Source organism: Onychostruthus taczanowskii, unplaced genomic scaffold (genome assembly GCF_017590055.1).
Source record: "Onychostruthus taczanowskii isolate IOZ18803 unplaced genomic scaffold, ASM1759005v1 scaffold5, whole genome shotgun sequence".
In the NCBI taxonomy this organism is placed as follows: Eukaryota; Metazoa; Chordata; class Aves; order Passeriformes; family Passeridae; genus Onychostruthus; species Onychostruthus taczanowskii.
The window spans coordinates 4,022,483-4,086,082 of NW_024502568.1; the positions used below are offsets into that span (position 1 = coordinate 4,022,483).

Genomic DNA, 63,600 nt, shown 5'->3' on the forward strand with positions numbered 1-63,600 from the left:
CAGGAAGTATTGCTCATTTTAAAATTGATGCAGAATTATCTTACAAAAAAACTATGACGAACAGTGGACAGAGCTTTTCCCTTTTATTTTAATACCTTGAACAAATTATTCAAAAGAAGCAGCCAATGTGTCACCAGCTGAAACACATTCAGTCACAGGACTGAAGACATAGGGGTTTGATAATCCTGCCCTCACAATTAAAGAGAATCTACATGATTTTTTTGTTTTTTAGTCAGGCATAAAAAGAGAGAAATTTATGACAAACATACCTGTCACAGCAAGATGATAAAAAATACTAATACAGTGAAACAGAACAGTGAAAAAATAAAATACAGTGAAGTTTTCCCCTGTGTTTAGACTTTCTAATTTTGTAAGACAGTAATAACTGGGGAGTATAAAAATGGCCATGTTGGCTCAGACCAAAACTCCACGGAAGCAAGTATCCTCCAGCAGTTACAAATGTGCTGGATAATTAAGTAAGAGGACAAAAACAAAACAACCGGAGAAAAATAAATCTAAACAAAACAGAGCAAGGTGAAATAACTTCTTACAACTGTATACACTTAACCTACTTATTTCATCAGAAATGCTGAAGGACAAGAAGGACCCAAGCACTAGTCCTCATAGAAGGTCTCGAGAAGGAAAGCAAGGGAATGAACTGGACCAGAAGAAGTGAATTAAAAGAAAAGAGACAACAGGTGTTCCTTGTTTTTGTTTGTGAATAGTAGTAGGATTGTCATTTCCTGAAGCAAAACTCAGGTCCCATAAGAAATCCTGGGGGGGTGTAACTTCATTAAGCTTAGCTTTTCCCTCCTCTACACTGGAACATGAAGAGATTATTATATGCTCATGTCTCACCTGTACTGTATATTCAGCAGTTTTATTTTCCAGGCTACATGATTTTGACCTTGCCCATGTTAATGCAAAGTGCTGTCTTTAATGCCTCTTTAATTTCAAATCTACACTTTTTGATGTACTTTATGCCATATCAGAGAACCATAATAGACTTCACCATGTAGCAAAACCAATGTTTTATTTCATTTATTTCAGCCTAAGATGGCAAGGATATAATCATACCTGTTTCTCCATCCCACCAATTGCCTGGGTAAACAGTAAGCATTTAAAAGATTGAGACATAGGAGGAACAGTGTCTCTCAGTGTTTAATTAGAGAACCAAAGTAAAAATAACCCTTATGCATGAAACACATTGGTTTTAAAGTTTGAACAAACCTAAGTGATTTTTAAATTGAAGTCTGTAAAACATCCTGATGACTGCTCCTTTATTCTTTCTGAGTATACTTGAGATTACAACCTTTATCTATACTTACAATTTTATTCTAAATCTTAACCTAAGAATGTCTCTTCCTTTGGATTTGTGACTGGAAGACTGAGCTGTGTTATTACCGGGATGAGACACTGCTGACAGTCAAATCTTCAGGAGGAGGCCAGGATGGCTTTGTCCACCGCAGAGGCAGGGAGGGATTTTATTCAGAAATTCAGTGGAGGCAGTTAGGCTAAAACCAAATACTTTTGAAAATCTCATTCTAGTCAGGCTATTTCATCCTCTGTTTTGCTCTATTAGGTGAGCACACAGAGTTTTGGGGTTTGGTACTACACCTGCCCCACCCTAAATGATGGTTAAATAAATAATACATTGGTCAGCCACCATGCTGGCCCACCAGCCAACGAGTATGGCACCAACAGCAGGGGTCGTGTGGGAAATCAAAGGAGACAAGAAGTGAAAAAAAGAAATTGTGTGAGTTCTTCCTGCCCTTGGTTTGTGTCTTTTTTTTTTTTTTTTGGTGACTCCACCCACATCATCGCCCCATTAAACTGTGGCCAGGGCAACCCTGAGAACTGTGCATGTGAGCAGGAGCATCTTCAGCACATTAGAGGACTTCAAAGCATAACACTCACCATTTCCAGTAACAAAGTTAAAACTGTGAGTTGTCCTGTTCCAGAAAAGTCAGAAAATTGAGAAAAGCGTATTTGTTTTACACATCACATAGGTTCTTATTTTCATGATGATACTTTTAGTCTCTAGCTTCACATTTTCTAATTTCTCTTTGATGGTGTTACAGGGTCTTTGCACTTCTTTTTTTTTTCTTTTTTTTTCTTTTTTTTTTTTTTTTTTTTTAATGAAAGATCAGGTTATCACACAACAGCAAGAAACAAGACTGAAAATGAACTCTAAAGCCTGGTGCAATAAAGAGTGCACTGTGAAGAGCTGGCGACACCTCTGTTGTGTGACCCTGGGTAAGCCTGTGCCTTTTTGCTCCCTTTCTGCTGAGTAAATAGATGCCAGAGGGGCAGCTCTCTGTGTACCAAGCTCACATGTGAAAGCTGCTGAGACAGTGAGATCACAGAGACCTTTGCTTTGGTGTCATCATCCTGGAAAGACAGAAGTACTGAATCAAAGGCATCAGGTCTTTCATGTGAATAAAGTGCTGATCCCACAAGCTCTGAGGCCTCTGCTGACTGGCACTGCTGAGCACAGAAGAGCTGCCTTTCCACCAGGTCAGCAAACAAAAGGTGCTGTTCCAGTGGTCCCAGAGGCTGATGCCACCTCTGCAGGTTCCCATGAGAATGTCAATCTCCACGCTAGCACAAGTGCTGACCTCAACCCACCACACAGATAATTTTGTCTTGATGATGACGTAGAAACTTGTGTTATATTAGAGAATTTGTAGCTCCAGTTGTTGGGCCTGGAGCACAGGAGGAAAGCAGCTACCTGGGTTTGCCAAACACCTGTCATGTGAGTTGGTGTTCGTAGAAGGGAAGCTACACAAATGACTCCATTTCCTAGCTGGAGGAGGATTCCTGGCCCTCGGAGCATCTCTGCCCCTCCTCCTAGGCCCTGCAGAGAGGACAGGCTCTCTGACAGCCCCCGAATGCTGCCACAGCATCCAGCAAAGGCAGAGCCACTGTGCCCCTGGGGACAGCGCAGAGGGCGGAAGGGTGAGCCCAGGGAAGGAAGGAGTGGGTGGACTGCAAGTATGCACAAATATGCATGACTCTCCTCCCACCTTCTAGTGGGTCTTACTGGAGAAATTGTTTTAATTCCCCATCTTCTGCCCTTTCCAGAGCAGGGGGAGAAACTGAAGCCCTGTGGCCCAAATTACCCCGGTCGCAGGATTGTCGCACCCTTGGGCTGGTCATGGCTGAACACTGTCAGCAAGGACAGGACTGGCCAGCAACAGAGATAAGTGGCACCTGAATTTCTTCAAACTGGTTGTGTCCTCAGATTTCAGACATCTCCACAGAGTATAAGCTGTCAGTGCTGGATCTATTTTTCCTATTCTGTTTTTAATATTTTGGGAATATTAATTTATGCACCGTTTTCAACATCTTGAGTAGCTGACTCCACATACTTTCCTTACCAAAACCCAGCCACCAAAGGTAAATGCTCATTTAGCTCATGCAGATGCTGGCACTGGATTCAATGGGATCAATCAGAAAAAAAAGGAAAGAAAATGGGCAGGATGAGTTGTACTCTTTACAATCAGTGACTTGACTGTCCTTGCACTTCTGGAGACAGGGCAAAGTTCAGACTTGACCTGAAATTCTGCAATTCATTTTGTTTAGATAATTGTAAAAATATGCCAGTCTTCCTAAACAGACACACGTATCATATTGCTAATGGTATTACTCCACTGGACACAGAGGCTGTTGTGCAACTCACTCACTAATTATCCAAGAGGGCTTCAGCCAGTCCTGCAGGAAGCCATTCCCAGCCAGAGCAGGTGAGGGACCAAGCACTGCTTGTTTGAGTAGCCCTTCTTGCTGGTGTCACACTTGTCTTTTGATTATTATTTTACTGATTTTGATAGAAATAGTAAAGCTCTCAATCTGTGAGTAGAGCCTGATGAAATGGAATGTATCAGGGGAGAAACAGAGCTCCCTGTCTCATTTTTAATTCCTCAGGTTGTCTCAGCGGTCCCAGCAGTGCTGCAGCCCACAGAGCATCCACTTCTAAACCCAAAAAAGATAGAGGTGGATTAGAAATAAGTATTAAATAGTTCTGCTGCATTTATGACAAGATATTCCCAATGCAGATCTTTTGAGCACAAGGTACCTGGCACTGGCATACCCACATCATATATAAGAGCTGAGGTGCAGGTTAATATGTTGTCCATTCTGACAGCCCTGCCTGGGTAAAAGGGGCTTTTAGAGCTAGAGAAATCTCTAGAATCATCTTATCTGCTCACCAGACATATATAATTTGGTCCATTTCAGTTTTGCCATTTTTTGTGGAAAACTTTTTTTTTCTTACTACCAGTGCATAAAGGAAATATTTTAAAAATGCCCAAGCAAGGGGAAAAAAAGGTCCTATAAAGAACAAACTAAAAATAAGAGAAGAAATGGAAATCCAATGGTAGTTTTATCTCCAGTTTCAGCTACCTTGACAGAAAGAATGCAATATTTAGATAGCTTTTGGCCATCTAGTCAATTTAAGCTATTTTTGTACCATTAAAACCTGATTTATAGTCTAGAACTTATCTACTGTAATAGAGCCAAATGAACTTTAGAGATCAACCTGTTATAAAATTATCAAAACCAAAGGTTTTAGGCAAAAGACAACTGATCCCTCTCCATAGCAGCACAAGTGCTACAAGAGGCAGCTGTAATGGCATAAATGGACATTTTATCAGCTTTCTGTCAGGGACTGACAAAATCATGTCAAATGAGGCATTAAAGCTCTAGTTTTGAAAAGTGTGATAAATACCAGCCAATCTACTGACATAATATATAGTGAGTCAAATATTTAGTTTTGCATTAAATCTAAATCCAACATTAGAGCATTTCCTCTTGATTAAAAAGGATAAAATGTAGATGTTATTTTATGCTTCAGTTCCCACATGTAATTAATGCTCAACATTCAGAGCTCTTTCTTACATTATAAATGTGTTAGTAAACATGTCAAGGAAAGAGGGGAGGCACAAAGGAAACAAGTGCAAAATCTATATGCTTAATTCATATTCCTCCATTTGCAGTGGCTAATATGTTATTGCAGAGACTATTTGCAGACACTTGCCCTGCCAGTGAGCAGCTAACTTCCCTGATTGCTTGTATAAACAGTCTTCCAGATCAGGAGACAGACGTTGTAAGGGAGTTCATAGCTAATTTAATTTTAGTATCATTAGGAATTAAAAGCAGGGCATCAACAGATTCACAATAAATGTTGGCTAGGCAATGTAAACATTGCATGATGTGACTATTAAAAGCCTTAGTTAGTATTTGTGAGTGATCCCATGGAAAGGTTTTGCAGAAAGTTTATCATCTTGAGAATAAGATGTATCAAGTAAGAGAAGAGATTACTGCAGAGATATGATGAAACATTTCAGTGGTTTTGTATCGTATATTACTGATCTTAGTGGACAAGGGAAAATTCTGCTTTTAAATATATACATATGTATAGGCTAGTTAATGACCTATTCATATTTAGAAATAGAATGAGACAAATCCTCATGAGTCACTGAAATATCTTTATTCATTATACATTCTATTCCCAGCATTATGCTTCAGCTGATTCTTGGAAGACGAAGAAGAAGAAATTTGAGAAATGTGTTTTATAAACAAGTACGATGACCTTAGACTCTTGTAGTTTCAGAAAACACTGCACTGTAATTGCTCCTTTTCTAGAGAATATGTTTTAGAAAACTTAAATGCAATCCAGTGCTGTGTAAGCTGGCATGAGCTCAAATCAATTGAAAAACAAATGAAAAATACAAAATAAGTAAACACCTGCCAGCTTCATTTTAGGAAATGTTGACTTATTTGTTAGGGAAAAGGTCTCTCTAGGCTTGTTGAGTTTGACACATAAATCAGCACTCCTTGCTAAGTTTGACACATAAATCAGCATTAAGTGCAATCTGCAGGATTTGATATAGCTCATGCTACCAGAAAAATAGTTTTTCCTACTCTGAAGAATATGAAAAATCACTAAGAACAGAATAAAAATATATAAACACACAAACACAACAAAAAGAAAAATACAAACTAAGGAGACCTTAAAAGGTGGAGTTCAGGATTAAGTATTCATTATATTCAAGAAAATTATACCTTGATTCTTCTATTTTACTTCAAAAATAGAAATTACATGGATTATTAAATGGATGGCTGTGTATCAATGTGTAATCTTCAGGGTGCAGGTTACAAGATATTTGGCACCTAAGAAGCTGCATCAATTTCAATACTAGTCAAGCACCTCAAAAGTTGTTTACCAGGAGTAGCAAGGCAGCCTCTGCCAGTGCACAGGTCTGCAAGGGGGAGGAGACTGCGCACAGAAGTGATACCCTCATACAAGTCACCCTTTTGGTGGGCAGATGTTTTTATTCAGTTTCCTCATTTTCTTATCTCAAAACCACAAAGACCCTAAGCAGAACGATAGTTCAGAACAGTTCTGCAAATATTTGGCCCCAGGCACTTTCCTGAGCTGGCTACTCCTATAGCTTCTCCCTGCAGGATCTCCTGGTGCACAGGGCTCTGCTCGCAGGAAACCTTCCAGGCTCTCCTTTCCACCAGGATGGCTTTTCTGGCCCACTTACCAAGTAGGAAGTCAACCCACTGTTGATATAAGCTATCACCAAGAATTACCTTTGAATCAGTGCTTAAAAGGGTTTAATTGTTCCTGTAAAATGTCACAGCCAAATTTGCTATCATTCCAAAAACTGCAGTGGTAAACCAAGTTACACAGGCACTACCCTGTCCAAAAATGAGTTTGTGCTATTTTAACCTGAAAAAAGGCTGCAGGACCATTTTGGACAGACTGGTTGATCACAATAACACAGGCACAACAAACTTCTCTGGCTTGACAATATGAGTGAGTCTTGGAACAGCTCCACACAGCTTCTACTCTTTCTGCACAATTCCACAGTCAACAAACAACAGTGCAGAGCCAAAACCTCCCCCTCCCCAAACCCTAAAAAGGCAATACCCAAAAAATGGAAGACAAACACAAACTCCAGACTCTGAGTAGTTTTGCCCTCTAGAGACCTAAATCAATGTTGTTTTCTTAAAAACTGGGGTTTGTCCTTTTCATGCCTGCTGTCTTGTGTTGCAACAAAAAAATACTTTCTGGCACTTACCTAATATTAAGGAAGACTCCATGTGAATATCTTCAAATTTGGGTTGGTACCGTAATTTACTTCACTGCCTTTTGCAGAATGTAATTGCCAACTTACATGACATCAAAATGCAACACTAGCAGTTTTATTTGCCTTGCACTTTGCACTTCAATTCACATACCTAAAAACCTAAGTAAGAACCATACCAGCAGTTTAGGAGCTACTGATAGATGGGAACTTCAAGCAATAATAGGTAATTGTAGGAAGATAATTATATTTCCCAAGAAGTTTGGAGGCATGTGCTCCAGGCACATTTCCTTGCCAGTGTTGTGTGCTTCTGTCCTCTTTTCATATTTTGACAGTCATTTTTCACTCCAAAGAGATTTTAAATGGCACATGGACTGGCACAGAACCAGAACCCGACATCAGTCATTGGGACTATCCCCAAAATCTTGGTGCTACTGAATTTCTTCTAAATTATTTCTCTACTACTACTATGTCTCATTAACCCTTTGTGAAGGGGGAAAAATACAACCCAGCACTTTCTTAATTTCTCATTTTGGGACTTGTTCATAGCCTCGTTACATCTTTGCACTGAGAGAAAAACGTGTCTAGCTCTTTTCTGAGAGTCCATCAGGTTCATGTAACTGAAGTCATTGCTTGCAGGAATGAAGAAATTCATCCCAGATTCCTTCTGCCTGGAAACCAGTTGTCTCTCTCTGAACTGATTTAAAAACCAAATGAAGTGCACGAGGACAGAACCCTCGCCACACAGGTTTTGAGAAAGTCTTCCTACATAACTGTATGACCATTGACTGACCACTTACCTTTTCTGGGACAGGTGTCCTGCAAAATGAAAATGTGGTAACCTGAAAGAATGTGTTCCTGTGATGATTGGAAATACAAAAATGCCACTGATTGCTAGCAGTGCTCATGTCAGTGCTGTGCACACTGGCATATAGAATCCAGGAGGTGCTCTGCAAAGTCCTCTATCACCAACTTCCAAAGTAACAAGGAGAAGCCCAGGCTGAGTAGTCCTTGGGCTGCCAGGCTGGCATCTCCAGCATTTTCACAGCATGGGGCTTCTTCCTCCACAGGGATGCCAAATGCTGTCTTAGTTTATATTTATTCTTAAAACAACCTCTGTTGTGTTACAGGCACTGAAAAATTTCTTGCATTTGAAACAGCTTTAATATTAAAAAATCGTTATTTCCTACTTCTATTTTCCACCCTGTTGATAAGGTTTGAATAGAAGAAACCTTAAAATATTTAGAAGTTTCAGGTTAATTTAAGCAAACATAAAAACACATTTCATATCCTTCTTTGCCCTTACATACCTGGTGCATGGTAGTAGCTCAAAATCTCTCACATGGAGAAAGCTTATTCAGATGCTAAAAATATCACATGTTTACACTTGTAAATCACCATTAGCAAACGATTTTCCTAATGCTTTAGACAATATAGTAGCAAAGTGCAGCTGCTTCAGCCAGAATGGTATTTTAGTGATTTTTAAGAACTTAATGAGATCAGGTAATTGACTAGTGAAGCTAAAAATTTTACCTTCAATTAAACAATCAACAGTTCAGTACATCAACATAATCATCTTTGCCCCTCCACCTCTATGTTATTAAATCAATATGTGGGTAGCAGTTGTCTAAGAAACCACTTCCTCTGTGTTTCTAAACCAGTGTTCAGCACCCATTTTAAAGCATTTATTCAATCTGTCTGGTGTAATTTGCAAATAATGGAAAGTATGTAGTAATGCAGATTCCGTAATCAACTAAGAAAAAATAAGGCCCTAATCTATTTGTTATTTAATGGCATTATTTATCCTACATTTGTTCTGGCGCGACTAACAAATAACTTAATACTTTACATACATTTTTAAGTGTCATTATGTGTGCCTTATTTGCCAGTGCTATATTATTCCTCACATATATAGGAAATAAGACTGTACAGGCTGTGTTAATGAATTCTGCCATTGATAGCTCAGGAGACAGTCATGAGGAAAAAGTATCATCTTGGAAAAAAAATACAAAATACATGTGTGCCTCATTTGCCAGTGCTAGATTATTCCTCACATATATAGGAAATAAAGACTGTACAGGTTGTGTTAATGAATTCTGCCATTGATAGCTCAGGAGACAGTCATGAGGAAAAAGTATCATCTTGGAAAAAAAATACAAAATAACAGAAAATAATTTTGTCAGGAAACCCCTTCTAAGGGTTATATAAGAGCACAGCAGTCTCATTTTGGAGTGGTTGATGATGAATCAATATAAACCACCCTTCCCTACCACAACTGTGCATGTAAAATATTTATTACTTCAAGCACAGGGAACTTCTGCTGTCTTGCAAAAGACTCCGAAGCTGGCCAGTTGCACCCTACCACACATGACTTTCAGAGGAATTCTGGTGTCATGTCATCCACAGGCCTCTGTGGCATAATTCTCTTCTCTAGAAAAAACATTTGTTTCCCTGTGCAGGTAGCATTTCTTTCATTACAGCAAAAATATCAGGTGAAAGTGAAAAAGGGAGAAAAAACTGTACTTTTCTGTGTAAGTTTTTAAATTAAGACAGAGATATATCTTCAAGTATACTGATATTCACCATCTGCACTTTCTGTGAGTATACCCTGACTGCCCAGACACACCCAAAGGCTGTGGGGTAGGTGTAGCTGGTGGAGCAAACCAGCACCAAGCACGAACCATATTCATTGTGAGAGTAACCCGGGCAGAAAATGGGTGTCTTTTATTCAGCTATTGCAGTGTCAGCATTCTCTTCCCGTACCAGAGTATGGGAAATGGTGAACAACACAAACACTATCTGCATACATTTCTGACTGAGATTTTCAAGAGCAACTAGTGATCTGATGGATCTTCAGTCCTCCCAAAACAGAGTTACCATAAAGAGAAATGATTTTGGGGAGGTGCTGTACGTCTCCTGCCTGTTAACAGAGGTGAGTTCAGGTGGCAGAAACAGCCAAGAGCTGCCGTCTTTGCTGCTGCCGCTGTTGCTGAGATTCCACTGAATCAAATTAAGATGCTTCACTTGGAGTAAAATGCTCATGAAGTTGCAGGGGGTATTGCACCAAGGAGACAATATTATAACAGGTGTATTAGTGATGACCCAGCCAATGTCTGAGTGAGCCTCCAGGGCCAAATGCACAGAGAAGGGTTTAGCTCTGCAGGGCAGACCCGATCCATCTCCTAGGGATTGTACTGACCCCTAGTTTATCCCAAATTTTACTTGGAAAGCTTGGAATGGAAAACTGCAGTCTGGTCCCTGACAGACTGTCAGATCAGTCTCTACCCTTTACCCAAAACAATAATTTTCCATTATCTGACAAACTTCAGAATAAATTTTCTCCACTGCCTGCATCAGAGTGCCGTGGGGCTGCAGAGCTACTGTCCCATCCCATCATTTTAGCCTCTGAGCCCCTGAAGCCTCTGCTACTACTCTGCTACTACAGCTCAACCCCCTTGGCTGCTCTCACCCTGACTTATTCAGCCCCGTGTTTGTTTTCAGCCAACAGAGCAACTCATTCGCAGTTCCTGCCCACATCTAACTGGCACTGACATGCTCAGAGAGATAAATTTAATCTGGTGTCTTACTACCATGGAGCCCAGAATCAACCAACAAAATGCCCTCAATGAGCCAAACTTTCTCTGAAGTGCTGGTGGGGCTGCAACACCCATCAGCCAAAATGAACCGAATTAGTGCAGACCTTTTCCTTGAAGGGTCATTGTCTCCAAACTCCTTACAGCAACTTGGGCTAGTTCCAAGGTACATTTGGGAAGAACTTCCAGGATAAGTCCCTGGAAAGCAAGTCACTGGTCCATCCTTTTGCAGAACTTGGTCCTTCTATACCTTAGGACTACAACAGGTCTCTCTGATGTACTTTGTGTGCTCAATTAGGTTTTTGGCTGTGTAAGAGGGTTCCTTATTACACAGAGAAGGAAGTGGAAGAACTGATGTGTATAAAATAAAGTTACTTCTTCCCCTTTTAACCTCTGATTTTTATCCTGATAGCTGCAGTAAGTCACTGAGATATAACTGCAGGGTAGTGGGCAGTCCTGACTCATTTTAGAACAGCTCTACCCTCATGTGGGTGTACTCCAGGACAAGAACTCTCAGTACGTCTAGACTAGGAAAAAAGTTGTGTTTTTAAAGATACTAGCTAACAAGGTTTGACTACCATGATTTGAAAGCTTGCATAGACAGGACAAGTCAAATGCTAAAAGGTGTTTAAAAGTGTTTGCTAAGTTGTTCTAAAAATATAACTTTTATACTTGTCTAGACAATGACAGAATACTCCTTACCATGGCATGCCCACTGCAACAGCCAAGAAGTATAATAGCATACGAAAGGATCAGCAAGAATTTTCTCCACATAGGACTTCAAAACAATGGCACAGATTGAAGTGCAGAGAAACCCAGAAGGGTCTGTCTAGACAACAAGGGAAGAAGGATCTCTTTTTTTCAGCAGATTTAGCTCAGTCAGGAACTCCTTTTTTCAAAAGCAAGACCTACTAAGAGTCTGCTGATATCATCTGCCAAGCTTTAGCAGGTCATATTCTGGGCTCCTGGCTGACTGCAACTCAGCCTGCTAAAATCGTGTTAACAGTTTTGAGGTCTGTGTGTCTGTCAGATGGGATTTTTAGTCCTTAAATAAGCTTGATTGAATTAGGCCTCCTGGAAGTGACCCCATCCCTAAGGCTGATGAGATGGCAGCTCATTTTTCATGCCCTTTCAATCTTTTAACCCAAATCACTTGCCTAAACTGTACAACAAATGCGAAGTTCAGTTTGTCTTTAGCGTCAGTGTTTCCATCTGACTGTGAGCACCGATTAATTTCCTACAGGCCAACACAGCAACTCGTTTTGACTTTGACTTTGTTTTCACCGAAATGTACTCAGACAAAACCCTTGAAAAATCTGCTCCTTTGAACAGCTACTTGAAAATGTCTAGCCCACATGCTTGCACACATACCCATTCTAACAATTGTCTTGTAAAAATTCAGCAGATTAATTCTTAGTCATTAATACATATCCTTACGCTGGTTTGCTCCTACCAGTGAAAAAATCAGAACATCTCTTTCCCAGAATTGTGCTACTGTCTTTGACATCTTGAACAATACTTTCAGGAAAGAAAAAAAAAAAAAAAGAATGAAAAATGAAAAAGCCACTATGACAATTCTAAACAAGGATAAGCACAGCCTCTCAGACTATTTAGTATCAGGCTCTGTTTTGCTGTGTAAAAAAAAAAAAGGATAAATCAAAACAAACAGAAACAAAACCAAATAAACAAAACAAAACAAAACAACAAACTCTAACAAATCTATGAGTTCTATTTATTATTAAGGCTTAATGACATAGGTAGGTATCAATTTGATAGGAAGAAAGATCTACCTCCTACTTAGTCCCATTAGAGATTACGTCTTCATAAAATGGGTGGGTATCTAACATTCAGGGGGAAATTCACTAGTCACCAACTCAATTGAAAGACTCCACCAAACAATAATTTGCTGTTATAACTCGAAGTGACCAAAGTAACACAGTCTGGATGTGCTTGAGACTCCCGGGGTTTAGTAGTCATTTGTCAATAGCTCTCAGACAATGGAGTTGTGAAACGGAGCCACTTAAGTTAACATGATAAGGCTTTTACACGATTGTGTAAAGTTTTTTTGGCCTTGACATGCACCATCTGAAATATTTTAGAAATACACATTGATTTCCTGTTTTGGATAAATAGGAATAAGCAAACCTCCTGTGCTCAGGAGGCCTGGAGCCAGTCCATGATTCAAAATAAGACAGAGACTCAACTGTCAGCAAAGGCATTTTGGTAAGCTGTTGTCACCTGGACAAAGTCCTTACTAAGCCCAAACCACTGCTAAACGTTAATGACAAGTTGATCTGAATCAGATCACCATGTTCTGACCTGCTGTTCATGCTTTTCAAGTTTACAGCTCTGTCTGTCTTGGTACTTTCTCGTGTGCTAAAATAATGTCTTCAAAAACGAACATTTTGCATATATATGCACACGCACACACACACACACACACATATATATACACACACATATATATATATATATATATATATATATATATATATATATACATGCATAGCTAAAAGACAATAATATCCATGCACGGATTTTATTGTCTTATTAGTTTTCTTTTTTGGTCATCTGACATTTGACGTCTGGTCATCTAACATTTAATAGCAGATGTCTTCCAGGCCTAATACCATTTCTTGTCATCCACTAAACTGAGTGGATGGATAAAACTCCTTTTATCCGGTATGACCAGAGGAAGGTCCTTTTCAGCGAAAGCAAACAATTAGCAGCCCTGAGTTATTATTTCCTATTATTGTGCAATAGAAGAGGATCTGGACATTTCAGTGTGAAGGATTAAAGTGACCTGCTTTGCAAACATCGCCTGTCCGCCTTCCTCCTCACCCGGCATCCGCGAACGCGCAGCCCCACGCGTGTCCCGGCCGCGGTCCGGGCTCGGCTGCGGGGGCTGGGCCGGGCCGGGCTGCCCCGGGCGGGCCCGCGCTGCGCCCGCCGCGGGCCCGGCACCGCGCTGCGCACGGAGTCAAAGTACACAGCCGCTCGGTCGATAGCCTATTAGGCTAGAAACAGTTCTGCATATCAAAGGCCGACGGACCTAATGACTAAAAATATAAGTACCTGACCCGGAGGATTAATCACACACTGTCAAGCTGAAATTGGTGCAATTCTTCCAATCATTAACGTTTTGCTTACAAAAATGTGCTTTTCTGTTTGTTTTTCTGCTAAATGATAACCATTTTCAAGTTGAATCGGCTGATAAAAAAGTCGAAAACAAGACGGGAGTTGTGCTGGAAAGGTCATACGTGCCAGTTCGGCATGGAATAGCCAACGGGCAAACAAACAGGACAGAGCAGGGTGGCACGGAAGGGGCTCGAAGGTTTTCCCGAACGGTGTAAAGTGCTTTGGCTGTTTTTCTCCTGCCAAAGAGAAGAGACTGCCCGTGGAGGAACACTCGTCCGCCCCACCGTGGTCATCCCCACGTCGGTCTCCCCCGCGTGGAAACGAGCTGGGGAAATTAGGGACAGCTGCTGGGGGATTATTTCTGACCGGCAGCTCGACGGCTCCGCCGGTGTGTTTTACCTCCCTAAGAACCCCTCCCCGGGAGGGCGGGTGAGCAAGGACATATCGACTGCCCAGCCTGGGTTACAGCGCTGTTTGTCACTTGTCGCGACACCCTGGAAATCCACATCCCTGGCCAGGCTGCTGCAGACGGCGCATCTGCGCTCCTCACCTGCGGAGAGCCGTCAAATCCCTGCCACGGCGGGGAAAGCGCCTGGGTTGGCTAGCCCGGCTTCCCTGGACCCCATTACGTCCCCCGGGATGCGACCCCGCGCAGTTCCTCGGGCAGAGCCCCCGCCCCGCCCATCGCATCGGGCCCGGCTGGCTCCCGGCTTGTCCCGGCCGGGGAACTCCGGCGTCAGCCCTCATGGAAGTGGGGCTTGCCCGGCGCGCACTCTCACGGGCCGCCCTGTTCCACGCGCGTTCCCATCCCCACGCGAAGGCACAGCCATAACACGAAGTCGCTTTGAAGAGATGACGCCAGTTTCGTGCACCTTGATATCGGTCGGGACAGATAAACAGATAAAGAAAAACAGGCGCGGACGGCGACTTCCCGAGCGCTGCCTGCTCTGCTCCTGCCCTCACAACCTCACACCCTCCCCCGCAGCTCCCGGGACTCACGGTGGGCTGTCCCGTCCCCGTCGGGATCCGCGTTGAGTGAGGCCCGGGACGGCAATCCGAGCGAGGGAAAGCCGAAGGATGGAGACGGGATCTCCTCCTCAGCACATCCCCGCTATGAGCTTGCCTGGGCCCTCAGAGATTCCTCTCGTGGCGCTCACCGCGCTGGGGCTCGATCCCGGCGCAAAGGAGCCCCAGGACGCCCTGGAGCGCCCGGGAGCTCCCTTTGTCACGGGCGGCGTTCAGCCAGGGGCCGGTGCCCGCTTCCCGGGGCCGCCGTGCGAGCGGAGGGCGCTGGGCCCGGCCACGGCCCCGACCGGAGCAGCTCTGGGGCGGCCAGAGCCTGTGCACGGGCAGGGGGCACAGAACCTCCCGACCACTTCTGCTTGTCGGGCCCCGTTCATGAGCGCGGTTTTTGGATAAACCAAAGTTAAAGCCATTTATTCAGAAAACTCAGCTGATATTTCTGAAAGAATTAACTCACTTAGAAGCAACAGCTTGTCTGCTCTAATGGCCATCCTCCCTTGCCAGTCACTTGTTGCTATCTAAAAGCATTTCTTGGCACTAAAAGCCTCTGTGACACTTGGCCGGCAATCCCTGTCCCCTGGGTGCTCACTGTGGCACCTGGAGGGGCTGGCTACCCACGCGGGTGCCCACCCAGGATGCCCGCTCCCGGGAGCCATTCTCGTAGACCGGGTTCCGTGCTCCTTCCCCGAGTCGATGCAGCCATTTCGGAGAAAGGCCGATGAATAACCACTGTTGACTCAGGTGGGTCAGCGTCTGCCCCGGCTGGGGTCGATGCCCGGCCCCGAGCAAACCCTGCCGGCCCCGCTCCTCCTCCAGCCCGCACCCCTCTCCAGCCCCCCAAGGTCAGGGCGACTCTGGGGTAAACACCCACGCTTCCAGCCTGGGATTGCCAGCCAGGTTTTCCTCCTCCCGCTACAGAGCCCGTTCCCGTGTGGGCACAGGCACGGGCAAAACCAAAACATGGGTGGGAGGCTGAAACGCAGCAAAAAAATACAGCAGAGAGCCCACACGAGACTCCTGCAACCGAGGGTGCCCAGAAAGCTGCGGGGTGGCTGATGGCTGGCACAGTACTGAGGGAAAAGCTGCTTACAACACACCTGGCAGAGGAGAGGCTTGGGTTTTCTCCTGCCAGTAACTGGACAGCCAGAGTGGTGAGTGTTGCAGAGTTTAGGTTTATTTCACAGACATGTCCATCAAAAATTAAATACCAGGTTTTGCTTTTTTTTTTTTTTAAAACACTGAACAAATATGTACAAAATATGAACAATGTGAGGTATAAAACCACAAGACTTTTAAAGAAAACTAGTATGTACAGAAGCAGATACGTGTACGATAGGCATTATCTTCCCACAGCTGTGTGCCTCACTTATGCCCTCCAGCTGATGCCAGTTTCTGTCCTGCAGCAGGGCCCTATCACTCCCTGCATTTTCTTCTCAAATATGAAATGCATAAAAAACAGTGCTAGAGATTTTAAAGGAGAAAAATATTTTTTTTCCACAAATGGAACCATCCAAACTGTGAGGCAAAATTCTCAAAAATCTGAGAAGGCACATTTCATCTCACACAAGAAGAAAAAGGAATCTGACAACTCTACCTGACAAATGGAAGGATGTCTCAGTAGAGAGCACGTAAAAGGGTGTGAGTATAAGGCACTTCTCGGGATGGTCAAATCCCTCCCTATTTCACAGAACATGTTTCTCTGCTTACAAAGGGCGTTTAAATTAATCTATTTAAAGTACGTTTGTTTACACATATAAAGGGCTTAGTCCTGCAATCCATACTCACTTCCACACTAGTTAGAGTTTTGCCTGATCACTGACAGCAGCTGATTCACACCCTCTCCACCACCCTGTAAGGACAGGGTGCAGGATAATATTCCAGTTAGAACATTGATTATTGTACAAACATATCTTACAAATAATTAAATACAAACCATGGTCCTTTAACCAAATTAGAGATGCCAAAACTGAACTGTTTGCAGAAAATACATCTTTCTTTCTCTGCTTGTTATAAAATCAGTCTCTTTGGTGATGCTTTTTTCTTTCAATGTAACAGTGAGTTTTTCTCCTGTAGCACAATACTCTTTCAAACCAGCCCCTGGTAAAGTGCAAGCCGAGTTAGGTCCGCTCTCTGCATGGGACTGTTAGTGGGCAGCAGTGTAAAAGCCTTTATCGCCTTCAATGTCCACTTCTTGATCAGAGTCATCAGAGACATCTGACTCCAGGTCCTCCTGTGAGGCTGGTGAGGGGGTGTACTGTGAGCCATCCAGAGAGACCTCCTTACCCTTCTGCTCAGGGCTCTGGCAGCTCTCCGGCCTTTGGTCACTGTGACTGTCAGCACCTTCTACTTCTTCTTTTTTGGTGGCCTGGGGGTTCTCCTGCAATGAAAGAATCCTGCTTGGTACAGAACTAGAGGCCACAGGGACAGAGGCCCGGGATTTCCAGCTGTGCTGTGTGGGAAAACCACCTTGCAGAAAAAGGCAGGTGTCCTGCTGCCTCCCTGGGTCTCCTGCCTATAAACCTGCCCGAGTGGGACAGGGCTGGGCGAGGGCTCTGATCCCACTCCCTCACAGCCACAGGGGCTGCTGCCGTGAATAAGGCTCCTTGGCGATGGTTATCGCAGCCACTTCAAAAGAGGCAGGAGCTGCTGGAGCCCAGGAACCTCTGAACTTTTGTCTTTAGCAAAGCAAATGTTTATTATGAGTCTACAAACACCGACACACAGCTTCCTCCTGCCCTGATCTTTCTTTAATTACACCCGACAGCAAGAGGAGGGAGGTTGAATCCATCAGTGGTCCAAAAGCAAATGGAAAAAAATTACTAATTAAGCTAAAACTCAACATTAAAACACTCACCACTAAAACCAAACCAAAACCCTGTCTGTGAAGGAAAGAGTAGCCCTGTGTTGGCACCTGTCTGGAGAGCCCAGTCCCCTAAGGGGGCATGAAACGCTACGCAAAAGAAAAAGCAGGCAGAGACACGTACCCATGATACAACCGTGCGGGCTTGGAGAAATGGATGTGACTGAATGAAAAGGAGGAAATGACTTAAAATGGCCGAGATCCCAAGCGAGCTCTCCGGACACTGTGGCATGGGTTGGGCCCCAGGCAGCCTCTTGTCAGAATAATAGGACTTTATTAAAAAATCAACTGAAGATTGAGCTAAACTCAGGCGAAGGTCACAAAGATTCATCTTGAGCATTGTACCATGATTAGTTTATCTTTTTTTTACTTTTATATTAAAGGCAAATTTGCCAGTAAAACATGTGCATCCATGTCACACTTACTGAAGCCAGACTCAGGCCAAAATGTTGGAATTTTTCAAAAATATTTGAGCCAAAGGACCTCAGTTTTGCTGAGTTCCTATGTGCCATAAAAACCGCTAAATAATTTTCTGCTTGAGCGTGATTTCTAAGGGAAGGGAAACTGCTTTAACTTCTTACGCTTATACACTGTAACTGCTTGTGAAAGGAAGGTAAAAACTACTCAATTTTCCATGTGGCTCCTCAAAACAAACAAGGTGTTTATACCTGCTTTCTCCCAATGTTAGCAAAATACATCTACTTGCATTTATTAAGAGAGGGCATTTTAAAACACCAGTTAATATTCTCCAAAAAAAACTGCCTAAGTAATTTACTGACAATTACTTATCTTCTCCACGTTAATTAGCTAAACAACATATGGGTTTACAAAACAATTACCGTGGAGTTTTAATAGGTGGTGTGTGAAAAACGGGCATAATTGATATAGGAACTGCATTAGAAGCTTTTAACGTTAGTGCTGCCTGAACGAGCCCTCATGGATTCCAGCATGACTATTTGTCTTTTTAATCAAGGTGAAGAGGTTAAACAGCCTTTCAGATGACTTCTGCATACAACCTGGAATAGGCGAGCAGGGCGTAAGATAAGACAATTAAAATACTTATTTCTATAGAAACAGAAACATCTACGTACCTGCTTTAGACGCCTCCATTTGGCTCTGCGATTCTGAAACCAGGTTTTGACCTGAGCAACGACAATGAGAAAAGGCGCGGGGTAATCTTGGAGCCAGTTAGCGCCCAGAGCCTTACCCAAGCCACAAGCAAAAAGCAAGAACCTGCCAAAAACCCCTTCCCGCCGACCCTGAGCCGGCCAGGTCGCCGGAGCGAAGCACCGACAGCAGCTGCACGGCGGGGCCGGAGTGCAGGGGAAGGGGGTGCGGCCCCCCGGGGCGGAGGCACGGCCTCACCTGCCTCTCGCTGAGCTGCAGCATCTTGGCCAGACGCTTCCTCTCCGGCGGGGAGAGGTATTTCTGCGTCTCGAACTTCTTCTCCAACTCGATGGTCTGGTCGTTGGAGAAGCGGACCTGCCCCCCCTTCCTCTTGTGCAGCGGCCGCTGGATGAAGGGGCTCCACAGCAGCGGCTTCCCTACAAAGACAGGCACAGCGCCGAGGGTCACCGGCCGGCCGCGGACACGCGTGGCTGGGGAGCCCCGGTCCCGCCCGGCCCAGGCCTGGTAGCGCGCCGGATCCGGGGCTCGCTAATTTCCTTCGCCTGATTTTATTTCTCTCAGTTCCTACTCTGATCTTTCCCCTCTTTGATTTTTTTCCCCTCCGCCAAACGGAGAGACCAGTTAAAGTCACTTTACGGGCTTTGGCAACATTTCCGTCAATGTGTTTCCTGTTGGTCTATCTCGCAAAGAAAGAGACAAAAAAAAAAAAAAAAAAAAAGAAAAAAAAAGACCTTTGCTTCCTTCTGTTCTTTCGCTGCGATGCCCTAAAGAAACCGTCTCCCTTTCTCTGAGCCAGTGCCCGGGTCCCTGCGGAGAGCGGGGACATCGCGGGGCTGGGCAGGGGTGATGTGCCAACAGGAGGGCACTGGGCTTCTGGGAAGAAGAGCTCGCATGTCCCCCACCCTCGGCCGGGGGTTTGCCCGCCAGAGGCCGCGGGGTGCCCGACAGGCTCACCCGGGGCCGGGTGAGGGGCGAGGCGGTGCAGGCAGCGACACGCCGGGGAACCGGCCCCGCTGCGGAGCCGCAGCCGCGTCCCGGGGCAGGAGGCTCCGGCCAGTGCTACTGAGTCACGCTGTTTGTCTTTCTGCCTGCACCCTTTGCAATTTGCTGCATTGTTTTTCGAGATTTTGCTTGCGTCAGGCTTTAGTAATTCTGGTGCAAAACAGCCTCAAAAAATAGGAAGCAACTGGTTATTTTAGCTGTCATAAAGTCACATCCCACACAGAGGAAATGAACAATATCAGAAAAACGGATCCCGGCTATCAGAAGTCGAGTGTTTCCTGAATTTGTCTGTATTGAGGATGTCGATAAAGTAATCAGCAATGTGCACGACTCCCGGGGAAGAGCCTGCTTCAGGCGGCCAGGAAAACACTTAACAGCTTCTGAAACCAGATTTACTCCTATCGAGAGCTCAAGGTTTCCTGTATGAACGGAAAGGGTCAGCCTCTTTCACTGCACAAATGCGGTGAGTCAGGTCCAGTTTTGCAATCACTAAGAACAAGTGCTGCAGCCCGGGCACGGGGCTCAGCCCCCGCAGAGGGGTCGCTTCCCCCGGCCAAAGGCGCGAAGCAGCCGCCGGGGCCCCGACCCGGCCCGGCCCGGCCCGGGCCGACCCGCAGAGGAACCTCGGGGGCCCCACCGAGTGGAGCCGGCCTCCCGACTGTTTCTCAAGTCATCCGCAGGAAAGACTGAGATCTGCCATGCGATCTCCAAGCTCAATTAAAACTCCCCACCAAAACCACACGCGACATTACTAAGGACACTCTCAGAGTCACTTGGTTTGAAGGAAAACAAATCTGAGTCACCGCGGCCGCGCACTGTGGTCTTGCTGACAGACCCGGAGCACGGCACGTCTCTAATTTACTGTAAACCAGACGGGGGCTGGAGGGAGCCCGGGGAACACCGAGAAGCGGCGGGGCGGGCGGGAAAGGGGACCGCTTTCGGGCACTTCCCATTTACCCCTGCCCCGACGGCGGGATGGGGACGGGACGAGAGCTGCACCGGAGCCGGGGAGGGCGGAGGGGGGGCACACGGCTTACCCAGGGGGTCCTGCCGGATCAGGGCGTGCGCGTAGTCGCCGACGGCGCGGGGAAAGGAGTAGAGGGGCCCGGCGTAGGCGCCGGTGCCATAGGTGGCGGCGAGGTGGTGGGAGAAGGCCGGGTGGACGGGGGTCGGCTCGTAGATGGGCGTCCGGTACGGGGACACCAGGCTGGTGAAGGAGGAGTTGGGCGACGGCAGCGTCGGCGGCGGCGGGGCGGGCAGGGAGTGGGGGGCCGGGGCGGCGGCCGGGCCGCGGCCCAGGATGTCCTCGATGTAGAAGGGCGTGGGGTGCGCGGGCTGGAGCAGCGGCGTGGGGGCGTACAGCGGGACGCCGACGCCCAGGGCGGCCGGCGCCGCGCTCGGCGGCTGGTACTGCATGGCGCGGTCGCCGCCCGCGCACCCCCGCGCCCCCGGCCGCCCCTGCGGAAAGCCGGCCCCGACCGCGGCGGCTGGGTGCTGGCACCGCCGCCGCGGGTTTCTCTGGGCTCGGGTTACCCTTCGATAGGTTTCTATTGGCGCGGGGCGGAGCCCGCGTGGTCTCTGTCCCCTTCCTGCCACGGCGCCGTCTGGCCAATGAGCCCGGCCAGGGAAGGGGGAAACCACCCCCCGCCGGCAAACACTCCCCCGCCTCCTCGAGCGAACTCCCCGCGGCGCCAATCAACCACCGCCGGGCGCGGGGGAGCCCGGGCCAGCGGGGCGCGATCTGTCGCCCGCCGAACCCCGACGGCACAGGGGACCCGGCGCCTCCCGCAGAGATTCCCGCTCCTGTGCCGGCGCACGGCACAGCTCGGGCTTCCCCGTGGGGGTGCGCGCTGACCCTGCAGCGTGGCCCTGGCGCGCACCGAGGCAGGAGGCAAGAAGCGGACGGGCACCTCCACCCGGCCCGGGGACCTCTCTTTTGGAAAGGTCCGCGCGGGCGCTCCGCCTGACTGCGTGCGCCGGGAACGCCGGGGGGAGTGCGTGGGCGGCGGGGCCGCTCAGGCTGCTGCCCCGTGCCCAGGGCCGAGAGCACGGCGCGGCGAAGCAGGAAGTGGCGCCGCGCTGCTCGCGTCCCGCCTGGCACCGACGGCCGGCACCGGGCGGCTGAACGGGGGGCGATGGGGCGGCCGGGGCCGCGCGGGGCTGGGGACCCAGTGCCCGACAGCCTGGGCTGGGAAAGCGGCATGACGGCCCGAGCAGCGCCACCTGGGCTCCATCGATTAGATTTTTTAGATCCCGCCGTGTGATCCCCCTGCTCCGCAGCCCCCCGCGGGAGACGCGCTCCGTCCGGGCGTCGCCGACGCCGCTCCGCGGGCCGCCCCTCGCCAGCACCGCTAGGACTTGGGCGAGGGGTGGTGGGAGGTGTGAGGAAGGGGCAGCGACCCCCGCTCTGCCCCTCAAGCATCCGGGGCCTCGCCCCGACGGCAGCGGCTGGCGCAGCCGCTCCTTCTCCCTCTCCGTGCGAGCGGAGACGACAGGTGCAGCCTGCGCGACCGCGGACCCCGCCGTGTCCCGTCCCTCACACGCCCCCGTGCTGACAGCGAGCACGGAAAGCTGTTAAGGAATAGCAGGTGCTGGTGTAACTCTGCTGCTTTTTTTTATTATTATTATTTTTCCCTTAAAAAAAAAAAAAAAAAAAGAAAAAAAAGAAAAAAAAGGAAAGGTCTGCAGTTCAAACCCACGAAGATCTTAATAACTAAGAGGCTCAGAGCAAGACGAAAGGGTGTTGGTGAAATGAAAAACAAAAAAAAAAAAACTTTTTAATAATACAGAGAGGTTGAGTTTTCTTTTTCTTTACATTGTTAACAAATGCCAAAACTCACCTTTAAAGCGTGGTCTTGTGTCTTGTAAATATCAGGTACACGTAAAGCGAGCTGACAGTTTTGATTATTTTTTCTCTGTGTTCAGTCTCCCAGGCATTGCTCTTTCCAAGGGGTTTAGTTAATGTTTTCATCTGGAAGTGTTGGATTTGCAGCTTGATTTACTTAATAAATGTACAGTAAACCGATGACCCGTTGCCCTCTGGAATAACGACGTGCATGATATGAGGCAGCAGAATGGAGGGCCCCCACAATATTTTACAAGCTGTCGATTCAAAATCTTGAGAACAAGTTTATGCAGAAAGAAAAAAAAAATGTTTTGCTGTATTGAAAAACAAATAAATAGAGGAAGAGATTTTTCTTTTCTGACTTTTATACAAGCAATAGGCCTTGTTAAAAGGAAGTTTTAATGACACAGTTATTACATTCCACTACCACTGCATAATCCCTAACAAGAAAAATGAAGCACTTAATTTTGCAGTTCTACAGAACCGCCCCTTTCAAATTCAATTGTTAGACCTCAGCCTTCCTCTTTCCACGGGTTGGAGACTATTAAATCTGCATTCATGAAATGTCACATTTATTGAACTACATAATTTTTTAATATCACTAGTGCACGTTTTATAGTTGATTTTATTGTTTTTATGGCCATTCGGGGCTCTAAAACCCGGATTTTTTCAATGTTGTCCTTATAATTTTTTTCACACAGTCAGAACTAATAAAATAGAACAGTTGTGACTTTTTAATGCAAGGGGTCTCGGAGTTTCAATATTTTCACTCTGCTGGATACTAAAACCAATAAAAATACATGAGATTTTAATTATTTTCTGGATTAAATAAAACCTTTTCCTTTTCGCTTGGAACATACATTTTGTTTGTAGTTTCTGTCGTGAGGGAGACAATGCAACATCAGACAAAATACTTTATTTCCAATATTGTTGCAATGAATACAGTTTTGACCGGATTTTACAGTCTAACGGGCATTTAAAGAAAGGTGCTGTAGATCGGGGCAACCAAGACAGTGCTTGAGTATTTCTATTATTTCTTCTCCAGGTTCCCTCTGGAAAGCTCTCCATGTATCTGGAAAACCCTGAGCGGAGGGGTGGGGGAAGTGGGGGGAATGGAGAAAGAAGCCACGGGAGAGAGAGAAATTATACGCCTTTCTCGATTAAAAGAGGAATGCTTTCACATTAATTTCTTGGTATGCACTTGAAACACCACCAAGTTTTCCTGCTAATCTGGGGATTTCTGCAGGGCGGCGGGGCGGGATGCGTGCATCCCCGCACTGGCACGGTCTCGGCTCGGAGGAATCGGCTGGAGAACTCATTATTTTGTGTAATAACTTCGGGGCCCTGTCTTCCCCTTCACTTTCCATGAAATCACCCACCTTCGAGGAGTCCTGAGCTCAAGGAAAAAATAATAATAAAAATCTAGGCCCCCACTTGCTGCAGGCTGCGCCGCTGCCAGCCCCGACGGCGGAGCCGGGCGGGACCGGGGCTCGGCCGCGCCGCCCGGGCGCGCTCCTCGCGGGGCGGACGGAAAGAGCGGCTCTGGCCGGGGAAGCCAGAAGGTGCCGCTTCGTGGGTCCGCTCAGGTCGGGCCCGGGGGGTGAGGGGTCGGACGGGCTCCCCGGGGGAAGCAGCGCGGTGCCGGCTGCCGCCGGCCGCCCCTCGGGTGATGTTGCCGCGCTGGCCTCGCAGCGCGGTGCGCCCGGGGCTGCGCTGCACGCCCGGCTCAGCCTCGCTCACCGGCTGCTTCGAGCCATTCCCTCTCCTTCCAGCCCGTGTCCTGCGTGGAGCCCCGGGCAGCTTTCCCAAGGCCGACGCTCCACAGGTGCCTCGAGTGGCGATGGGGGAAGCCTTTGCCGGAGGAAGCGGCACCCACCGGCTCCGGTGGGGCTCTGGAGCCTCCCGCCGGCCGCCGCCGCCTCCGTCCCGGTGCCGCGGGGAGCCGGCAGTCCCGCGGCGGCGAGGGCCGGTCCCGCTCGGCGGCCCGGCTGCGGGTGGTCGGATCTCCCTCTGCCCAGCCCCGGGGCGGGGGCGCAGCACCGCTTTAATTTAGCGTTTATGTGTCACCGTGCTCGTGAGCGGCTTTTACGGGGCGGCGGTAACGCGAAACACCTGGACGGCGGCACCGCGGGCGCGCACGGCGGGGGCGGGGGCGGGCGGCTGCGGCGAAGGGCGCTGGGCTGTGCTGCTGGCCTGTGCGTTAAAATAAAATAAGAATAATTTTAAAAATCAAAACCACCATCTCCCCCAGTGTCAGAAAATCAGGACATGAAATGTTCCAAAACTAGCGACACACGGCAGGCGGTATTTCCACCGCACCCATGATTATCTGTGATAAACGCCCTGATAAACAGAATATTCCTGATTCCTGGGGTGGTTATATCAGACAATACATAAACCGGTCAGCAATTTATAGGTGAGTGTGTCTGGAATCACAGAACACTTTCCTTTGCCTCACGGATTGTTTCTGTCACTCTCAGGTATCTTCTCTCCAAACTGGGATTTTCACCCACAATCGCACCCTCTGTGACATCACAGGCTTCGGCAGAGTTACACCAGAGAAGGATTATTCCTAGCTGCAATAACTGTGTTTGGCTCACTGATTTAGTGAGCAACTCAGCAAAACTCCATCTTTTTAACAGCTAGAGCAGGATACCAGCAGCATCATTCCCTAAAGCTACAGGGCACTTTCCAAGAGGATCCAACCCACAGCCATTCCACCCCTTCCCATTATTGAAAATATTTCAAGACTCTTCCAAGAGAGGTGAGGCCACAGCCTTGAACACCTTCCAAGGAGGAAATAGGAGGGAGTTCACCTCTCTGATTTTCCTAGCATCATGGAAGCCAGACTGCTCCAGACAGAGGCATTGCACGTTGCAGGGTGATGTCAGTAGGTGCTGCCTTCTTCCAGATAACTCATCTGTTAGATATTCACTTCTTACAACTTCCTCCTCACCATTGTGATTTGATTTAATAAATGAGTTGCTACTGTAATAAACATTAAGGCAAGTTAGTCTTAAAGGCATTCATTAGATATAGCAGAACAAGAAAAATCTTGGTCTAAAAAGGGTTGGACAACATGTAAACTATTATTCTAGGCAGAGCTAGCAGGAGCTTATCGGTTTTTGTTCTACATTGCTATGATTTCGCCAAATTTAAATCATCCAAGAGAAAAAAAATGTGGTCTGAGGGAATCTCTGTCATGCTGAGTACATTTAAGGTTTCAGCAAAGTGGGTTCAGCTGTTTCTAAGCATTGGGTTAGAGGAAAGCAGATGTTTTTTTCCCCCTGGCATTTAGACATCTTTGCCTTGCCCTGAAAACCTGCAGAGCCCCATCACAGGGAAAACTTCCAGAGATGAAAGCAACTGGCAAAAAGTCGGCCAGGGGTTGTCTCTTCAGTTCCTCTTTTGCTCTTTTACTTGGGATTGTGGTTTAGAGTCGGGCAAAATAAAGACTCCAAATCTCTGCAGAGAGACATAGGCACCTCAGGAATGTTTAAGCAATTCATTAATGTTAAGTGAATATTTGTGGGTATGAGAGATGTGCTGCCACCAGCAAGGGCGCAAGGGTGTTTTTCACCTATGCTGTCACGAGCTCTGATGAACAAAAAAAAAAAAAAAAAAAAAAAAAAAAAAAAAAAAAAAAGTTTTAAAGGGTTTTTTTGAGTTCCAGCAAGGGCGCAAGGGTGTTTTTCACCTGTGCTGTCACGAGCTCTGATGGGGAAAAAAAAAAAAAAAAAAAAAAGAAGCAAGCTACAGAAAAGCTTTAATGGTGCTTTTGAGTCTTGTCAAGGATTTCCAAGGCAGCACATGCCAGACCCTCAGGGGAACATATTGTTAAGGTGCTTCCATTTCCTGTAGCCCCCAATATCATTAATATCTCTTCTGGGATACCCTGACTTGCAAAGTGGAATATGCAACATTTATAGCTCTGCAGTAAAAAGAAGGAACACATGGCCCCACATTATAAACATAGTTAATACCACTTTCTTTCTGGACTGGGCTGTCTTAGTGATTATTGTGACACAATATCTCTAAAGCAGTTTAATTCAGCTGAAGTGTGACACAATTCACCAGGGTTTTTTTCTGAATTGCAAAGAGGCATCCTCTTAAACTACATAAATTGTAAAGTTTTTTGAAATGCACTTTTCTAACCCTTCCTTGGTCTGAAAACTTTCTTATCTGACCATTATGAGAATGTGGTGAACAATGCTATGAAAAACAAAGCAATATATTGTTCCTTATAGGCTCATATTTCCTTTGTATCTGCCACCAAAAACATGAGCTATTCTGGATCCTGCCTATAAATGCGACTGAAAGCTGCTTGTTTAATTATATTTATTTGGGGTGATGGCAACAGTAACATGTTAAAACTTCTCTATATTTTTATGTGTTGGCTACACACATAAAGATTACGCCCAAAACCATATATAATTCCCAGGGGCTAGATTGCCTCTCACATCTTGCCCAATCATTTACGTAAGTGCAAACTGAATCTAAAATGCTGCTAACACAGACTGCTGGCTACTGTACACCCACTCTGTGTTGATATAAATGACTATAACAAGACATCAGACAATGGAGAATCTGCCTAAACTGCAGTGATGACAAAACTTTTTTTTTTTTTTAACAGAGCAATCAGAACACAAATATTATATGTTTCAAAGAGGACTTGTGCAGCAAGATTTTTCACGGTAACAGTTCCAATGAGTCCAAAGTACACACAGCTAAATTTGATGTCAGTAGGAATTAGGTATGAATAGGGAGTGTTACTTAGTTATTTTTGTTAATGTTTTCCAGAGCTTACACATTCACTCTACATTTTTTAGCAAACTTTATCATTTTGGCATCATAAAATCAATCCCTAGATAGGTTTGTTCTATATGGAGCAGACACACACATGCAGTTGCTGTTAATAGTCAAATACAGAAGCTTACAATAACCATCTAGCTAACTATTAATGGTTGTTTAACAGTGGGGTTAGAAGGACGGATCTGAAATCTGTCCTCATCTGAAAAATGGATTGTTAGCCTCTCAGGGGTGCAAAATTTTCAAAAGGCTTCATTTTCACAGTAGAAGCCAAAATACTTGGGTAGAATTGGCTCTAGAAAGCTGGAGGAATTGCCTTAGAGTCAAATTTGGAACTCATGCAGTGGGTTTGGAGTCCATTTAAGCTGATGATTTTCGATTTTCATAGGCAAATAATTTATTTTTTCATAACAGACTGAGAGAATCTGCCTCGATGGTCGCACATGGAAATATCTCATAAAGTACAATATTAAAGAGGAGAGGAGAGGAGAGGAGAGGAGAGGAAAGAATATTTTTTCCTAAAGCAGATGTCTCCCCTTTCTTGCTCCTGCCCCTGAGCTGAGGTCTCCCTGTAAGGGAAACTGCTTAGCTCAGAATCAACTGACAAAAGACAGCAGCATCAGTCACAGACAGCACCCAGCCTCGAGTCTCTGGGTCCAGAGACCTCATCATTTCAATTACACTGTTAGTTCATGCCGGAGGTGTCAGAAGAGTTAGACAACACAACTGCCACTTATTATACTACTTCTCATAAAAGCAAAGAAAAAATAAGTTATGCTTGACATGAAAATAAATATGCTGATATAAAATTTGTATATATCTAAAGTCTGTATTCAAAATATTACAGTACCTTCCAGATACTTTAAGATTAGACTTGACTAGCTTTTTGGAAGAGCTGCTCTTTCTTAATCCTTCCTTAGTTTGTCCATCTCATAAATTTACCTCATCTCATTGCTGGGGTTGGAAGTTTTAGGTGTAGACATGGAAGTTTTTAGTGTTGAGTAGAATCTAAACCATGTTGTTCTCTTGAAGTCAAACCACGACACCAGAGTCAAACCTGATACAGATGCTAATTGAAATATTGATCTCTAACCACACTCTATTTACTTTAAAACCTTACAGCAAAACTAATATGAAAAGATGTAAAAAAGTGTCTGAATAATATCCTCAGCAGACACACAGGAGATACACAGCTGCTGAGAAAAGGCAGCTGGACTTCAACCCTCAAATTTGGACTACATCCTCAAGGAGCTTGTACCTGTGAAGCTCAGCTGCTGCACAGTAATTCAGTGGCAGATCTATGGTCCACACTTCTGCTCCTGACTCTGCTGGAGCAGACACATGCAGGAAATGCCTGGAGAAGGATCCTGCACTACACTGGGGATCCCCTTCCCCAGCACCGTCAGTGAATCCCCACCATTCCAAAGCACATCTGCTTCCCAAGGTCTCCAAGGCAGCCACAGACAGTGCAGGTTGTGGGGGCCATTCACACAAAGAGCCATGAGAAATATTGTGCATATGGGTCACACGCCAATCCACACAGTTCTTCACACGTCAAGGTACAGCCAAGGATAGAATCTGTACAAAAACGGGATTTTATAAATGCTCTATGTTCAGACTCATAGAACATTTGGAGAGGAGATGCAGAAAGCAGACTGCTCACCTGCACAGACTTCAGAGATCCTGTTGATAGTGGGAGAGACCCCCTAATTACAGCATCATAATTGACCAAAATTATTCCTTGTATAATATTACCAACATGTACTAAAAATTAACTGGAGAAATATCTTCTTTTAGAAGAACAGATTCCACACTGCTCTCTGTGTGGCTGTGTTTTGATTTTGTGTAATCTTTGAGAAATCTGTATATTTTTTCAGTAATTTTATTAAGAAGGTAGTACAAATTAGTTTTAGCATTAATTAACATGATATAACCAATTAAAACTGAAGATAGAGGTAGCTCACATCTGTCCTTTGAAGAACATCCATCAGTCTGGGAGGAGCAGTGTGAACCCTTTCTCACTTTTGCCATTACCTTCTAAGAGATTTGTTGTTGAAGAAAAGAGATCTTCAGTCTCAGATGTATTGGCCATAAATAAAGACAGGTTTAATTGGACTGTGATTACACAATCAAGTCAGAGTACTCTACTTTTGAAGATAATTAAGCAATTTAATATTAAAATGTGTCTAAATTAAGTCCTCTGTATAATTTAATTTCTGTGGCTTGCCAAGCTCTTTTTCTATTGTTTTTGTTTCTTCCACATTATGTTACATTTCCCCTCAGGACTGAATCTATTGGTAGACATGACATTACTCTTATGTAGCCTTCATAGCACCCATCTGACACCTGTAAAATATTAAACTGTAAGAATGTGTGTTAAAGTCAGTTAGCCAGGATAAGTGTGTTCTACAGATAAATGGGTTTGTTTGGGAGAGAGCACCACAGCCACTGTCTGTATCACTGAAGGGTAAATTCCTAAAGAGTCAGGATGCTGTAGATAACCAATAAATCACAGAAAGCAGCAGAAGGAAGTCATGTCACCCACACTGCACACTCCTCAAACCCTGCTGCAGTTGAAACTGTTGCAATACAATGCACTTTCAATGTTTCCTGTTACATTTTCTTCAGTTTTCTTCCTATTTAGTTCACATATGAGCTTTGAATATTTAAGTCTCACCATCTGGGGGTTTCATGATGTGAATAGTTTCTTAGGGACTATCGATAAAGCCCAAACAGGATCAGTCTTTCCATGTCTGCCTATACCCTCATTTAGACCCAGGGATCTGCTTTCTCCAGAGAACACCTGAACCAACATTGTGCCAGCACTGCCAGAGACAGTAATGTGAACGGGACATGAACTGTGCTTCTGTAGCTTTTGGGACATGCAAGCAACACTTGAGCCCCTCTTCACAGTGTGGGCAAAGGCACTGGTGAGTTTGTGGCCACAGCTCTCTCTGCCGGGTGAGAGCATCACAATGTGTGTGTGCTCCTGGCAAGCATGCTGAGACCAGGGACACCCAGGTCAAACCCACACATGGGGCAAGGCCAGGGATGATAAAACCTTGCTATTACATTTTCTTTCTGTTATGTTTGTCACTACTTATGCTAGTCTCTTGTCCCACACTAATCTAGCTCCTCTCATTCTTTCAGGTTTACACTTAAAACATTACCTGACAGTTATTATGTCACCTTACTCCCTAAGTGTTGGTTAGCAACTATGCTGTCAGCTCTTTGTACTTTTTCTCATCAGGCAGTTCTTCCAAGCATATAGCTACAGTTGGCTCTTCTTCTCTGAACTTCCTCCAGCTTGGCTTCCCAGTAACGAGGTGCAGAGAACTGCACTCACCTTTTCCAGATGCTATCGCATGCCAGTTCCAAGAAGAGAGACTTACTTGCTCTTTCCCTGTGGTGTGTCTCCACAAGAACCCCAAATCATATTGATATTTTTAACTGTTGCATTGCCTAGAAAGTTCAAATGCAAATTCAGAGGCCCTCAGCACAGCAGTCACCGTATCTTGTCTTCCCTAAGAGAAAAGGAAGATCTTGGACCTCATCTTTCTAACAAGCATTACTATTGCTGAGGTAGGAACCTCAGACTGTTTTCTAACTTTTCACACTAATCACGTGAATTGGCTTATTTATGACAGGGAGAGGAACAATAGGAAGTATTAACTAACCCTGTACTGGTGGTCAGAGTAAAGCAAAAACAAAGCTGGTTTCCAGTTCTCTGCATTGAGACTGATTTTCCATTGTCGTTCCACATTATCTGCCCATTTAAGTCTGCTCATGCAATTCTGTTGTGCATCCTGTAATTCTCTTTTAGTAGGTTTAAAACAAACAAAAGGAAGTACTTTTTCACACAACACATAATTAAATTACGAAACTTGCTGCCATGGGAAGCGCTGGATGCCAAAAGTCTAAATGGGTTCAGAAAAAGAGAAGAGAAATTAATGGAGGATAGGTACATTGATGAGTGTTAAACATAGTAGCTTGCTCACTGTGTTTGGCTCAGGAAGCCCTTTCAGAGCTTGATGGAAGCAGGAAAGGATTTTTCTGCTGGTGCCTGTTTCTCCCACAGCTCTCCTCAGTAGCCTCTTCTGGTCACTGGCAGGAAGAAGACATTGGAGTTAATGGACTTAGTAAAGCAGCTCTAATGCTCCTCTCCTAATGAGACACACAGATGTCAACAGATGCCTGTAAGTTTAAAAAATACAATCTTTAAGCCAAAAATTTACTTCTCTTTGGAGGTTTTTATAGATCTGATTGAGCTGACTTTAATACATGCTGTTTACAGCAAAGCGTATGACTGAAATGGGGAATTTTAAGGTTTCAGAATGGCTAGATTTATTGGCCCAGCCAAAAGTTTGATTTTGCAAATATTATAGGCTGGATCAACTTCACTGGGGACTGATGTCAAGTGGCAACCTGTTATCTGTGTTGTGAAAGTCGTACCTGCTCCTGGAGCTCTCTCTCCCCACTGAACAAATGCTCCCACCGCCCATTGTGGTGCCATCTCTCCTTGTTGACTTTGCTCTGTAATTGCTGCTTTATCAGTCCCTCCTGAGACTTCTCGGTTTGTCCTGACCCACAAGCTAAACGAGCAGTGTCGTGTGTGCACACACAGGAAGGACAGGCAGGCAGGCTGGTGAGACAGGGAGGGAGCCCTGGCCCTTTGGCTGCCACCCTTGTCTGGGCAGAGAGCCTCACCCCACAGGCTGCCCCTCTTGCACCAGTCCATGAGGGAGGGAAAACTGGCCCATAATTTTGATAGCATCGTGAGTTGCTTTAATTTCTTGATCTGTGTTTGGCTGCAAAATATGTTTTATGATTTAATCTGTATTGCTCTGTCATGGAGATGTCTTTCTTTCATCATTTGGAATGACAATATCTCATTTTGGTCACAGCCTTTTTCCAAATGTCTCCTGCATTAGCTCAGATGATGTGTAACTGCCTCAGTTACTGCAGAAAAATTCACTTAGGCATGGTAATGAATAGACTGAAGTGATTAATTTCTATTGTTGAGAAAACTGTATGTGTTTATCTACATTGTGTTGTCAAAATGCACATAGTTAAAAGCCAGAAAACAGTCTGCTGGCTGAGGGTCTGCCTCACTTGGAAAGTAATGACAACGCAAAAGAATCAAATCCAGAGACTTTTCTCTTTATCACCAGAAGCCCCAAAGTACAAAACATTACCTTTGATTTTGAAGAATATTTCAGATCCTTTGTTGCAGGAAGGAGGTCGGACTGCACAACCTGACTGAATTAGCTACCTGCTGCTGTAGCTCCATCCCATAGTACTTTAGCATCTCAAAATTATTGACTCAAATTTCCTAAATTTTGCTATAGTTCAACATCTCGTGTGACTCTTGGAAATATGAACTTGTAGACTCTATGGAAAGAAAGCTTACATTCAAGCAAAGTCTTAGGAGCAGCACTGATTCTCTTTTTTTGTCTGAGTGGTACTGGGATGGAGAGCATGAGCTCCCTGGAGGATGCAGCAGTGACTCCAGCAGCACTGTGCTGCCAAATGACAGGGACAGGACTGTGGTTCAGCAACTTTGGATTGGAAACTGGGGACCTGGACACCTACCTTTGTCACATTATGCTGCTGTTGGAGTTCATGTCACATCCATGCCTGTTTGTGCATGTTCACCTGCTCCCCAACTTTCAGACTAAATTCTTCTACAGGTATGACCACCATTCAGTGTATCTTGATGGCAAGCTCTTGGAATGTCCATAATTTAACCATTAATTAAAACACAAAAGCAGTGATCTAAAATGTTCAAGCCAAAGTCTTGGGAAAAAAAGCTATTAAAGTATTTATTAATCCTGCTTCTCTAACAAGCTAAGATAGCCCTATGAAAAACTATGATCAAGCTTTATTTCTGTCAATTTGTTATTAAAATACCAATCCTCAGTTTTTCCAATGCCAATTATTCTGCCATCTGCAGACTGGGGTGCACTGCTCATGCTGCAGAATATTCCTTAGGAATAATAGGTTAAAATAAACAGCCAACCCAAGCCCAAAGGCAAAGAGCTGGTCCTGGACAACAAGCAAGATAATCAGGGAATAACTAACATGGATAATCAGCAAATCATTCAAATGAATTGATTTGGCTCTGGCTGGCGTCCCTGTTTCTGCCTGAAAGCTTCAGTGAAATCTAAATAAGTGGCAGTTATCTTACTGTCTCTTCCTGTTATCTGACTCTAATGACAGCAGAGGAGAGAGGGGAAATCATGTCTTTGAATAGGATCATGGCCTTCAATTTAAAATAAATACTGCATCAAAATGGAAACTGCCTGAAGAGTAAGTCTGTCTTGGCTTAGTCCTGAGCAGAATAAGTAATGTATTAAAACTAGACAATATCAGTTTCTTGCAATGGCTTCAGCACCTTCACTGCAAATATGCACACAGAGAATCAGAAAGTGCTATTTATAACAACCTGAAGGTGCCTAACAGGACAGCATGAGGTAGCTGTGAAGAGTTAAAATTCAGCCAAGGCATCTGTATTTTATGTTTCAATAAATGCCTTTACCATTAAAAAAATCACAATAGGAAAATTTAAGGGGAGTGATGCTTATCCCAGATTCAGCAATGTACTTGTAGCATCCAAGTTAAAATCACTGCCTCCTTAGGTTCCCATACAGCTGATGAGGAGAAGGGCACAGGGCACCTAGCAATGAATCATCAAATGAGGTTCCTCTCTGCCTCTCCTGGTGCTGGAGAGATCAGGTTATCAAAGCTTCTGGCTTAGGTACCTCCATACAAGTGTCTAAATGAACATAGAAAAGCTGAATTCAGGCCATACCTTGCTTTGGGAGGAGAACTGGGGACCAAGAGGCAGCTTGACCACAAGAGGACAATGTCCAACAAAGCTTCACCTGGACTGCTGAGCTCCATCAAAATGAACCACAGCTGTTGAAGAAGTGGTCAGGATTGAACTTCATCCTCTGTCACACCAAACTCCATGTGGGTTTGAGACTGGGCCCCTCAGCACACCAAACACAAGTGGAAATGCTTGCAGCTCCATGAATACAAGACCAAGCCGTGGTGGCATGGGAAGAGGAACATGGGCTGCGCTTTGACAGCAGCTTTTGTTGGCAGGCCAGGGAGGCAGCTCTCAAAGCATGGCAGCATGAATTGCCAGCACTCCTGTGTCTCACCCTTCTCACTTTCACCAGGAGTGGGTACTCACTTGTCAGGGGCTGTTCATACAGCAAGAATGCCACAGAGGAGGAATTTCTCTATAATACTTGGATCCTGGCTGTGCAAGATTTGTACTTTCCCTGGGAGCAAGAAGCAAAGGTCCAAATTAACTTCCTTAGTAATACTCTTTTTAATTCTTAAAACCCCCTAGGTGTACAATTTTATTGTAGATCCAACATTTTTTTCAAGAGTCTGAATAATTTCATGACAAATATGAGAAATGACAGGATGACATAATACATTTCTACTTAAAGCTTTAATTTGTTTTATTTTACTTCTATACGTTTAAAAATGTTTTGACCCTGTTTTATTGCAAAGAAAATAAACTAAACGTGAGGCTTCAGCCTAAACACTTTTTCACAGCATAGGCGTAAACTCTGGGAAATAAAATGAAAGCTAAAAATGTTCAGGGACTATTAAATCTAATGGAAAAAAACCACCTATCACTTAACTGAATTTTTGCTGCTAAGGCAGTTTAATGTTTGCTATTCTCAGGTACTAACATTTATTATAGTAACCTTTATAAAGTCAATTTAATTATCTTTATCTTTTTACAAATAATAAATTTAGTTGTCCTACAATGAAAATCAATTGTCAACATAAGCTATGGTTAACATCTAATAAAACAGCCCTCTGTAAATCCATGATTAATAAGATTGGCTTCTGTATTAACTAACAGACATCATAAAATTTTCTTCCTTGCAATAATTTGTATATTCAAGGTTCATCCTGCTGGACTGAGTTTCCTAAAATAAACTGTTAGAGTGAATGAACAAAATTTTGGCACCTATCATTATTATATTACAACAATTTAAATATATATCTGTGGCTGAATGGTTTCCAAATTAATGTCATATTTTAATTAAGTCAGAGAAGATGGTGGCTATAGCAAATGATAAGCAATTCACGTCTTTGTTTCCTTTACCTTCTGAACATAATGACAATGCTGCTTAGGTTTTAGCTTGAGCGTTAGAGAAAACTAATTGAAACGTGAAAAGCCAATTTCCCAAAACAATCTTTACATATGACAGGGATTACTTAAGCTTTTCTGTGTCACCAAAAACACCCCCAAACCAACAACAAAACAAAACCCACCCCCCAAAACCAACCAACCAACAAAAAACAACACCAAAAAACCCCAGCCACCAAACTCAAAAACCCTCCAACACCCCAAAACTCCCCTATTTAGAATTCACTCGCTTAGAAACATGTTCACAAATGTCTGCTTCCAAAGTGGGAGCAGTGGTGCCCAGACCCAGCATGAAGTTATGTGCCATAAGCCAGAGGATATCTCTGCCCTCCTGTGATACACACTGCTGAGGACTGGTGGGATACAGTGGCCACTGCAGGCAGTGCTAAGCCTCAGTTGAATTTGGGTCTAGTTTTTAAGAGCAGAACAATAATTTCACACCAATCCTGAAAGATCCCAAAGTCATTTTACAGAGCAGTAGATGTGCTTGAAGCACCTGTAAAAGAGCATACAGAACTAGGCATGAAAACTACTTCCCCCCCTTACCCAGACAAACCCTTCCAAATACCATGGAATCTTTTGGCCAGAAACCTATCTGGGCCTTTGATTGCTTTGTGGATTGTTAGGCACCATTTTCACTCTCAGTGTGTACTTTGGAAAATGAAGATTCTGATCCTTCATCTTACTACTTTTCCGTAAGTCAAGTGATTGCAGCAGAATTAGCAAGACTGGACTTGTACGTGGGAAATCAGTCCTTGGAGAAGCACCAGTCATTATTATTACTTGAATGGAGGAGGAGAAGTATCTTACTGTGTATTTAATCTATTTTTTTAAACGTCAAAATAGCATATATTAGTTCCTGCTAGTTGTTATATTTTGCTTCACAAAACTTTCATGTTAATTAGGGAAAAAAATTTTAATTAACCTCTGGCAATGAAAATTCTTTATCACATAAAAAAGTAGCTTTAGTATGCTGGACATTCTCAGAATAAAATGTTTTATATATATATACAGACAAGAACTGAGAAGCTCTGAAAAACATTGAGTGTACTTTTATGTGGTATTTCTGTTTATTTCATTCCTTTATTTATAATTTTTAATGAAGGAAACACACTAACCAAGTACAAAGTTTTGGTCATTGTGCTTCATTCTCTGAAATACAATGACTCAGTTATAAACAGGCCAAGAGTGACAAAAGCATTTCAAGTATAACTAAGGAATTCAAGGGAATACAAGGGAATATTTACATAGGTTTAATATTTTGGAGAAAAAGAAAGCAATCCAGTTAACTTCCATTATTTTACAAAATTTAACTTTGTGCCGCCTGGAACCTGAAAATCATCTCATAAAGCTGTAGAAAGCTGGAAAAATTGTACTATTTTCAGACCTAATGTAAAAGAGGCAGCTTATTTCTAACCTCTCCCCGATGAGAGACTGCTAGACCAAGCATTTGCTCCTTTTTATCTGTCTGAAGAGCACTTGTGCAGCTCTCTAACCATGCCCTCCTATTGGTAGCTAGACCTTTTACTAGGGAGCCAAAGAGCACATGAGAAGCATAGAAACATAACAGAAACATAGAAAGATAAACACTCACTTCAGTGCATTCACTGTGCTCCTATTCTGGCAATTTCAAGACTGAGCACAGCAACGCTGCTCGGGTGGAGCTCGTGCTCACCCTCCAAGGACAGCCTGCTTTGCTAGGTGGGCTGCAGAACCCTGTCACTTAAAGCCTATGACTGCAGAGCATAGCATGATTTATTGGTGTTTCACTTTATAAAGTAACTGCATGGGTGGGCATGCAGTTTATAGAGCATTGCCCTCTACCATAAAAAATAGTTTGTAACAGGGAACAAAAAAAAATAGTAGTCAAATGGTTGTAAACACTTGTTTAAAATGCATAAATTTTAAACTACATAGCGAATATTATTTTCCTGTTTTTAACGCTCTCAAACATTAGAACTTTATTTTTCCCCTTAAATTTCTTTTTGATGAAAAAGGAATGTTAACTTTATTTTTCCAGTTCTTCCTGGATTAATTTTTTTTCTTTTATCACACCAAAGAGTTAAAGGCTTCCTCTTGTTTCCTCTACCCTTTTAACAGCTAATTGCAATGCTGACTGACACCTAACAGAAAAAAAAGCAGTCTAGCAACTCTGCACCTTCTCCTCACTCCTCTCTAGCCCCACACAATTGTTTGATACCCAAAATAAAGGCAGTCATCAACAGCAGCCAGTCAGCTCAGTCTTCTTTTCTCTCTTCAAATAAACATTGCATCCAACAAGTCTGATGCAGCAAGTGCTGCAGCTCCCTGATTTCCAGGAGGAAGCAGGAAGTTTCCTTTCCCTTTCCTTGTTTTCCTCCTGGCTGCTCATTTTTCACTTGAAAATGAAGCTGGTGACTCTTAATTGTCTGTGCTTCTTGTGGCCCTCTTACTGTTATATTTCATCCTTCACATGCATTTAAACTTATTTTTCCTTATTTCACTTCCTCACATTTTATCTAAATTTGTTGTTAAATCAAGAACTGTCTCACTTAACCATTAATCTAGAATCCAAACAGTACTCATTAGATTAATTAAAACATGGCCATACACTACATCCCCAGTCACTACAATTCTCCCTCATGCTCAGCTGGCTTGAGTCAGTGTGGGTTGGATCTGGCTAACTGTTCTGTGGAAATGGCTTTGTACCCTTCTTGTAAAGGATGCCTTACACAGAATAATCAAACCACCAGTAAGTTAGTGTGGACAGTGCCATTTCTTCCCTTTGGGTAACACCTGTGATTACAATGACAAGAAACAACTGTTGCTTTGTTTTTCTTATCCTTCTTTTCTCCTTGTCATGTACCATACAATACACCAAAGCAAATTATTGCTGCTTTCTGCTTTGGGCAATGCCCACGTGGTGGGAAACAGAGAGCAGGCCAGCACAAGAATTGGGTTACCAGGAGGGTCTAGTGGCCCTGCAGTAATGCAGACATGCACTAGATCATCTTTTACACAACTGTAGCTCCTCATAGAGCAAACACCTACTGAGTACAGAATTCCCCATATGGAAGAATAAATTCAATATTAAATTTTGAAACTTTTTTTTTGACAGATGCTTGAGGAAAATCTTGGCAAAAGCCGTATTTCCAAGTCCTGTTTAGCAGCCAGCACCTGAGCTCAGACCAACCTTTAGTGTTAGGGCCATCTAGTGGGAGAAGAGGCACACACAGGGAGGCCAGGACATGTTCTGCATCCGCATTTTTCATCCTGTTCAGCTTTGGTGTGGCCTCCAGATACCTGGGCCAATGGAAAAATGATCGGCAGATCACTGCCAGTATTGCAAACAAAGGACAACATGACTTTGAGGGCTACTTTAGAAAGTGTGAAGCAGCCCCTGAAATCCATACAGCTGCTAAGGAAAGCAGGCTGTCCCCATGCAGCAGGAACCAAACAGTCAAGGCAGAGAGTTTCCAAGAGGATAAATACAGGAAGATCAAAATATGGCATGATTTTCTGGATGCAAGCCTGCTGTTACTGGCTATTTCAGTTTGTTTGTTCATAGCAATCCTGTCACCTCCACAGGGAGAAGGTAGTAGGGTGAAAGGCTTGTGCAACCTCTCCCACTTGGCTTAGGGCTATTCAATATAGCTACAGGATCAAACTTTGGGGTTGATTTTTAGTTAACAAAGGATTTCTTGAACCATTGTGGAAGATTATGCTAATATCTAGTCAGTGTTAACAGGCATATAGTGCAAGAAAATGGAACCTCAAGACTGGAGAATTAAGCCCATTAAATTTTAGGTGCCAGAATTTGCATATGCAAGTTAAGAGGAAGAACAGTGAGGTTCAAACAAACAAAAAGCCCAAGACCCAGCAGTAAGACTTCACAGAATGAAGAGGCACTGAAATAAAGCTATTGTCTTTTGTGAAACAAGGGAGAGAACTATCCTCTTCTGACTGCACGAGACTGATGATATAGCTGATAATGTTTCAGCTAAATTAGACCTGGCACCATAAGAAAATTAAGTAAGTTTTACTCTGAGAGAGGTGCTTGTACATTTGTTTTCCATGTATTAATTTAAGTATCACAGTAAAAACAGGGGAACTGGAATAAAAAGCAGGTATCAAATCAGAACACTTATTTACAGCTAATTAATATATAAAATGCTAACTCATAATGCTGACAAAGCATATTTCCACATCCCTTTCTGGTATTTTAGATCTACTGAGAAACAGATAATTTCTTACTTGACCACATATATATATATATGTTTAACATAACAGCACCATAATCTACAGCATTTTTTTTCTCAAAACTTTGCAAGCTGCAACATATAAAAATGGAACCAAGGCATGAGATTGAGCAGGTAAATCTTTTGATTCAACTTTGCATCACTATATCACTACATAAGGACATTGAGAATACCAAAAAAAGCTGTGGCTCAGTAAGACAGTAAGATAGAAATATAAAAAAAAAAGGGATCAGCAGAGGATATATCTTAGTTCAGCAATCTTAAAGGATGTTTAGATTTCTGAGGAAACTCTTCTGTCATATCCTCCATTTTGTTCTCCACTGGAGCTGCAGATTTGTTCTCTTTACCCTTTTTGAGACTTCTTTTGTGCTGGGATTTAAAGAAAACACCCAATGTTAAGAGAATAAAAAGAAATCAAAGACTTGATGCTCATGGCAATGCAATACCTAGTGTTCTGGGAAATAAAGTTGATGTAAGCCCTGAAAAAGGTTCCTAATATGTATTGCATTTACTCTATAGATGGACTACAGACATACAGAAACTCAGCAGCTATTTTTAAAGGGTCCACAACAAGAAAATATGCTCTCCCCAGCAAGAAAACCCCTAGACTTATATACCAAGATTACACTGATACATTGGTAGAGCAAAAAGGTCAGAAGCAAGTAAGGACAAAATTCAACCGCATAAAGACTTAAGAATGCCAGTATTTCTGTCTAAGAAAATACTCCATGTACTTCAAACTTTTCATTAACACATGTCTAACAAATTATGACAATTTTCTTTATGGAGGATTATTTGCTGAGGAGTTTTCAACTGTCTGCCCAGCTTGTCAGAAATCTGCATTATTTTATCCACTATTAACTGCTATCAGAATCTGCCATTAGCTTTAGCACAAGGTTAACAAAGCATTATCTACAGGATTTGAACAAATGGTGAGACTAGCCTAAAACGTAAGAAGTTACTTGAAACTACAGCACTGTAATGGAACAGTAATATTTCTTCTCAAATATACATCTGTTTTGCTTATCTGAGGAAGTTACCTGGAAAAAAGGAATGCCACCATTTGTGTGGCAATACATATTTGTATCCATTAAGTATTTGTCACAAGCAAGGCTTTCACTGGGTTCTTGCAACTCTCCTTCCTCTTCCAGCAGGTCCTAAAACAGAAGTTTTCCAAAAATATGTATTTAATGTCTGAATTTCCTTAATGAATGTATTAAGAATTATCAGATCTATAAAAGACATGGAACTTTATTTTTGAAAAACAAGAAAGAAACCCAAAATATTAATATCACTGCTTATTTTTCAAGAGATGGTTTTTGTCAAAAGCTCAGCATACTTGAGTCCAAGTACACTGTAAAACACAAAGGCTACCACAGCCCTGGGGTTCCAATCAACTCTCCAAAAGGGCCTGGAAAAACCTAAAAGATGTCAAATATTCATTCAAGAGCTTCATTTGCCATTTATATACATACCTGACCTGCATTATCCTCCATCTCCTTTACCACACTGCTTAGCATAGCATCAAGATTTGTTTGCTTTTGCCTTAATTGCTCCAGAAGTAGCTCCCGGGGCTCTGTTCTCTCAAGTGTGGCAGGATAGAAGTAGTCTTTTCTCTGTGGAGTCGTCCCTTTAATGAAGATGATACACTTTTCAGTGTTTGCTTTGATTTCAGAGTCTCAAATTTACATCAACTCGCAAGAAATCATGCCTTGTTCACACACCATTCTTCACGTTCATCTTAAAAAAGGTGTAAAGCTGCAAGGTTATGTCCCCATTAACCTTCACTTATGAATTCTGGAACTCATGTTGTTTTCTTTAAGACCAATCTGCCCCTGACCTGATTAAATACCTGTTGGAACATCCACTTTGAGATCCTCTAGCAGGAAACCATTAACCTGAGTTAGTCCATGCTGTACTTCTTCCTTAAGTGCCAGCTTCTGCTCCACAAGTATCTCCTGATCCACCTTTATCTGATCCAGAAGGCCATTTAGCACCTTCCCCTCAGCAGCCTTTTGTCTGCCAATGTGGTCAAAAATTTCAGCTATTGCTTTATCACAGTTGTCTTCATTTTTCTGAAAATGAAACAAAAAACAACCCAACTAAAAACACCAAGTTAACAGGAAAGGTAAGACTCTTTTCTAAGATGTGGTGCATGATTAGTGACATGACCTGAAACGAAACAACTGAGACCTCAAATTGAGAAGTTTCAGTGCCAGTTTTACACTCTCATTTTGAGAGCTATCTTCAGAAGAGAGTCAGTTTCTTAGAAAGTATGATCACTTTAGAAAGTTAGTCACAAGAATAAAGATGATGCCATCTGGCTCAGACCAGACTCCTCATGCTTCTATGCACAAACCCTGCACAGAATTAGGATATTCACATGAACATCCTACAAGTACTAGAACCTTTATGCATTTGTAGGGGAAAAGGAAATTTTGTTTTCAGTCATTCCCGTTGAAATGAAACTCCTGAAGTGTTCAGCAGGTGCAACAGATCCAGAGAGGTCTTGAGACCACAAATGCTTTTAGTTTAGAGTTGGACTCGATCCTTGGAGATCCCTTCCAACTCAGAATATTCTGTGTGAAGGAAGTTTCTAGTTAAGTTTTTCCTTCTGAAAGCTTGTGGAATATTGGATTTGCCTATTTTATTGCCTATTACAACAATAAAACCAGGGTGGATATGAAATTTGTGATGGAAATTTTAAAAAAACCAAAAACATGAGAGCGAAATTCTTAAATAAGAAGCCAGAATTTGTATATACTTAAAGGAATACTTTCTCCCATATTGATTCGATCTGACCAATAAAGTCATTTGCATCCTCCAGAAAATCGCCTGCATTTGATCGCTGTGCATCTCCCAAGGACAGTACTGTAGATGAAGCTTTAGAATTCAACACCACCAAGATGATTTAAAACACTCAGACTACATGTACAAGTCAGTTGTATGGTATTAGCCATGACACCATTATTTGAGGTTATGGACACTTGAAGTTCAAAGTCTTCCTCTTAATTTAGGCTTTTGATTTCCTCTAATTACATCATCTTAAGCTCAGTAACATGAGTCTGCTATCAAAAAAAAATCATAGTTTTGTTTTGACTAGAACTTTTTTCTCCCCTCTACAAACTCTGCAGTAAAGTTTGTCTCAGGATGTTGCATTAGACTACAAATGACTATAAGTACCTTTTGTAAACACTGAAATTGCTGTTTCTCATCCTCGAATGACAACAGGTGCTGATTAGTAAAGTTGACCATCTGAGCAGTTGTAAATTCACCCCATGTATTGGTATGCTGAGACACATTTTTGAGATTGCTGAGAAGATGTTGACAGTGGTCATTGGATTCTTCCAGCATTGCCTTGTTTTCAGCATTTATGCTCCTGAGCTCTTGAGAGAAATTATCCAGAGATGCAGTAAATTTGCTGTGATTGGAATTTGTACTGCTGACTAAGTCTGTAGTTTTCCTGCAACAACATATTTGCAAGAGTTTAGAGATTTTGAAAGGCAGATTTTAAGACAGTATACTTTTAGAAATATGAAACCAGAGCCAGTGAAATAGCACAGTTCCATCAAACCAGTTAATTATGATATTGTTGTTCTAACTTAGTAAATTCGCAGCACTTGCAGCAGTAGGTTTGCTAAAAAAATCAAAACCCCCCAACCAACCAAAAAAATCCAAAAGAGAACAAAAATACCCTAAACTACAAACTAAAATCAACTTCAGCAAGACCTTAGTTATTCAGTCTGCAATTGAGTGAAACATATTGCAACAGATACACTATTATGCTTCAAGCTAAACCTTTATAATATGTTCTGAAGTCCAGACACTGAGGGACGCTCCTTAGCATACTGCTCCCAAAATGATACTTTCTTATCACAACATGCTCAGGAGACAAGTTCAAGGGCAAGTCTTTTAGAACTACTGTTTACTCTGGGGAAAGGCCAACTATGATCTACACTCTGTGGCAGAACCCAGCTCTAACATACAGGCCATGCCCAGCAGGCTTTATAAGCACATAAATATGGAGAATATCCAATTTTTAAGTTCTTGTCATATATAGTTTATCTTGCCTAAGTGTACAGCAAAAAGAATGAGCCCCTTACAGGTGAACATTTTCTTGCATAGCAGTGATGGTGGTCTTCAGGCTTCCATTTCTTGTGAGTACATCAGTTAAGTTTTTCTGAGTCTCCTGAGCAAAAAGGTCGAGCTGGCTTTGCAGTAAAGACATCAATTCGGCTGCACTCTATCAAGAAAATTACCACAAGTTTTGCTGTTATTCTGCACTTTTTAACAGTCTTAAAGGGTACTTGAATGCCTGAACTAGAAATGCAGAAAATGCAGTTTTGCAATTGTAAAGCAGAAGGTACAATTTTTGTGTAGTGAAGATACAGACACTTTGCTTTTAGAGACATATATAAATGCACATATACTGGATACACAGCAAGGGGAAAGGGGGGTTTTGCTACATTCCCAAATAAACTACTTAAAGCAGCCTAACAAAAGCTAAATAGAATTAGGATCAAGTTATTTTTCTCCTAACATTTTTTCTGAAAAAAGTACAATGGCTTACCACCACATAAGAGTTTAAATCAAAGCAAGCAATCACACTTGGTGTTAGGATGTTTTCTTACTCTAAGATTACCTTTCTATGTGCCAACCTCGTCACTTCCACTTCTTCTTTTAAACTGTCACAATTATGCTGGAGCTCAGCAAAGCCACCAGCTGTTTGTTCCTGTATTTTTTTCAGAGTGAGAAAAAGATCTCCAAAGAAGGTATCCATTTCCTTTTTATGGCACTCCATCTAAAAAAAAGAAAAACAAAAAAGAAAAAAAGTTCTACTTACAGTTATATTTTTATATCCTGATTTAAGAAACTGATATTTTTCCCTAGCAAAACTGACATAGAAACAAACTCTACCCCAAGGAAATTGTCAAAAGGCATTAATAAAGTATTGTGCGTAAAAGGCAGAAAGTCCCACTTGGAACAATCTAATGTTTGAGACTGGAACTTAGTGTGGGGACTATTCAAACACAAAATTTGACGTGCAAGGTAAACAAAATAGAAAAGTAGATAAGGAACAGCAACAGCTCATAAGTCATGGATTATTTGCTGTCTAAGTCTGAAAACCAATAAAAAGCTTCCAGACAAGAAGAGTTGATTTCTCATGAGCTATAATTGACAGAAGGGGAAAACATTTCAGTAAAAGAAACAGGTCACCAGAAACCAAGACTTGTTTTTGACAAAAAATGGAAAAAAAAAAAAAAAAAAAAAAAAAAAAAAAAAAAAAAAAAAAAAAAAAAAAACATTGGGATAAATTAGTTCTTACAGAAGAAGAGACAGAAAATTCTGCTAATAATTATGTGTGTACTATTTTTCCCTCCAAAAAAAAAAAATGTTTTTTTAAAAAAAAAAAAAAAAAAAAAAAAAAAAAAAAAAAAAAAAAAAAAAAAAAAAAAAAAAAAGAAAGAAAGAAAGAAGCCGCAGTTCTACACAAGTATCACAAGATAGACTAGAACTCTAATTTGAAGCAAAGGACTTCAATAAGTGCAGTATTGTTTGCACTTATGGTTGTTAAGAAGATAAAGCATCACATTCCCCAGGAAACAAAGGGACTATAGAAAAGTTTGGTATGAGGACAGAAAATTTTTGGAGTGGTAGGACTTGCCTAAGCTGACTTTTTTTTCAGATTTCTGAAATACAGGGGGAGAGTATATTAAATGTATCATCAAATATTTGTAACAAAGATTTAAGCATCTGTGTTTTACCATTCTACTGTGGAACTTAGGCAAGCAGTTGTGCCAATATAGCAAACAAGCAAATTTACTATACTCAGGAGAGGAAAAAACTCTGAAACAAAGTTAAAAGACAGAACTCATAGGACAAGACAAAGGGGAAAAAGCCAGACAAGAAGTGGAAACACTCTGACATACTGCAGAAAAAAAAAGAATATATTATCTGTAAATTAAATAAAAATAGAAGAGCACAAGGCAAAGAGGCAGGTGCATTACCTGGTCAGCCACAGCAGAATATTTCTTCATGTTACTCTGGAACTGACAATTTAATCCCAAGACAAATTCTACCATTGGTGTCAAGCTATTTACTGCTCTCCCTAATCCAGTTTCATGCTCTTCCTAGGAAGAGGAAAAAAAAATTAAACCAGAACATGGCCATTCCTTCATCTACATTCGTAAGAAGTTACTGTGTACATATCCATGTGCTCTATTATGGCAGTATATGCTATTTAGTACATTACAGCTTGTGGGAGTGACATGGGAGAGACAATCATGATCAGGTGGTGAAGCAAATACAGATAAAGAGCATCAGAAAAAATGCTATGCATTTAGAGAACTTCTTTGAATCAAAACCAGTTTCAAATATTTAAGTAGAAGTATGCAAATGTACTCACAATTAATCTCAGCAGCTCCGCTTTACAATCAAGTGATAGATTCTCATGCTGTGTTATTTTTTCAGACATGTGAGAAACTTCAGTAGACACCAATTCTTTAAGAGAGGCAAAAGATGCTGATACAACTGATGCAAGAGTATCTGCTGTAGAAGAACTGATAGACAGAAGGTCACCTGCAAAAGAAATCCAGAGTTACAAACTTTTTTAAAATTCCCCTGTAAGATAGGAACTCTTGTTATTACTTAACACCTTACTGCCCCTCACAGGAAGGCTGTGGATCCTCCCAGAGACATTATTACTGGTGCAACTGTAATCATTATGTCACTTCTTTCCTAAAACAGAAATGTTTTACGAAGTGGTCTTTGAGATTACTACAGGATGACTACTAATACAGGTATCAGACTTACCTATAAAATTTGTGTAATATGTCAACATCTGTTGCTGCTTCAAACTGTTTTCAGTAATTGAATCTTGTATTTTACTGAATGAAGCATTCATTTGTCCTGCAAATGTATTTTGGACAACAGCATTGTGCTGATCAACAGCCCTCTTACGGTCCAGTTTCGCATGGAGCCCAGATACATGTCTTGTGGTTTCTTCAACTGTATTTAGTAACTAAAATTTTAAAAGTTATTTCAGTAAGTCTTTAAACAAGAAGTCAAGCACATATTATATAAGGAAAGGCAACAATAGTTCTGAGTTAAAGAAGTTCTCTCTAGGAAGACAGGTATTTCCCTTTACATTACAACTGCTCTGGACCCTAGTGTTATGTCATTTATGCTTTTAGAACATGGGGAAAAGTTACCTACTAGAGACCATTTGTTCTGCCTTAAAATCAAAGTATTAATAAATTACTTCCTCAGTATTTAAGGAATAAAGGTATCATTTATCCCAGAATAGTAACTGAAAAATACCTGAGCACTTCAACTTTTTTTCTGAACAATCTGACAGTAAATATTTTCTTTTATATAGTATTAAAGCAAGAGCTTTTTAGTACTAGTCCTGTGATAAATAATTTAGAATTCATACAAATAGTGGAGTCCTGGTTTGTACTGAGCATAAGTAATTTCTGTACCTATTTGTCTCAAACACTCCACAACCCACATGTGAAAACCAGGCATTCCCTCCTAATCTTACAGGAATCCAAATAGAAAGAAATTGTCATGGTGCCTGAAGATACAAGTCGCATCACTTTGCAGTTTAAGTAGTAGGACACACTCTCTCCCTACCTCAAGTCTGTTTTGATAATTATGACTAACCTACAAACACATCAAAGCCATACCCTAAACCAGAGGTGACAGGACAACACTATTGAAAGCTTTTTGCTATTTTCCTACTCCAGTTCATAGAATGGTTTGGGTTGCTAGGGACACTAAAGACCATTAAGTTCCAAGCCTCCTACCATGGGACATGTTCCACTAGACCAGGTCCTTCAGGTATGTATAACTTACTGTTTTGCAGGACCAGTCATAAGATTTTTAAAGAAAACTACTTATTCTGCAAAAAACTTTATGACAATAGCTACTGCAAAGCACTGGAACTCCCATGACAAACTGGCCTGAGGGAAAGCTAGCTCCACACCAACCAGAGTGTTTAGCAGTCAACTGTCAATATTACCACAGAGAAAGTCCTGCAATCTAATCCCAGTTTTCCATCTTAAATTCAGGTCTTGTCTCACTCACATCACATTTAGCAACAATTATTGCCTTGGATAGCCCACAAAACTCCCAAAGATAGGAAGCTGTTTTTCAGTAGGTACAAGAACTGTGACAACCTGGCTAGCTGTGCCATGAAGCTTTTGTTCAGTATTTTCCAAGACTGAAACCACATATTCCTCTTCAGCCAGCTGAACCTTGGTTTCTTGCAGATCTTTTTGTGTTTCTTCCAGTTCTTTCTCCTTGATCTGCAAATCTGTTTTACACTGTTCAAGTTCATTTTTACTGACTCTGAATAGTTCAGTGACCTAAATAGGAAGACAATCACCAAAAAGGCAACACCAGTTTTTATAAATGTGACAGTCTCATTTCACATCTCTCAAATTATGTGACAATGACAGAAGGCAAATTGTCATCTAGCAATGTAATTTCAGCTGTAGGACTCACATCTTAAACCTAAATTTCAGGTTTGTATAGTCTTTGTAATCACTGAAAATATCAAGCCAACACCATTCTCACTGTAATAATTGCTTGCTTCCCCTCTCAAAGTGTCAGAGCAAACTACCATTACAGCACAAGGAAAAGAATCCCAGTGAACAAACATAACCAGATATCTGAGAAGAGCCAGTAAAGCTGATTTACATAGAGAAGTTACATATACCAGCAAATTAATATCTACATTTCTCTTAAACAAGGAGCTCCAATTTTTTGTGTAATTTGTTAAAAGGAAGCTCATGACCTCTCTCCCCTCATTCTTTGTTCCTAAGCAGATGGATACCTGTCAACTGAGATGATATCATTTTACAAGCAGATTTTTTGCTCAAAATTCAGCAAAGAAAATTATAGTAGTAGACATGAAAACAGGTTTAAAAATAAGTACTACAACCTACAATTTCATATACATTATTTCAAATTCTTAACTTCAAGGACTAGGAAGCTTCCATTCTTCACTAATTGAGGAAACTTAAGATCACCACCAACAAAAACAATCTTCTGACTGTTCTTTTTTCAAACTTTTTTTCCTCCTTTTGACAGGAGGAATAAATTTCTTCCAATTTTTGGCAGATTTAAGCCACAGTTGAAAAACACCACTTACCCTTTTCACTTCTTCCTCCATTACACTGATTTTGTCAATATACTCTGTAATTTGTTCTTCCTGGACTGTCAGCTTTCCATTAAGGGCTCTCAAGCAAGGATTAAAATAAACAAATTAGTCAAGTAAGAGGTAGTTTCAAGATTTACACTACATTTTCAGTAATTTTGGAAAATTCTATATGAATATCAAGTAATTTTCACTTAAGGCAGAGAAGATTTAAGACAATTTTCCATTGCAAACTTTCAGAGCAAACTAGCCCTATTAAAAGTGAAGTTAAGTATGTCAAGTTTACTTTCCTGTATTAGCTTCCACTGAAAAAAAAAAAAAGGCTGCATGTGTAAATCTGCATGCTGGCTAATGCTTATGGTACATTCCAGACATAAATAAATTCCTCAGTGCAGGCCTATTAGATTTTATCTCTATAATCATTAATTTTGAAAGAACAAGCTGACCAAACAGTTAAGTTTTCCTAACTATCTTCAATTTCCCGGATTAAAAATATATCTGAAAGTATTTCTGTAGAAGTATAGGTATCAGTATCTGAGATTTGTTGCTAATTATTTCATAGAAATTTTGCAGACATACTCGTAGTTTTCAACAGAAATATAGATTCCATTTTTCTCTCGAGCAGCAGCAAGGTCTCGCTTCAGACGCTCAATCTCTTCAGTGTATTCCTGCATAAAGAAACAATCACATGTAAACAAGAACATTTCTATTTTGGTTTTGATATTCAGCTTAACAGATGCTTCACACAGGTAGTGCTCTACAGAAGTTTTGCATAAGCACAAGAGCAAAGCACTTCACCTCTGTTCTAAGTCCAGTATAGCACCATTTAAATTCATATAATTGGTGATACGTAGAGCACTGAAACCTTCCATTTGAAGGTCATACTTGGTTGCATTTAGGAGCTTACAATGGGAATCCCAGCTTCCTTAGGGACAGAGCTACTTTACATTGGCTCTTCACTTGTACTTACTGACAAGTTCCCTTTAATTCAAGCACTTTCTAGGGAAAGTGCAAAATTGCAAACATGTAATACCCACAGTCAATGCTAGTAACAATAGCCCTCTGTTCAACTTTGGTCATATTAACAGTTCCAGTATCTGCAGGGACCATGGCTATTTAAGTGCAGCTTTAGTTTAAAAGCATCAGTTCAGTAATTAAAATCACTTCACAGAAGCACTGCTACTAAGTTACAGCTTCTCCCATATTCATAACTCCTTCACAGCAAAGACCACATTAACAAGAAGTCACGCCTAACCTGTAACTTTATTTTTTAAGATATATGTCTAGTTACCTTAATAAGAGCTTTTTTTGTTAGCTTCTGATTAACTTCAGGCTTGTTCATTATGTTCTTTGCTCTATGGGCATATTCCAGTGTACTCAATGTTTCCTGTGAAAAACAGACGTTAACACCATGTCAAGCTGATGAATTAACTCATAGTTCTGTATCATTAGCAAAGTATATTACTTATGTTAGGAACAGGTTTTCAGACTTTAAACTTACCTCAAGATTTATAGATGCAGGCGAAATTGTGGCAATTATTGATGTTTTTGTCCGTCCTCCAAGAGAGTCTTGAAGGATTCTTGTGAGTTTAGATTCCCTGTATGGAATATGAGGGGCTCTTTCCACTAGAGCAGTAATAACTCTTCCAAGTGTCAGCAGAGACTGGTTGATATTTCCAGCTTCACGAGCTCTTTTGTCAACAGCCCCAGATCGACCTATGTTTTCACTTCCTGCAAGATCAACCTGAAAGGCAGGTTATGCTTCTCAATCACTCTGAAGAATGCTTGCCCCAGAGTCTTGTAGAACACATAAAAGAGCTTACCAGTTTTTCAGGAGACACTGAGGTGACAAATGGGACTGATATTTTTCAGAGTGACAAACAAACTTCATATCTCTTTATGAGAACAATCATTTTTCCCCTTATCAGGAAAAAACTCTAATAAACTCTAGTACATAGCTAAAAATTCTATCAATGACGCTTAGTTCAAATACGTACCAAGTTTAGCTTTCCAATTTTAACAAGTTCTTCTCCATCTACTGTTGTTTCTTTCATATGGATGGTAATTGAAAACACAGAGTGGGAACGGCTGCAAAAGAAACCAGTTTCAGATGTCCCATTAAAGCCAAATATCTACTTGTTGTACAACTGCTGCAAGTTCTGTGCTCTTTATAGAGAATATATTTAGCCCATCAACTACAAATTACATTTTCAACACACAAATTTTTCTGCGAAGTATAGGTTTGTGTGTGTATATATGAATATGTATTTAAAACCAGCAATGAAGTAACTGGTTGACATTTGACTCATTCAATCCTATAGATTTTCTCTTGTTTCAAGGAAAAGCAAGAGAAATGCCTTGGTTTTGCTTACATTTGAGTATTCTCAACTCTCAAGCATCATACGAAAACTGACTTGCAGATTTCTTTTCAGTCTTTATGCTAAGAACAGTTCACAGAATGTGAAATTAAGGAACATAACTTTCTTTATGGAGGCTAAGAAAATGCAGCAGCTACCTGAATCCAACATTAAAAATTCAGAAGGTCAAATAATTTTTCAATCAAAAATAGTAATACAGTTTAAGATCACAGAATCATAGAATGGTTTCATCGAGCTCCAACCCCCGTACCATGGGCAAGGACACCTTCCACTAGACCAGGCTGCTCAAAGCCCCATCCAACATGGCCTTGGACACTTCTAGGGATGGAGCACTCACAATTTCTCTGGGCAACATATTCCAGTGTTTCACAACTTTCAGAGTAAAGACGATTTTAGGTTGAGTTTATTCCTTTAAATAAGTTTTTACTACAGAAAGCTGACACATATAGAAAGCCATAGATGTTAAATTACACCAGTTTGACCATACATAAAGCAACACCTCAGGCACAATAAATTCTCAAAAAATTCTTGGAATCTCAGACAAATGAGTTCTATGTTCCAATCAGTGGTAGACAATACCCATTTTCTTCCACCAGTAGACAGACATGCTCAGTGTATCTTGAAATTAAAATACAATACAGACAGGGTACATTCCTTACTGTACATTCCTTACAGCACTGGATCACTACTTGTTTCATATCTGCAGCTCAAGAATGTGAAAGCAGTAATAAAAAGAATGCTATTTCTGACCCAGCCCCTATTACATTCTATGACCTGCAACCATATGAAGCAGCCATTATTGCCATAGAATCTTATCCTCAACTTCCACAATCTAATTTGCAAATTTTACAGAAGCTGGCTGGGGTTAAACCATGGCACCCCTTCATACACCTACTTTGATCAATCCCACAGCAGGTGCTAAGGAAGATACTGTAACTCTGGCTTTCTAACCCACATTTGACAGTCTGCACTGTGATAGACGATCTCAAGAGGATGCCATGTTTGTACTAGCTGCTTACTTCTTCAGTAATATTCTATTTAAGAAAGAACAAAACAAGGTTTCTGAAATGGGGAAGATTTTTACCTGGAATATGCATTCATGTAAGTAGCTGCAGTTGTTCTTTTGGCTGCACCCCTTTCCAGGATTTGGTAAACTTGATTTTTGTTGTGTACAGTTACTTCTTCCAAGCCTTTAATAATTACACCCCTCTGTCAGAAATTAATACATGCTTATTATATGTCTCTCAACAATCCTGAAAGCCTCAAGACAACAAACTTTGTAGCACTAACCTTGTTTCGAGGATCATCAAACATCTGTAATCTCTCTCCAACATCAGGAGTAGGATTCAGAAGATCAAAAAGCTCCTCATTATAGATTTCCAAAAGAGAGACTTTCACTGAAAATTCGGTACCATTTTCTGTGAGTTTTTCAAATATTTGATGCAATGTACGGGGTATGATACCTGCTAGTGGATCCTATAAATTAAAAAGAAATATTTAATTTATAAATGTGCTGAAAGAGATTTGGAGCTAGGGGGTAGAGTTTCAACTAAACAGTCTGACTGGATATAAATAAGAATAAAGATGACCTTCCATATAAAAGTTGCCAAGAGCTGAATGCAATAGATTAAAGATGTTAAATTGTCCTTTTCATATAAATGAATGAGATTATTTGTTAATCTACAAACACTTAAGGAAAGTCAGCTTCAGAATTTGAAAGGCATCAACTTTTAGTTTACTTTAGCCTTCTGCAGTTTCCAACTTTGAACAGTAGACACAAGAGAAATCTCAGCAGCGATAATATACCTCCTCCCAAGTGTATTCTTCATTGGGTGACCGCTCCCCTTCCATTGTGAAGGTCTTACCGGTACCAGTTTGGCCATAACTGTGAGAATAAAAATAAAAATGTAAACAAGAAACTAAAATACAAAGTTTCCTGACACTAATTATTGGCTTACTTACGCAAACACTGTGCAGTTGTAGCCCATAATAACTTCATCCAAAATGGGACACACAACACTCCGGTATACATCAATCTGCTTTGCCTGAGCTCCAAAAACCTATTGACACACAGACAACACATCCCATTTAGCCATACAATAATGTATAACACCACACTGAGTACCAGCTTGTTTCTAGAAGTCCCCAAGCAGTTACTAACCATATCAAATGTGTAAGTCTTTCTTGATGACTTATCTGTCACTCCTCCAGTGCGGACACTGACTTCCTTTCTTGCTTGATCACAGTCTACAACAGGGTAGGAGCTCACTTTAAGTTCTGAGGCATTAAAAGGCCTAAAAGGACAGGAGTCAGAAATATGGGATTGAAATCAAGATTGCTAACAAAAACAGATGAAGCAGTAATGTCTCTCAGTTTAAGGATCTAGAATAGTAAAATGGGGCAAAACCCCCAAAGTTAACTTTATCTGTTTAATAATTGTTTAAGAATAAATGCCACAATTTGGCAGTTTACAGACCCTGTTTCTCCTTTTTTCCACCATGAGACAACTCGGGCATCCATAGCTTTTTGTTTGTTACATACATATTCTTAACAGGCCTATAACCACTTTCAAGATCTTATAGATGTACACACAAGCTAACAGGCATCAGAACATGTTCAATTGCAGGGGGTAGAAGATTAAACATGCCAAACAATTGTCTAAATAAGAGATTAAAAAAAAAAAAAAAAAACAAAAAAAAACCCAGAAACAAACAAATAAAAAACAACAAAAAACCCCAAACCACTTATTACCTGCAAGTTAATGCAATAGTGCATCAGATGCTGATAACACAACACTCTAAAGCACCAAAAATACCAACGGACCCTACTAATCACAGGACAGTAAGCAGCATTACCAGAACCTTTATAATACTGATGCACCTGAATAGTATTTAATAAGATAGACAAAACACCAGATTTGAGGGAGGTGACATCCACATTAATTTAAAGGGGATTTGTAAAAAGTAATAGTAGAGGGTTTAATAGAGTGACAATGAAATCTTTGAACTTTATGGTGCACATCTTGTTTCACCACTAAGTTAATTCAAACTTGGTGCACACCATTTTCCTTAAAGGGACATTTGCCACTATTTCTCCTAAAATGCATGGAAATGCCCTAAAAAGAATTAAATCTTACTTTATTATTTAGTAGTGCTACTGCACTGAATGTCTATGCTACCTATATAGGTGACCTGAGAAGTCAGCTCGAAAATATAACTTCTACAGTCTTTAAAATATCTTGACACTAGAGACACTTCAGATACTCTTTCAATTATAATGTTAAAAAAAAAAAAAAAAACAACAAACAGACAAAACGCAAGAAAACCACAAGCACCTCGAGTTTCCTGAACCTCGTGGCTAACATTACATCACTGAGGCTGAAGTGTCGGATTCTAAACAGACCATGGAACAACTGGGTGCAAGATCGACTGATGACAACAGAACTTCACTAAAATCTTGTGCAGAGGAGCAAGTCACAGCTTCAGGCTCATGGCTTTTAAAGTAACAGAACAATGATCATGGTTACACATTCTGCTGTGCAGCCCCGAAACACTGAACCAGTCCCTGGCAGGAGGCACAAGAGCCCACAGTGATATTAGGGGAACAATTTAGCTGGGCTGAAGCAGGAGTACAGATCATGATCATCATCACCACTACACAAGCAGCTGCCTGGTGTGCCATGGAGACATTTGATCTCAAGTTCGTCCCCATAGATATGAAGCACATTATGCCTATTAACAATGCTAATTAATGCATTTTGAGTTTCCAAATTAACGTTTTGCCAAAGCTCAGTAAATACGCTGCTTGAAAAGATTTGTTATATGCTCAGACCAATCAGGTTTTGGTAACAAATCAGGACACCAAAGAACACAGTTGCATCTATTTTCATGTCTGTAAGATAAGGACTATCTGACTTCATGCAGAAGAAAAAAGAAAGATGGAAGAAACATCTACTAGCTCAGATAAACTGAAGCTATTTAAAAAAAAAAAAAAAGCTCTGCAAAGGGCAAGAGCAAGGGTGGGCAAATAACTTTTAAGAGTTAAGAAACTAACTCTTGACATAGCAATTAGTCTGTGAACAACAAAAACAGAACACTCCACGCTGGACAGTCCTAATGCTACTTTCACAGTGAGCATAATATTTAGTTAAAGTAGACATTAATACTTGATAAAGCTATTCCAGCTTTAATTAAGAGAGATAAAAACAAAACAGCTGCTCTCGACAGTATTTCAAATCCAATTGCTACAATAAACTTATTCCCTTGCAATAGCCTTAAGTCACATCAACACTTTCACCATACTTGTTTCAGAAGTTTTATAGTTGCATTGCAAAGATAAGGCTAAATTGATTTTAATTTCTACATTCATTGTGCATCTGTAAAAGCAGAACTCGTAAGCTTGAGAATATGACTGTAAATAGCATTAGCACATAATACATAAACTAATATTTGCAGGTCTGGCTCAAAATACCCCAACTTCTAAAGGTGATTTAAACACTACACATAATACATTACCAATAGTACAGTTTGAACATACAATGCCTTAAGACTATTTAAAATCTAGTATTAATAAGCAAGCCTTTAAAACCACATCAGCATTACAAAGAGAACCTAATTTTATGGTACCTGAAATTTGTCATTTGATACAAAAAAGTAAATTCATCTAATAAACCAAGATATTTGGTTATTTTTACTTCAGCAGTAGACCCCCATCCCATTGTTTGCCCCCTGGAAAATCTGCATCAATGAAGTTACGTGACAGATACACCGTAGTGGGAGTAGCAACATTTTTAGCTGTTAAAGCTTAGCGACTTCCCACAGGAACCCACAGAAGGACAAAATTCAGCCTGGGTTTTTGTGCGTCTCCAATATCACACTAATTCTGCGTAGCTCTTCTTGAGCTTCCAACGCAGCTTCATACTGAGTGTGCGCTGAACGAAGATCGGAAACTGCAGCTTTTTGCCTTTTTAAGCTATAAGAAAACCGCTCATAACAGCCTTACTTCTGCGGAAGCTTCCCCGGGAGGCACACGGGGCCGCGTCAGCCGCAGACCGGCGCCCGGGACAGGCAGCGCCCAGCGCGGCGCCGAGGCGGCTCAGGGGCACGGGCGGCTCCCTCGCAGCGATCGCCCCGGGCGGACACACCGGAGCAGGTACCCGCAGCCGGACACAGCGGCGCGGCAGAGCCGCAGCTGCTCAGCGCCTGTCACACGGCGGCGGCCTGGCCCGCCGGCCCCGCGGGCTGTCCGGGGCACTGAGCAGAGAACGCCTAGGCCCGAGTCCCGGAGGCACCAACGCGGGACCTCCCCGGGGCTTGTCCGCGGACCGGCCCCCAACGCTCGCCCAGAGAAGGGCCGCCGTGCTCACCTGCACCGCACCACCACCTGGATGTTCTTGCCCTTCTCCTCCTTCTTGGTGCCGCCGCCCTGGGAGCCGAAGGAAGCCATGGCGGGACGGGACGGGCACCGAAGCGCTACCGCGGAGCCGGGACTCGGTTCGGCCGCGCGCGCCCCCGCCAACGCCGCTTTGAACCGCGCACGGCCCGGCCCGGCCAATCAGCGGCGGCCCCGGGGCACCACGGGACGGGATTTCAAATCCTGGGGGTGGCGCGCGCCGCACGGCAGCGCCGCCCCGCCCCGGCACCGTGAGGGCGGTGCGAGAGAGCGGGCCGCGTTCCCCGAGCCCGGCGCTGCCGCTGAGCCGGCACCGTGAGGGCGGTGCGAGAGAGCGGGCCGGGTTCCCCTAGCCCGGCGCTGCCGCTGAGCCGTGACGCGCTACCTGATGTCCACCCACACCTACCGCACGGCTCGTCTGCGCCGCCAGTACCTCGGGGGGCTAGCAGGACAATGTCTGGAGTTCTCTGCGGCTGCCGCTGACACCCGCGGCTCTGGAGGCAGCCAAACTCCTTGCCTGCCATCAATCTTCCACAGTTAATCCATATAACCCTTTCTCACCGGCCATCCGTTCTTCTGTACCCCTCTAGCTCTCCAGCTGGCCCACGATTTCCTTAAACATCACGACAAATAAACACAGCTCGCCGATGCCTTGTGGAATTGTAATGTTTAAAGCAATAGCCAGGTTTCTATCTACCCAGTGGGGCACAGCTGTCCCCTCGGGCGGAGGGGCCCCAGCGCAGGCTGCCGGGCAGACCCCATCCGCTGCCGGGCACTCTGGCCATGCCTGCCCTGCTCTGCTCCGCACCCTCCGTGCCTTGTGCAGGCTTCAGCTCAGGCAAGTCTCCAGCACAACCCGTCTGAGTTCCACACCTAACTTTCCACGTGTTTACAGGTCGGTATTGCCTTATCGAGTGGGCAAATCCTATGTAAAAATGAAAATAAGTAGTTACAGGTTCAGGACAAAGCACCACGGGTGCATCACATCCACCCTTTTACTTTGAAACTACATCATGTAAACCACTTTGCCGTTTACGTCAGCCCCGCTTCTCTGTGAGAGCTTCCTCTGAGGCACTATTAAATGCTGTGCTAGGTGGAGATCTGTGACAGGATAACAGGTCTTCTGGGTAGAGGGGAAGAAGCAGATGTTAGAAGAGATTCAACTTGTCTGATGTTGTTTTTTTGTTAAATATATACTGGCTCCTACAGACTGTCATCTATCTGTAATGACCTGCAGAGCTACAGTGCTTTGCTCTTGTTCTAGGGCCTTCACAATTTCTGAAATTTAGTTTATCTATATAATTTTGCAGGTGTCCACACCCTTTTTTTCCCCTAAAGTTAGCTGCTTTGAATCTTATTACACTTCTCTCCTCCATGAGTCCTTAAAATTAATAACAAATGAATCCTAACCCATAAGGCTTGCAGTAATTTTCCTGACAGTGATATGAAGCAACATCCCATTAAGCTCCTCTACCATTTATCTGAAGAGTTAGAACAATGTCAGACCAAATCAATCTTAGATTAGGTGCGAAGAACAAACAATGAACACTAAAAATCACATCAACACATTTTGCTTCAGCTAAGTAAAGATTTAACCAAACAGGAAAATAAATATAGTCCATGGCAAGCATATTGAGACTACCTTCATTATTTGCTTTTTTGTGTACTATCTATGCTAACTGCAAAAATCACTTGCACTGACAGTTGTGTAGTAGCTACTGCTAGACTGAAAAGTCAAATGCAGGTAGCAAATAATCTAAATATTTACCCTTTGATCTATACTCCTTCATATGGATCACACAAAAGAAGGCAGCACTGGAATACAAGAATTCCTCCAACTTCTGCTTGCTTTTTCTGTTCTAGTATGAAAACCACATTTTCCCTGAAAATGTAACATCACTCACAGAAGAGATCATTCAAACCTGCATTAAAACAATAAGAATTTATTTGATTACTGAAAGTTAAATTTGGCCAGTAGCTACCTTTGCTATAGGTGTGGTAAGCAGAAAACATGTATTTTTGGTAATCAAGTTAGCTTAAAAAAAATACAGATTAATGGCTGCAAGTCTGTTTTACAAGGTCAGTTTATAGCATAGGTTGTACATTTTCTTAGACTAGGTAGAGCCTAATGATACTAATACACTATAAACTGAGTAACAGGGAGCTAGCATTTCTCAAGCAATAAAAATAAATATGAGAAAAAGGAAACAAGAATATTTAGGCCACAGTCTTAACAGTCGTTGGGAGAACGACCATTAAGAAGACAGGTACTTCATCTGTGACAAATGTCTTATTTTGTTTAAAGAGAGACAAAAACATTACAGAAACCTAAATTGTATAATAATACACACAACAGCAAATGTAGCAATTTTAGAAGAGGGCATTAATCCCCATGTATGAATCAAGAAGCACAATTTTTAACTAAGGCTTGCAAAGAAAAAGTAATTGAATTACAGTGATATTCACAGAAAAACAAACACTGTTTTCCTGAGCTCTGTATCAGGTCACCTGGGGAATGGTAGGTATGGAGGTCTGAAAAGTAGTAAAACTGTTTACATGGAACATGATTACCTATGAATGAAGAAAGGTTATATAAGGTATAATAATGGAGAGATATAATTAATACAAATGACAAGGTTGGGTGAGACTTCTTCAAGGCTTAGTAACATCTGATTTGATTGCAAATGTGCTACACAATGTATCACCTGTACTGGGCATGTGGAGAGTTTAACAATACTATCAGTGACATAGCAAAAAAATTGCTGATTAATTGCATATTCACATTAAAGAGGAAAACACCTGCACCTCAGATAAACATAAAGCAAATTCTAGCCTTTAAACAGCCTGACCAGTTGGCCAGTAATATTCTAAACTCTGTGTTGTCCACATGCAGTAAGTTAAACAACAAGGACTTGCTCTCAGAGAGTACTGGTATATTCTCAGCTGAGGAAAGGGTTCCCCTTCAGTCAAGGTAAAAGGACAATTATGTCATTGTTAAAAGAACTGAGAAAATGCAATAACAGAACTACCTTATTGTTAAAAATTAAGGATTCAGTGCATATAACAGGATTAAAACCACAACTGGTTTCACCTAACCAGGAAAATACACAGAATGAATGAGTTCTTTTTTTTTTAGGCATGTGTGCCAGATCACTGTCCAACACAGACAGCAGCACTTTTATAGCTTTTTAAAGTCACTGTAATAAGAAATTAGCAGTAACATAGGGGGATGTATGCATTTGTGTGATTAGAGTTAAGCTAGTAATTTTCTATACACATACAGTTACCTGTTTTCAGTTAAGACATGCAGCTGGATGACATCCTTTACACAACAAGAAAAGAAACAATCAATAGAAAAATTGGAAACACACAGACTTGACAGCACTGACTGAAGTCAACAGGAAATGTCTCTTTCACCTCCTTATCTTCTAACTTAATTCTTTTATTAATTTATTCATTCAGTATTTTTATCCTAAGAACAACCAATGGACAATCCTTTTTTCATATATGTCTTGTTATGAAATTGCCACTATTTATTTTGGAGTGGAAATAACAATCATAAGTTATGCTTTTTTTTTTCAGCCCAAGGCCAGTTTGCTACAAAGCTCTATTTATACAATTACAATTCGAATTTATTCCAGAATTTTATCTATGTGGAAAAGACACGCTTCCATTAGAAGCCTAACAAGACTGTACTTAAGAGTTTCACACTTACTGTCTCTCAGCTTTCAGGCCATACATAAAATACTGTTTCATTCTAAATTATTTTTAACCTACCTACCTTGAAGATCACTTTCCCTCACTGTACATTTTATGTCACATATCCTGAAGAGGGATCTCTACACTGCTACTTCATAAGGTTTTTTCATAGGAGTATTTGAACAATTTCCACACTTACTCTAAATTATGCTTAGGCTCATTTGGTCTTTCAGGCAACACCTATTTTTCTACTAGGGCAGATAAAGAAGGCAGGACCAAAAGCACCAATTGTCTATGAACAATTAAAGTTTCATGGGGAAGAAATCTTAGTCGCAGGACCAGCCTGAGAAAGGAATTTCACTGGAAGTCCTCTTTGCTTTTGCTGGGGGTGTCCTATTAAAATTATATTTCAAACACGGAAAAGATATCCAAAACAGTGTATGAGTGTAATTTTGGCTAGTATAAATGGACATAGAGAGGGGTCAGAGTAAAAGAACACAATCTGATTTGAATAAACACCAGTATGTCCTGGTTTTGGCTGGAATATAGTTAATTTCTTCTCAGTAGCTGGCACAGTGCTGTGTTGTGGATTGTCAACATAAGAATAATATTGGTAACACATTCATGTCTTGATTGTTGCCAAGTCGTGTTTATCCTGCATCAGGGACTTTCTTGTGTCTCATTCTCTGCCAGTGAGGAGGTGGAGGGGAAAAAAAAGCAGAGAGGGAGCATAGCCAGGACAGGTGACTTGAACTGGCCAGAGGGATATTCCACACCATAAAATGCCATTCCCAGAATATAAACTGGGGATTTTTATTACCAGTTACACAGAAGGGCTGATTGGGCCTGGAGACAGGGTCTGGCATTGGTTAGCAGGTGGTGAGCAATAGTATTGTGCATCACTTATATTTTTCTTTTTATCATCATTACGATCATTATTTACTATTATTTTTATAATTTGTTTCAGTTACTAAATTGTTCTTATTTCAACCGTCAAGTTGTACTGTTGATTCTCCTCCCCATTACACCGGGATGGGTGGAGGGCAGGAGATGCTGCCTGATCCTTAGTTACCGGCTGGGGTTAAACCAGGACACACCAGTGCCTTTGAACAGCCGCTAAATAAGCTTACAATGGATAAAATAGGTGTAAAGTACAGTAGGCGTGACCCCTATTGCATACCTCTGCTGCACTAGCGATGTTAGTTGCATGAGGAGGTGTGATCTCCCATCACACTGCAGGAACAGAAGTGCTTGTTTTAGAGTCATGTTTTAACAGACCACAGGAGTCCTGCTGGCACAGTCTACCTTGTTTCCCCAGGACTGCCCCTGTATATACTAGGGAAGATTTATAGGAAAAGGAAGGATTTATTAGAGCAGCTAAATATAGATCAGGCCAGCATTAGCTAAATATATACTACATCAGGCTAAAAAACTCGCTGTCGGGACCCAAAAAAAGTAAATTGCCTGAAAATGTACAATTCTATAGCATTCACCTCTACATGACAACTGTATTAACGCTAAAGGCAGAAGTATTTCTACTGTACATTCAATGTAACAGAACGACTCCAATTCACGACCTCTTAATCCCCCAGCTGCTCCTGAAAGGGAGGAGACAGATTGTGAAGGGGCACTCACCCTGCAGTCCTTCTGTCAGGCACCATGGGATGAGCCTCTCTGACGCACTGCCAACAGCAACAGGGTGGAATTCAGATTTAACAGCTCACCATTTATCCTGTCCTCTTTCTGTCCAGCTTGGTCTTCACTTTTACATGCACTAGGGACTGGAAAAAACCCAGACTGCCTCAAACTAGAATCCCATGAGGACATTTTCACAGGAATTAACATACTGTGTTAAAATTAGGCACCCACACGGTTCTAAATCCAAACAGTTGATTGAGGTGAAAACTACCAAATGCCTTGCTCCAACCAGGATGAGTTAACTTGAGAGACAGTTCCATGTCTAAACTGAGGCCAGAAGTGTGGGTGTACTTGATGTAGGCACAAATGTTTTAAACTGGGTAGCTCAGGTAGGGGTAAGAGCATCTCTATAGCAGCACAGACCTCCCTGGAAACCAGCAGATCAACGTCTACACAAATTCCCTGACAGATTTTGTTGATTCCTGGTTGATTCTGCTGACCATATGAAACAGTGTGCTGCCACTTCTTAACAGCAATTTTAACCAAAGCTGACTAGTTTAAAGTTACTTTTGATATCTCTTCAATTCCATCTTTGGGTACAGAAATTACCTTAGGTAACTTGTCTGGCCATGTCTTCCTACATTTTTATGATAGGAGGATTCTGTGAATTTCCAGCTGTGAGATACCACCTTTTATAGAAGGCAAGCAGTGGGGAAGCCAAAATCAGGCATTAAATGTAGCACATCTTGTCTTACTTCTTTTCCCCCTCATAACTCTGAAAAATAAGACACAGAAAAAGAAACACATATGAAGAAAGCTATTACCAGAACTTCAACTAGTGGGTTGTTTTGGTGTTTTTTTGGGGTGTTTTTTTTTTTTTTTGGTTTTTTTTTTTAATTTGGGGGGGCTTTGTTTTTCCTAAAAAGGATTTAAAGCAACCAGCCACATCCACGACTTTCCCATAAGGAAATCTACCAAGGAAAAAAAAGTCGCCCCAGAACCGCAAATCTACGAGTTTATAACAGAAGTGCAACCTTTTCCAGCATTTACACCTCGTAAACCCATCCTGCGAGGCGAGTCCTGTGTCCCGCGCGGTGGGGCCGCAGAGCTCCACGGCAGGTGAGCGGCGGCCAGCGAGATCCAAGGAGAACTCCCGAAAGAGGGAGAGCTGCCGGAGGGCGACCTCGCCCTGGGGGACGAAGGATTTTGACACCCGAAATCTCTGCCTCTCAGGACGGCACTGCACCCACTATGCTCAAATTACGAGGCGTCTAATTACCCTTTGTCTTGGCAGACGCCGCCAGGGACGCGGAGCGCGGCCACCAGGAAGCGGGCGGGCCGCGACACGGTCCCTCCGCGGGTGCAGCCCGGGGCCGCCCTGCGCGCCGCAGCCCCGTCCGCCTCCGCCGGGCGCGGCCCCCC

At 42.3% G+C, this 63,600-nt stretch overlaps 2 protein-coding genes across 2 annotated transcripts; both read right to left on the reverse strand.

Annotated features, from left to right (window-relative positions):
* Positions 1-16,004: 16,004 nt before the first annotated feature.
* HHEX (hematopoietically expressed homeobox) lies at positions 16,005-21,366 on the reverse strand. The gene is made up of 4 exons (XM_041415367.1): positions 20,876-21,366; positions 19,074-19,252; positions 18,800-18,850; positions 16,005-17,225 (listed from the first exon to the last, which is right to left on the reverse strand). Exons 1-4 carry the CDS (start codon positions 21,252-21,254, stop codon positions 16,992-16,994), a joined length of 843 nt encoding a protein of 280 aa, XP_041271301.1. The 5' UTR covers positions 21,255-21,366; the 3' UTR covers positions 16,005-16,991.
* A 15,392-nt stretch (positions 21,367-36,758) lies between these two features.
* KIF11 (kinesin family member 11) lies at positions 36,759-56,943 on the reverse strand. The gene is made up of 22 exons (XM_041415833.1): positions 56,816-56,943; positions 53,612-53,744; positions 53,413-53,510; positions 53,257-53,335; positions 52,741-52,926; positions 52,535-52,659; positions 51,070-51,160; positions 50,574-50,816; positions 50,364-50,459; positions 49,652-49,740; positions 49,067-49,154; positions 48,090-48,278; positions 46,723-46,930; positions 46,316-46,488; positions 45,918-46,040; positions 44,552-44,710; positions 44,013-44,152; positions 43,093-43,372; positions 41,762-41,984; positions 41,385-41,539; positions 40,950-41,066; positions 36,759-40,278 (listed from the first exon to the last, which is right to left on the reverse strand). Exons 1-22 carry the CDS (start codon positions 56,893-56,895, stop codon positions 40,156-40,158), a joined length of 3,198 nt encoding a protein of 1,065 aa, XP_041271767.1. The 5' UTR covers positions 56,896-56,943; the 3' UTR covers positions 36,759-40,155.
* Positions 56,944-63,600: the final 6,657 nt, after the last annotated feature.

What these genes read in the sequence shown, in the direction of transcription:
- HHEX (XM_041415367.1), bottom strand. Translation starts at nt 21,254, where the DNA reads ATGCAGTACCAGCCGCCGAGCGCGGCGCCGGCCGCCCTGGGCGTCGGC. An exon ending in TGCAGCTCAGCGAGAGGCAG is followed by an intron (nt 18,851 to 19,073) that starts GTGAGGCCGTGC and finishes GTCGTTGCTCAG; the next exon opens with GTCAAAACCTGGTTTCAGAA. An exon ending in AATGGAGGCGTCTAAAGCAG is followed by an intron (nt 17,226 to 18,799) that starts GTACGTAGATGT and finishes CTTTCATTGCAG; the next exon opens with GAGAACCCCCAGGCCACCAA.
- KIF11 (XM_041415833.1), bottom strand. Translation starts at nt 56,895, where the DNA reads ATGGCTTCCTTCGGCTCCCAGGGCGGCGGCACCAAGAAGGAGGAGAAG. An exon ending in TTGATGATCCTCGAAACAAG is followed by an intron (nt 52,660 to 52,740) that starts GTTAGTGCTACA and finishes AATTTCTGACAG; the next exon opens with AGGGGTGTAATTATTAAAGG. An exon ending in GTGGCATTCCTTTTTTCCAG is followed by an intron (nt 40,279 to 40,949) that starts GTAACTTCCTCA and finishes TTTAAATCCCAG; the next exon opens with CACAAAAGAAGTCTCAAAAA.